General features: G+C 38.6%; 8 protein-coding genes and 1 pseudogene across 13 annotated transcripts in view; 2 read left to right on the forward strand and 7 right to left on the reverse strand.

The window, feature by feature from the left end:
• Positions 1-2094: 2094 nt before the first annotated feature.
• Positions 2095-10543, reverse strand: LOC115811821 (sodium- and chloride-dependent betaine transporter-like). Its single transcript, XM_030774235.1, has 15 exons — positions 10348-10543; positions 8970-9104; positions 8738-8878; positions 8255-8441; positions 7913-7969; positions 6779-6905; positions 6319-6453; positions 4881-4984; positions 4650-4774; positions 4201-4313; positions 3819-3956; positions 3554-3656; positions 3024-3124; positions 2741-2881; positions 2095-2274 (listed from the first exon to the last, which is right to left on the reverse strand). The coding sequence occupies exons 1-15, from the start codon at positions 10541-10543 to the stop codon at positions 2095-2097; spliced, it is 1983 nt and encodes a 660-aa protein (XP_030630095.1).
• Positions 10544-13042: 2499 nt separating this feature from the next.
• On the forward strand, positions 13043-17060 carry LOC115820260 (protein mono-ADP-ribosyltransferase PARP11-like). Its single transcript, XM_030783767.1, has 8 exons — positions 13043-13116; positions 13344-13465; positions 13626-13746; positions 13854-13929; positions 15408-15480; positions 15663-15790; positions 16025-16176; positions 16706-17060. Exons 2-8 carry the CDS (start codon positions 13352-13354, stop codon positions 17020-17022), a joined length of 981 nt encoding a protein of 326 aa, XP_030639627.1. The 5' UTR covers positions 13043-13116; positions 13344-13351; the 3' UTR covers positions 17023-17060.
• A 1055-nt stretch (positions 17061-18115) lies between these two features.
• Positions 18116-20330, forward strand: LOC115811907 (protein mono-ADP-ribosyltransferase PARP11-like; annotated as a pseudogene).
• Positions 20331-22493: 2163 nt separating this feature from the next.
• On the reverse strand, positions 22494-27691 carry pyroxd1 (pyridine nucleotide-disulphide oxidoreductase domain 1). Of its 4 annotated transcripts, none has more exons than XM_030786559.1 (12): positions 27497-27691; positions 27284-27364; positions 26985-27104; positions 26639-26767; positions 26260-26333; positions 24725-24912; positions 24253-24335; positions 23934-24001; positions 23509-23710; positions 23296-23418; positions 22901-23038; positions 22494-22801 (listed from the first exon to the last, which is right to left on the reverse strand). In XM_030786559.1, exons 1-12 carry the CDS (start codon positions 27578-27580, stop codon positions 22553-22555), a joined length of 1539 nt encoding a protein of 512 aa, XP_030642419.1. In that variant the 5' UTR covers positions 27581-27691; the 3' UTR covers positions 22494-22552. The 4 variants fall into 4 exon arrangements, with proteins under 4 accessions (XP_030642419.1, XP_030642433.1, XP_030642441.1 ...); XM_030786573.1 differs by having other exon boundaries at positions 23509-23621; positions 23899-24001; XM_030786581.1 differs by having other exon boundaries at positions 23509-23621; positions 23899-24001; positions 24253-24328; positions 24715-24912.
• Positions 27692-32556: 4865 nt separating this feature from the next.
• On the reverse strand, positions 32557-33822 carry iapp (islet amyloid polypeptide). Its single transcript, XM_030774485.1, has 3 exons — positions 33743-33822; positions 33241-33375; positions 32557-32728 (listed from the first exon to the last, which is right to left on the reverse strand). The coding sequence occupies exons 1-3, from the start codon at positions 33820-33822 to the stop codon at positions 32557-32559; spliced, it is 387 nt and encodes a 128-aa protein (XP_030630345.1).
• Positions 33823-35528: 1706 nt separating this feature from the next.
• Positions 35529-42586, reverse strand: LOC115822072 (solute carrier organic anion transporter family member 1C1). Of its 2 annotated transcripts, none has more exons than XM_030785727.1 (15): positions 42490-42586; positions 42089-42254; positions 41040-41181; positions 40497-40629; positions 40262-40368; positions 39982-40134; positions 39734-39832; positions 39235-39447; positions 38771-38935; positions 38283-38478; positions 37885-38044; positions 37441-37625; positions 37194-37258; positions 36914-37031; positions 35529-36696 (listed from the first exon to the last, which is right to left on the reverse strand). In XM_030785727.1, the coding sequence occupies exons 1-15, from the start codon at positions 42522-42524 to the stop codon at positions 36399-36401; spliced, it is 2235 nt and encodes a 744-aa protein (XP_030641587.1). In that variant the 5' UTR covers positions 42525-42586; the 3' UTR covers positions 35529-36398. The 2 variants fall into 2 exon arrangements, with proteins under 2 accessions (XP_030641587.1, XP_030641595.1); XM_030785735.1 differs by lacking the exon at positions 42490-42586 and adding an exon at positions 42400-42418.
• A 1136-nt stretch (positions 42587-43722) lies between these two features.
• On the reverse strand, positions 43723-49793 carry slco1e1 (solute carrier organic anion transporter family, member 1E1). Its single transcript, XM_030774599.1, has 14 exons — positions 49689-49793; positions 49450-49591; positions 47581-47713; positions 47270-47388; positions 46834-46983; positions 46626-46724; positions 46288-46518; positions 45776-45940; positions 45304-45499; positions 45045-45210; positions 44751-44935; positions 44486-44550; positions 44268-44385; positions 43723-44191 (listed from the first exon to the last, which is right to left on the reverse strand). Exons 1-14 carry the CDS (start codon positions 49791-49793, stop codon positions 43723-43725), a joined length of 2343 nt encoding a protein of 780 aa, XP_030630459.1.
• Positions 49794-51342: 1549 nt separating this feature from the next.
• On the reverse strand, positions 51343-60267 carry slco1d1 (solute carrier organic anion transporter family, member 1D1). 2 transcript variants are annotated; one of them, XM_030780188.1, is made up of 15 exons: positions 60185-60267; positions 59784-59840; positions 58858-58999; positions 58627-58759; positions 58344-58468; positions 57560-57706; positions 56896-56994; positions 55813-56067; positions 55144-55308; positions 54849-55044; positions 54557-54722; positions 54130-54314; positions 53883-53947; positions 53667-53784; positions 51343-53354 (listed from the first exon to the last, which is right to left on the reverse strand). In XM_030780188.1, the coding sequence occupies exons 2-15, from the start codon at positions 59832-59834 to the stop codon at positions 53141-53143; spliced, it is 2061 nt and encodes a 686-aa protein (XP_030636048.1). In that variant the 5' UTR covers positions 59835-59840; positions 60185-60267; the 3' UTR covers positions 51343-53140. The 2 variants fall into 2 exon arrangements, with proteins under 2 accessions (XP_030636048.1, XP_030636058.1); XM_030780198.1 differs by lacking the exon at positions 51343-53354 and having other exon boundaries at positions 53722-53784; positions 53883-53946.
• Positions 60268-61733: 1466 nt separating this feature from the next.
• LOC115812183 (mucin-19) overlaps positions 61734-68438 on the reverse strand; it is a 17853-nt gene continuing 11148 nt past the window's right edge. Inside the window, exons 29-43 of the mRNA XM_030774704.1 lie at positions 67461-67648; positions 66921-67115; positions 66090-66318; positions 65735-65943; positions 65578-65650; positions 64917-65095; positions 64474-64543; positions 64253-64362; positions 64118-64149; positions 63844-63994; positions 63089-63126; positions 62872-62979; positions 62672-62711; positions 62366-62446; positions 61734-61822 (exon numbers count right to left, since the gene is read on the reverse strand). Of these exons, the coding sequence (XP_030630564.1) occupies positions 61734-61822; positions 62366-62446; positions 62672-62711; positions 62872-62979; positions 63089-63126; positions 63844-63994; positions 64118-64149; positions 64253-64362; positions 64474-64543; positions 64917-65095; positions 65578-65650; positions 65735-65943; positions 66090-66318; positions 66921-67115; positions 67461-67648 (1792 nt within the window). The remainder of the gene's footprint in view (positions 61823-62365; positions 62447-62671; positions 62712-62871; positions 62980-63088; positions 63127-63843; positions 63995-64117; positions 64150-64252; positions 64363-64473; positions 64544-64916; positions 65096-65577; positions 65651-65734; positions 65944-66089; positions 66319-66920; positions 67116-67460; positions 67649-68438) is intronic.

The raw sequence follows: 68438 nt of genomic DNA on the forward strand, positions 1-68438 counted from the left end.
TGGTGATAATAAACCAATAATTTTAAATGACTTATTAATAAAATATGTTTCCAGTCTTATTTGACAATATTTTGAGTCTGATATGAGTGGAGAAAACGTATTTGAGATTCTAAAAGGCTACAGGGAAAAATATGTCCAAAATGGTAGACATAAATATGGAAAACATGGATCATGTCAGAGCTTGCTTGTGGCAAACTACCAATGAGGCTTATTTTGACATGTCCTAAGCACACACTTACAGTACCATGATGCTATTTTAAAATGTACACTGCCTTAATCTGCATTTTGCTTATTTATAGGCTGTTGGTCTTATACCAAAAGCAAATGAATGTCAACAGTTGTCAGAGCAATAGAGAATTATGGCTACGTGTCGTACAGGGGTGAGATGTGATGTCAGAATAAATTGTATCAGGGTAATTAATTTAGATGAGATCAATCTATTTGTTGAATGCCAAGCTACTGTGCTATTCAAGCAGCCTACATTGATCTAAGTGGAAGACTTTCCACGTGGTGAGGCTTTCCCCCTCTCTTTAAAGTCAATGCAGTCTCTTTTTATTGCTATTAACTTTCACTGCAGTGATGTTAACATTAATTGTTGACGATATGTACAGCCTCAAAATTTGTATGATGTAATTAGCCCTAAAAGTTTATTTATGTGCAGCATCTAAAACAGAGCATGTACCTGAGAGAAATGTAGTGTTTGAAGCTAAACTGACCAGCAAGACTCTATACGTCAGCTGTCAACCTCCCATCTTCATCTTCCCAAACCTCCCCATGTGAAATGCTCCTCCTCCCTAAATGGCTTGTGGGGGGGGGGGGGGGGGGGGGGGGGGGGGCGTTTTTAAGCTTCCTCTGTTTTGACAGGAAGTGAGGAATCCCTGAGGCACCAAATGAAATTGCCTGTTAATTGGATGTCTCTCCACATCACATGCATGACAGCCGCAAATATGCAAGACCTGATAATGGTGTAAGAAAAACTAAGAGAGCAAAGGGTCAAAATAGGCTGATGGGTTGAAGGGTCAGTTTGACTGAGGTGCCTAGTTGCCTCATCATAAATGTTCACTTCACACAGACCAGGGGGTCTGAATGGCCTCTCTAGGTTTATAAGGAGGATGTGGTCAGACAGGTTGTGTCTGTTGTTATGAATTATTTCATGTTACTACAGTACAGCAATTACTCACTGCCACATGGCACTGATTCCTCTTCATGTTGCAACCACAGTGGATGTCTCTTCTCTGACAAGATAATATGAGATAGAAACTATAATACTACACCAAGTAAAATCTAATCAAAATATGGTGAGTATATACCCAAATGAGACAAATACACAGACACACACACAAACAAACAAAAACTCAGGAAAACTGCTTTTGTATTTGCATTGTTTAAAGATATGTTGAGAATACATAAAAGATAATGAGGTATTATTTCAAGATATGGTGAGAATACATCAAAAAATAAGGAGACATACCACTCATGAGATAGGTCTTACATTTAAATTTCTCCATTCTTCATTTAGTGTCCAAATTATTTCTCCACAAAAAGCAATGTTTGCACAAATTATACATTTGTAATGATTGTTAGGGAGCTTTTACATAGATTACTTTTTGATATCCTTCATGAAAGGACACAATTAAATGTCTTATAAATGTTAGTGTTATCTAGATCTATACTAGACATGTAAACTGAGTAAAACACATACACTACTTTAAAAGCCAGGAAAACAACATTACCCAGTGAGGACATCTTTACTATATATAACATAAAAACTGTTAATGATGATATTCTGTCAACCAGAAATACAGTCAACAGAATTTCTATTACTTGGCAGTTTAGCTAAAAAGGAATACAATTCTTGTTGAATTTTTAAAAAATAGACATAAAATTCCTCCTCTATATTAACAAAACAACAAGGATATTTAAAAAAAAAAAAAATTGTTACACAAACAATTCTATCAAATTTGGTTGAATATCTGGTTTGGGCTTCCATGACAGGTTCAAGTCAGTGAATTGCACTAGAATACAAGCACCAAAGGATCTTCAAATTTTTCCCTCAAAAGATGACTGAGGCTTCCTGATCATCAGTAGGCACCTTCATGCTAAATTGAAGTTTTGTTCAGTGGTATTTCCTGAGCTGGGTTTGTCCTCTCCATCTCCACCTCTGTGGCTGGACCCCTGAGGACTGATGATGACCTGCTCACAGATTGTTAAAGGAGGCAGGTGTGGCCGAATCTGTCTCAGCTCCCTGGACGGGATGGTCATCCCATCAGAATTCTGCAGAACAAGATTTATTAACATTTTAATTGTCTTTCCAATTCTTATCATTCCTATACATTTACAGAAGAATATTAACTAACAAGTGTCTCACTTGCACTTCAAGTGACAGGGCCATTAACATGACTCAGTGTATCTCATGAGGTGTTTATTGTGGTACATGCAGTTTTGCATGTCATGTCTGTGGGCTGCTGAAAAGAGATGTAACTAAATTATGATTGAGTATGAGATGACTGGCCCTCTCTTAATGAAGGCAGCACTTAGTCAGCACTGATGGACCTACATAGATTATGTTTTTCTGTTATGTGAAAAGATGCTACTACAGTTCAATGATGAAAAGATAGAAGAACTAAGGAAAGGGTGACACTGTGGTAAAGGGACAGACAAGTTAACTCATTTGCAACTGGATGGATGGATGGATGTATTAGAGAGTAGACAGATGGATAGATGGTAGGAGCACACTCACCTTGAACAGAGTAACAAAAATGTAGATGGGAATGCAGAGCAAAGGGGTTAATCCAAGGAGAGAGGCCACTGCCTGTCTCAAACCAGAATTGAGGATTTGATGGTGCCATGAATTTGCCGTCAAATTATACATCATGGTGGCCTAAGGCAAAAAAAGCAAGAGAGGGCTTTTTGAGGATCTTGGAGAGAAAAATATGTAATATTATGAAATGCTTTGAAAATGATTAAAAACTACATTTATAGAGTGAAACAAAGGGGGTGTTACAAAGCAGCATTGAACTCACCCAACAGATAACTGGAGTGATAAACAGCCAGCAGAATTTCAGCACAGGGAATGGTCGGTAGCCTATCATGTCTTCAATGTTGTCATAGAAACGGTCAGCACCTGGAAAGCCATCAGCATTACTGCTGTTGCTTGTATTTCATAACTGCTAAATGTGAACGATCTCATTCCATCTGAAAAGACATGAAGCCTATGACCTGACTCTCTGTAATGGGATATTGCTACTGGTTATTATATAAGTCTTTGAGAAAGAAGCTCAGACATAGAACTATTTTTATACTGTAAAAAGCAACATGAAAAAAACGCACTCTCATATAACTGTTTCGCTTGTTACACATCCTTTAACATATCAGGAATATATCCATTCCTTTGTCACCTGTGCTCCTGTTACTGACACAAGTTGTCTTCCATGCTTTGTTTATACCTACTTCCAAGATCATGCTCCATGTTATTTAATACATTTAGTCTTTTGTCTACAAACAACCATGTTTGTCTTGACTGAGCTTAAATGTAAGGATTTGTCATGCTCACCATAGACCCAGCCAATGACAATACACTCAAAGCACGCAATGAATAGCAGATTGGTTCCACTGGGGCCATATGTGTCTACCAGTTGGAAAAGGTGGATCCCTCCCTGAAGGGTATACACAAAACCTGCTTTTTACTCTTGACAGACAGTATCAATGCTAAAATAAAGACAAAAGTGAAGCTCTCTTTTTCATGTTAAAATGCTTAAAACAGTTGTATTTGAATATGCATCATCTGTTAACCACCATATCTCTTTTTCTCTTCTGACCTCTGTAACGAGTGGAAGGCCAAGAAGGAAGCAGAACACTGCAATGATGAGTACCAGAATCTCACGCCGTCCGGGTTTCCTCAGAACACCGGGGAACAGGTCAGTCAGAGCTGTGGCAAAACTCTCCACACACACAAACTGATAGGAATACATGCACACGTGCACACATGCACACACACGCACACACATGCATACACACACACACACACTCACACACAAACACACACACACACACACACACACACGCACACACATTTATTTGATATGATAATTACAAAAAGACACATCATGTAATCACAAAGGCATCTGATCTGTTGGGCTTTATTAGACCCCTCACCACTGCCCCGAACCCCTTAGCATGTAGTATTCATCAGTGCAATACCTGGCTGTCAAGGCCCAAAAAAAGGATCATGAGGAAAAACAGCACAGCCCAGAACTGAGCCCCTGGTAACATAGCCAGTGCTTTTGGGTACACTATGAAAGCCAGACCAATACCTGAGAGAAAACCATGCAAAATGTGAGACATTTTCAACACTCTGTCTCATGTGAAATTCAATTACAATATTTTAAAGGTTATCGAGATAAAATCTCTCACAAGTGCGGCATATATGGACACAATGCAAATAATAGCAACATTAATTAATTCCAGATATAAAAAGTAATACCTAGAAATTTTAAATATGCATATGCACACTGAATACCTCTAACATTCAGTCCTATCAGGGATGGGAGGGATGCGCCCTCTTGTGGATACTGGAGACATCATAGGAACAAAAGCTTTGGCTACACAAGAAAGAGCACAGTGTGAGTTGTGCACAACATTGTACCTACCACTACTCGAAATTTCCTCCATGGATACACCGAGCTCATGGGACATAAAACCAAGCACTGAAAACACAGCAAAGCCAGCAAAGATACTGGTGCTACTGTTCAGGACACAGAGTCCTATGCAGTCCCTACCAGAAAGAAAAGGCAAACAAGGATTTGTAATTAGATATGGAAATGTCTCCTGTGTCTGTTAGTCTACGTTACCAAGATTATCTGGATGTGACAGTCACTGACTTGTAACAGTTGTTCTTGTATTCATTGTAGCTTCCCAGAGCAGTTAGGACTCCCTGACACACTGCATATGAGAAAAACACCTGTGTGCCTGCATCAACCCAAACCTACAGACAATCAGTGAAAAGAAGAGTGAGAAAACCAAAAGAAAGGTAGAGAGAGAAAAAAGTAAGATGCCAATATAATGAAAAAGAAAAGAAATAAAGAGAAACACACAATAAGAGGGATTACATTCCAACACATCTGTTACAATGTCACGGTTATTCAAAGTCAACATGTCTTACACAACATCAGTGATTTTTCACAGGGTTCTACATTGCTGTATGTCAGGAAAAGACCATTCCTATTGTAAGATATGTTAAGAGAACATCTGGTTAACATTAGTCAGAGCACTGGGGCTGGTCACATATCACAACTCATTACGTTCCTAACACAGCCTCTCTAGCTTCCTCCCATCTGTGTATACAAGGGGCCTACGCTCAAACGGGGGCCAAGATCCTGTGGGAACAGCAGGGAAAAGTTAACAGCTTTTACAATACTATTTCAGAGCTATGTGGAGCGTTGCGTAAGCATCCCTCCACCCCCAAAAGCCCACCCCACAATTCCATCAATTCCCATTACTCTAACTTCTACTGCTCAAATCTACTCTGCTCTCTTGTGCTAAAGATGCAGTATAAGACATTGTTCATTTTCAGTTGTTTATCCCACCCACACAGTTTCCGTCCTCTCATTTATTTTGATGTCAGTGTTGGTTTTGTTTTGCCGGTGCAGTTTCAGGCAAGCAAAGGAATATTAGGAGAAATTTTTGTTTCTCTGTTGAAAGCAAGGACTGGGTTTGGGCAGGTTTGCTGCCCTCCGCTGCAAAGCCATTTGGACACTACTGTGAAAATACACTCATGTGTATACATACATATGATTGTATTTGCCTAGAATGCTCCTCACTGATCACATCAAAAATTCCTGTGTAGATTTCAGGGACCAAGGACACTAGAGTTGTTCCACATGAAGAGGATGTAGAGATGGAAGACAAGAGCCAAGCACAGACACAAAGCTCATCTCTGTTAAACTTTTCACCCAGGCCGTCAAAGAAGGGTTTATAAAAACAGTGCGTATTGGCTAAGAGGTCAGAGTTCACCTCAAAGGAACATTCTTTGTCTGAGATGGGTTTTTTTGTTTAGCTCTATTGCCTGTCATTGTTTAGAAACTAGCTATGTGAAGTTTATGTGAAGTAACAGACCTTGATAATACAAGTGATGGTAAGTATTCAATTCGTTAAACTGTAATAAACTAAACTAGCTAACAGTTATCAGGGACTTAGAGCGCTAAAAGAACAGACAGAAGAAGTACAGACCGCAGTCCCACTTAGGGGTTGATTTGCAACTCAGATAATGAACATAGCCCTATACCCTGAAGCCTGTCTCATGCTTAGCTTAACGCTTACCCCTGGATTTCCCAGTTTAGATATATCTGGGTACAAGTAATAGAAAATCCCATCTGCAGCACCAGGCAGTGTCACCCCTCGGATAAAGAGGATGAAGAGCATCAGGTAAGGGAAGGTTGCTGTAAAGTAGACCACCTGTCACAAACACAACACACACACACAGTTTAACACCAGACTCTAGAAAGGCTCACCACGTTGTTCAATGACATTTTCAGTGGTGCCACGTCAGTTTCACTACATCTGTGGTATTCATGTGTGGATTTGGACAGTATGTTGTTTTATTCTTTCAAGTTGTTGTTTTTTATGTGGTGTGTTTATGCTGTAATGTTGATGGAATTTTTGATCTATTTTCTGCAGACTACAAAAGAGTAGTTTGTCTGCTTGTCTGTGTGTGTGTGTGTGTGTTTGTGAGTGTGTGCGCGTGCGTTTGTGTGTAATGCATGACTGAGTTACAGCACACCTTCCCCGTAGATCTGATACCCTTCCAGATGCAGAAGTAGCAGATTACCCAGGCCAGCAGAAGATAGAGGGCTAGGTCATAATGCACCTTGCCTAACGCATCATCACGTTCTCTGAGCACACGCTGCCTGAGGGGCAAGACACAAACATAGAAACCTTATGAATAGAGCATAAACATACGTAAAGTTCACATGTATCCACCAGCAAAAAAAAAAAAAACACAGAGAAGATTTAATTGTGAGTATAATAATATGTTGATCCATTTGACATAAGAAAGCATTTTGTTCATTTTAAATCCAATTTAAATGCACTATGTGTGACAGTGTATGAATTATCAACATGTCTGCTTGTGCTTTTTCTCCAGTTTATGACCTCCACATGTATGGATGGCGCAAAAACAGATCATAGAAATAAACCCCTTGCGTGATGCACACAGATGTTTCCTTTTCTTAGTGTACATTTGGAGAGTTTAACTTAGACCAGAAATGTGAAGAGACAACAAAATCACAAACATATTGTTCTCATTTACTTATCCATTACTGGGTTTCTCCCCTGATTTCCTAACTGTACACTACCAAGAATGTCATGAAAAGAACTGGGCAACTGAAACATTCTTGCACTTGAACTGAAACTTCTTTAACAGAACAATATAAAAACAAAAAAGAATACATTCACCCTTATACCTGAAAAACTGCATTAGAAAATGTCGCTTGCTATACTTTATTACTTTAAAATAGACAGTCAGCTGTCAACTGTCCATTCTGATAACTCTAGATAGAGTCATCACAATTCAACACATTTTCTTGTTATCTAATTTACAGTTCTTGCATAGAGAAGACATGAAAGCACTTCTCTGTTGCTCTTGGGTAACTGTGTGACTTCATGCTGACCTCAGCACTAAGACAAAGAGGAAATGGTGTGTTTCCTGATGGATTGTGTCAATGATGGAAATTTCTATAGCTTCTATATTTAGATTAACAGAAGCACTAGTAAATGTATAGAAATATTTCCATCCAGACTACATATTCTCGAAAGATAAATTCAGTTCACTGAGAGAAAAATATCTCTAAAATATCACTACTGGCATTCAAAGTCATTCATAAATTGAAAAACAGAAATAACAAAAAATACATACTTCCAGAACTCTTCCTCTGAAGATACAATGGAGCTATCCAGTGTGTAATTGGCACCACTGTGCAGAGAGAAGCACACCATCATGTCAAAGTTAATGAGTCTCTCTCTCTCTCCTGACACATCAAATCACATTCTCATCCACAAAGCTATGAACAAACAAATGCTTAATGAGAAAATATTAATATTTTCTGCAGGACAGCAGGTTAGCTCACAATTTATTGCTATTGTGCCCATGAGCAAGGCACTTGTTCCCAGTATCATCCCACAAACGTATGGTCTCTGCAAACAGTGCATTAACAAAATGTACATCAGGGCAACATTTCACGGTAAATCCTGTTGCTACAGTACTGTACTATTCACAGAACTTTTTTGCATAGTACAGATTAATGTAGCCCAACATTCAGCATTCTTCTCACTGGCTCCCAGGTACAGAACATACTGCAGGACGTAGTCATCATAGTCTGTGAAGTTGTGCAGGAAGGACCAATCAGAATCAGCTGAGTTCAGCCCACTGCTATTCTGACACTTTACTGTAAATGCACAGATAAAAAATACAGAGATTCAGTACAAAGTCTGAACTCCAGACAAAATTGGAATGAATGAACATTTAGACTGTATTACTACATTTAATCACTAGCAACAAACTGATCTATTGCTCCCCATGAAAAAAGCAAATAAATTCAGTTATTTTATCTGATGATATTGCAGTCACTTTTTTTTTGTGAATGTCATGTTCCTAAGCTTGAAGGTTGTTTTGTTATATTACCTTAAATTTTGTCATGGTGTCTTATGTAAGATATAGTTACATCTTATAAAGTTATCATACTTGTATTCCATGAGTTGTGACAGGTACTCCAGGGTAGAGGATTCTGGAAGGAGCTGAACAGGTAAAATAGAGCCCAGGCCAGAATCACAATGTAGTAGATGTTCAAGTAAATTACTATCACCTGGGATGCAATTCCCACTCCTACAAACAAACAGAAAACCCACCAAACTTTATATCTCAGATGTCTTTGCAGTAAATGAAAACTTTAGTCAGCAAATAGAAGTTTTGTCACCCTCAAACATTGGACATATCTTTCTCCAGGCTGTGACCCCTCCTTCACTGGTGTACTGGCCCAAAGCAGTCTCCAGGAAAAAGACAGGGATGCCACAGAAAAAGAGGAATACAAAGTATGGCACGAAGAAAACTCCTGGGTAGAAACAAAACCAGACGAATGATATGAATGTGTCATTCATACTTTGCAGAGTGCATCAGAACATGAAATCACAATCTGTGCCATCAGAAACAACTACAGGTTGTTTCACACCCCAGAATCCTAATACAAATATTTTTATATAGCCAAATAAGTGAAGTAGTAGGACAGAACAGGACAGTTAACAGAAAAGCTGTGTTATTGCTTTTAAACTGTATCTGCTAATGAAACCCAGTAAAGTATTCTGAGGTGTCATTTTTAACATATATACAGGGTTCGGTCAGATTACTTTGAAATGTAGACAGTTACCGAATACAAATTACATGGCAATTTTGTAATTACTAATGTAATCCATTGGATTACAAAAAAAACGTAATCTAATCTGAACACTTTTGGATTACTTCAAAATCAAACATTGAAAATATAGCACTACTAAAAAAATGGATGCAGTGCAAAACAGTACTGGCACAAACTACAGGTGTACTGTGTGTATTCTACAACATGATGCTGTTTCTTTTGTGTAAGTTTTTGTTGCTGCTGTTTTTTTAATCAAAAGCCACAGGGAGGAGTTTGCTATTGTAATGTAAGAGGAGCACTTGTTCATAATTTTAAAATTGCCATATTTTAAAAACATAATCAAAAATGCAATCAAGCAATCCTTGACAATGTAACTATAATCTAATTGCACATTTTTTCAAATGGAATCTACACTAATTCTGGTTACTCACTTTTTGAAATCTGATTATGTAACCCTAATCCTGATTACATGTAATTCATTACTACCCAACCCTGTATATATAGCACACTTTTCTGTGAACTGATGACTGCGGCATGCAAGAATATCTAAGCCAAATGCCCTGAAAGAGTTCTAGTACTTGTAGAGATTTCGTGTACATTTGTTTTCACATTCTTTTAGTGCTGGACTTTTTGTGAGCATGAAATAAACTATACTGTATTTGAACATTTCTTCTAGCTTTGAGGGTAGGCGACTTTTACTGTAAAGCACAATCATGAAAAGCCCTGACGTCTTGAACAGGAAGTCCGAATTAAGATTTCAGCAGAACAGAGAGAGCCTTTGAGCTGGCCTGGTTCCAGTCTCTGGTTTGGTTCAATAGATGTGTGCTTCATTTATTGTACACTGACATGAGACTCCACCCCCAGTTCTAGCAGACAAAGTGCAAAACCCTTAGGCTATCCCTCTCATACAAAGATATTTTTCCTTATTCTTCTCTTCCCTCACCTCCTCCATTTTTGTAGCACAGGTACGGGAAACGCCACACGTTACCCAGACCTATGATCTCTCCAGCCATGGAGAGCAGGAACTCGGTTTTGTTTGCCCACTTGCCCCTCCGCAATGGCCTTCCACTTGGGGTCCCTTTCAGGGTGGCTGACTCTGCAGCCTCATCAGGAGAACCTCCGGCTGCTGGCTGATTCATGTTCCCTCAGTGCTGCTCTCTCAGTCTCTCTCCGATGCACCCTGTAATTGCATGTCCAGACCTGTAACTTTAAGACAATTATACTAGTCCTGCAAGTTTTTATTCTATCTAATAAAGAGATAGACAGAGAGAGAGAGGGAGAGGGAGAGAGAGTACGAATTTTGTTTGTAAAAGAGTAATAATAATTTCTTCAAGGATTCTTGTAAAATACACATGGGCTAATTCTTGGTACCAAAGAACACCGTCAAACCAGTTTATCTACACATTCAGGGCATACAGAAAAGAAATTCTAAACGTAAAGTGTAAAATTCGTTCAAAATGTTGAAAAAAGACAGAGCATGGGACAAAAAGAGATCATGATGAGCAATGTGCAACTTAGGTAAAACTGACATATAACCAATTTGAGTGCAATAAAATGTGTTTGTTTGTTTTTTGTTCTCTTTACTCTTTCAAGAGTCTCTCAAAAAGGTTTGCATGATTTGCACGTGTCTAACATCCCAGTTGTTGAGCTAAGTGTTGTGCCTGTTTAATAAAGTAAATAACAACAACTAAAAAGTCATAGAGGATTGACATAGTTTACAAGTGAAGACGTTGCTTTTAACTTACCCAAAATTTTGATCTGCGACGTACTTGCTGGGTGTTCGAAGCAGTTAACGGTTATCGACGCTTACTGCTTTCGACTCGCACTCACTCTTGAAGAAACGTAGACTGCTGAAGTATGTTCCTAGGAGCGAAGGTCCTAAACTATGGAGAGCAGTTTGGCCCATTACAAAATTTGGCAGCACTTAAGGAAATTCCACAATCGTACTGGCATGTGTATCATTGGCTTTTCGTCAATAAACATGAAACAAAATTCCGTAGTAGTTTCATATGTTAAACTAAACAAAAGTTTTGAAATGCCCTACAGATGGGGACCAGATTAATGACAATAATATCTACGATCTGTGTTGGAATCTAGTGTAGACGAGAGAGGAGCAAAGAGCTTTTCTTTAATTATGAAAAGAAAATGTGAGTTTGCAGGACACCGGCGACTCAGTGAGCGTATGCTCTGATTACTTTGCATTTGCATTTCTTATTTTGGAAATTGCAATACAGTAAATGCTCTCTCTCTCTCTCTCTCTCTCTCTCTCTCTCTCTCTTTCGAAACTTGTAACTTGTCACACACAGTGCTACCACAGAGACATTACTTCAGTTATGCCTAAACAAATCCACAGTAAGCAATCCCTGTAAAAATTACAAGGGATGACCAACCTGGTTTTATCTACAAGGTGTAGGTTATTTTTAGGTTTCAATGACAATCCTATGCTACCTGTAGTTAGCAATACACAAGAAAATTGTTTTTTACTTTTTACATTATACTTTTTTTTTTTTTTTTACATTAACGCTTGCTCTGTAAGAAGTATATCATGGGTCAAATGATCTCATCCTATTATGACGAAAATTTGAATTAAACTCCAGACTGCCCCCCATAAGGAAAAGGACGTTTTCAATTACTTCGGCAAATGATGACTACAGTAATACATTGAACCACACCATTTCTTGTACTCGACGTGAAGCATCAAAATTCACAAAATTTCGCTGGACAGTCATCATTGGAGTTAAACGAATACACAATTAACCGTTATTTCAACAGTGACTTAAAATCATCTTCCTCTAAAAATGATGCATTAATTATAGCGAATGTTTAGCAGTCGCTGCTGGTAGACTTGCGCAATAGCCTAATATTAAAAACAATCGCAGCGTCGCCCTTTAAAGTTGAAAACAGAGTTAAAATTGTATAGCGTGTTGGTTTTACAGTTATTGTACTACGTACTCCACCTGTTCAGTGGAGATCTAACGTTAGTGTGACTGTCTTAAATGCATTGTTTAAAATCCATTATTACAAAACATTTCTACATGATTGAATAGCTGGTTTTGGTCGTTGTTGTTCCGTCATCTATGATGTGTCAGGTTTTAAGAAACTCGCTCTATCTTCGCTTGGACATTGAGTGATGGGGCAGGTCTAACACACTCAGTGGTAGCCTACTAATGAAGCAGATATTATCACGATGTGTAGGGTATCGCACCACTACAAATTTGGCCATACTAATACATTTAACGTACAACTAGGTGAAAATGTATCTTTCCCCCACATAGGCTGCGCTAAGCAAATATGAATTGCGTATGGTAATATTTAAAAACATCAATTGTGCAGTAGGCCTGGATGAACACTTTTATGAATGAATGATGAAAACCTTACTGGTCTTACAAACAAATAGTATTATTTGAATATTTAATAAAGTTAATTTATTACTTTCGTTTCCGATTAAATATTATCATTTTCGAGTTTCAGACAACGCACTGCTACAAAAAAATAGTAGCCAATCCTGCATCAGACCAAACGCAACATCTGACTCTGACGTCGTTAGTGACGTTTCCAAACGGAAACGGAACAATAACAATGCTCATGATTACAGTAAATAGAAACTACTTACATGAAATAACTGAAATGGCGTATCAGTTATAGAATGAAAATGAATTAGTATTCCTTGCTACAATATTTTGTCTAATCAAGTGGCAAAGGCTAAAAACACGTAAGTAAACTAGCAGCACAAACGTTTCATTTAGTCTCAGTTGTCAACTCGGATTTAAGGCTGCACCAGTGAACCAGCGCCGGGCTGATGTGTAGGCTACACTGGACTGAAACAGTGCTAATATGTATCGTCTGTCTGTTGCCATAGCAGGAACATGTCTTATACCGTGACATTTTGCGTTCCATTGTTGTGAAAAGCTGTTATGTCTCCTCGTGAAATGTTTTCAGGAGGCGCTATGTTTGCAACAAGGACACCCGAGGAAGAATCATGCGAGGAAGAAATGGACACATCAGAGACCAACTGGTGCTGGTTTTATCTAGCTGAGTGTGGAGTATGGCATATGTTTGAGGTCGGTCAAATGTATCTACTCATCTTCCATCTATGGTTGTGTGAAATGAACACAGTCACCTCAGTAATATTCACAAGAACATTCTGTATAATCCTTTTAATGTTCATCCCCCCCCCCCCCCCCCCCCATTATATCTGATATTTTTCTTTGATGACTGCAGGTTGATCCAAGCGCAGGATGCTCAGTTACTAGTGAACAAATTGAACAGCACTATAGCAGGAACCAGCACGGCACCATGGACTTTTATACACCCAAATACACTTATAGATTAGATTTCTCAGGTATTCAGAAAAATAAACAAAGTCTGCACTGTGAATATGTATGCTTTTCTGTATAATGTGATATGAAAGGAATACCTTATGTGTTCTTGCTTCTCTTGTAATTTCAGTAATGAAACAAATCAACATGATAACAGGAAAACAGAGACCAATCAAAAGAGCTCTGCATTCTGCAACTAGTTTTAGGTAAGCCTTGATTTTATGTTTATTCATAAACGTTGTCCAAAGCGTTCTCAATTTAAACTGAGTGGTCAGAAAATGAAAAGTTGATCCACTTTCATTTATTGATTTTATCTACAGACCCTGTAAGATTAGTATGTTTTGTTGCTTTGTTTCTCAATTTGAATTTCTTCACAAAACATCACAGCACAGGAACCAGTGTGCACAGTGTTTCAGGTAGCTTGCTTTTCTGTTGCCTCCTTACTAGCGGAGAGCAAGCACTGGGTGATTGTATTCATCTTTACTTGGACAGAGCACAGACCCCTTGCTGTTTTTGCAGTTGCTGGTTTGTTTATAACCTGTGTGGCTAGATCACAGTACCTTTTCAGGAGCTGCGTGGCCATGAAGAGTTTTTGTCGCACCTTGATTACAATCTGTCTGTTAATGGTCATGCAGATATGCTACTTGGACAATTTTGCAATAGACACAATGCAGCTGTCACAAGATACAAAGTGAATTTCACACATGATTGCAGATTTGAGCTGTGAGGTGTGTGAGTGGAATATGAACATCCATTTGAACTGTGAGCCCCACGAGTCAGTAACCACGTGCCAGTTTGTTGTCAGCTTATCTTGTCAGCATTCACATATATATACAGCAGAAACCTGTCAAAATCGTTTTAGAGGGGAAGGGTTTAGTCTAAGATTAGTTTAATATTCATATTTTTAAAAATCCTTTTACAATTTGACATTAGATGCTTGAGAAATATGATCTGGTTAATGTAGGAGAGAGTAAGATCATGCTCTATGTTTTCATGCTACAGTATGGCTAGTCAGTCAACCCTCTGTGTGAAGCGTTCTTTAGCTGGTTTGTCTGAACTTGCGGGGAAAAAACTTCACACAGGGTATGAAGTGAATTTCAACTGATTAAAGCACATTACAAGAATGCCAGGCAAACAAATAAACAACAAACTTTGGGATATTATGAGATATTAAAAAGGAATATTATACAATCTACCTCTATTCAAATGCCCTAGAGTTGCAGGTGAATGGTTCTGGTTAACCAGCAAAATGAAGTATGCTAGCAGTTATTTTATTTTCGTTAAAGGCATGAGGCATGGTCGAACATTATGTTTATTTAACTGAAGGCACTGGCACAGCAGTGTCCATTACAACTAAGTGCAAACAGGCTCAATGTCATAATCATAACTGAATGTTTCTTAATGTCTATTATTTTTCAACTGAATATCAAACTATCATTGATTTTTTTTCCATGTCAGTATTAAACCTTTTTAAAAGTGAAAACAAATTTCCAGTTACTTATTATAGAACAATAAAAAAAAGAGTTCATTTTATGACATCTGAATCCAAATTGAAAGTGTTTTAGACAGAATGCCTGAACAGTCCATGCCTATTGGAGTTTGCTTTAAAAAAAGGAGCTATATATATGAGGGGAAAACAGCCCACAGTCCAAGGTAATCATCCGCTGTGTATGTTTACACTCAGGTTCATCTGTGACAACCTGGCTCTCCCTGTTCCCTGTCACTGGGAAAGGATCAATACAGATGAGCCCTATCAGGTATCATTATATGTGAGAGCATGCGCCTTCAGCTGTGGTGATGTGAGACTGGGTGGCTCCCTACTCTCACTATTTGTCATGTTCAGTGTATTATAGCAAAACAAGAGTCAAAAGTGAATTTAGCTGTATATTGCAGCAATACAGACAGGTTTTTCTCAATGCATAAATGTGTACTCTTTCAGCTCATCACTCTTAGCAGAGATACCTTTGAATTCAAAGAGGTGGCCAGACTGTTTGAGAGAACAATGGGACAACCCATCAAATCTGTCCAGAGAATACAGAACCTGGATCTCTGGGAGTTTTTTTGCAGGTTGATTCCACTGTTGCTTATATCATAAATAATATCATGATTGTGTTGATCACATGGCCATTGTTAAGGATGTTAGGTGCAGTTGCTGGTGAGTTGTATGATTTCTGTTGTTTTAGTTGTAATAAAACGTGGTTTGAGTTTTCATGAATCTGAAGTAGAAGTAGGACAAATTAATATTTGCAATGTTCAGGCAAGAAATCTTTGGGCTTGTTCAACTTTGTGTTTTCTCCACAGAAAAAAAGCCCAGTTGAAGAAGATCAAGCGTGTTATGGACCTTGATGAGAGGATGTTGTTTCACGGTACAGCCCATAGTAATGTGCAGGCCATATGCACTTATAACTTCGACTGGAGACTCACTGGGAGTCATGGTGATGTCTATGGAAAAGGTAAAGTTAATCTTTTCCCTTTCAGTCTACCTAAAGCCTAGTCCTCTCCCTTGAAGACAATCGTAAAAACTATTTGTAACCAAATAGTTTTAACCATGAACCATCCTATTTAGGTTTTAATTCATCTACAAGGTAGATTCTGGTAGAAGTTTCTGGTGACTGGTTACAGGCTGCAGAGATAGGAAGGGAATCTTGTATTTACAGTAGGGAGTGACACAGTTTAACACTGTAAATGAAAATTTACCATAAATGTTCTCAGATTCGGTCCTCATAAAATAGAATGCGTTCATGGGCGTATTTACAGTGAATGACACCTGTACGTATTGTGTAAATAATTAGGTGTGTGATAGAGTCAGGGGTTATGCGTTCCATTTATAACCAAATATAAATAATGTTTCACAAGAAACTGTCCTCGTTTGATTTCACTTGTCATTTTTGGACGACTGACACATGACTGATACACCATGTGATAGATCTTACATGATGTTTAATACAGGCTCTTAAAGAATATTTTGTGTCTTTCTCATAGGGAGCTATTTTGCAAGAGATGCCAAGTATTCCAGCAAGTTCTGCCTGTCGACAAGCAAACATAATTTCACCCTGCAGAAACATGGCCTGGCTCCTCCAATATTTCAGAGTGATCCACCGTACAAGTGCATGTTTCTGGCGCGGGTCCTGGTAGGGGAGTACACCTTGGGTCAGCCACACTTATGCAGACCCCCATCCAAAGATACCAGCATCTCCAACTTCTTTGATAGCTGTGTGGATGACATTGCCAATCCAAAGATCTTTGTCGTATTTGATTGCAACCAGATATACCCAGAGTATCTAATAGAGTTTTACTAATTCCAAGTCTGGTGTGTGTCTCTGATAAAAGAAAAAAAAAGCCCTTTTCAGCTTCAGTTTTTAAACTATGAAGTGGTGAAATGGGATTCCTTTTTACCTGAAATTTAGGTAAAATTAGTTATAGTGGATATATGAAACAACAGAAAAATAACATGAAATAACAGAGAAATGTTCAGAGGGGGGTAAAAAAAACCCTTGACATTCTGTCCAGCAGTGTTATAGTCAGAGACTGCTGTGCATCTCTCCTGTGGTCTATTGTACACATATTTTACAGCTGTTGTTCTTTTCCCCACCACATGGATCTACCTCACTTTAACCCTACCTCACATTACGTAATCCATAGCTTAGTAGTTCAGTTTTGACTACAATATACAAATCCTTTACACTGCTTTGCAGTTCCACTTCCTCTCCATGAGAGGGCAATGAAAGGTTACAAAACCATAACATTTTTTGTGTTTTTGTCATATTTCTCATCATCATAGTCTTATATTGATCATGAAGTGAGGAATATAAACACATAATTATAATTATTTTGAATTATGAAATCAAATTATTCTTCACTTGTATAGAACTATGCACACTGTCTTGTGTTCACTTGTATATATGTAAATACATGTATATAGAGTTCAGAAATAAAGACTACAGATGTTTAAGTATTTCGGTTATTTTGATTTTTTGGTGATATAATTTTTGCTATAAAACTCCACACCACGGTTAAGTACTCAGTACTTTGAACTAAAAAATTTGACATTTAATACAAAAGCAGACAGAGGAATGCTTTTTATTTACTCCTGCTAGGTTACAAAGAAAAAAATAATTGTATTAGAAAACAAAACTTCAGTAGTACCAAAATAAAAAACAAAGGGGATATCTGGTCACTACAGGTATGATGTAGTCCTTGGGTTGGGCCAGTTAGTAAATGGGAGGGGCCCCATGACAGTTGAACACATCTGTGATGTGGAAACTGTGACAGGTTTCAGTGGGTGGGGTGCCTGTTGATGTTTTATCAGACTTATATTTGCCATCTGGAAGAGACAGGGAATTGACTTAACTCCAGTGACAGAGTCAGTGCTGTCTGTGGTATTCCACAACAATGTTGACCACTAAGTTTGCCAATTTTTCAATAGAAGATGATGACATAGAGGAAATGGACACAGCAGACACACCATGGTACTGGTTCTACTTTGGAGAGGATGAAATGTGGCACAGAATTGAGGTATTAAACACATTTCTGTATGTGGATGGTTTGTAAATGTTTGTGTTTGTACCCTCATTTGTGGCTATATATTTGTATGTCGAATACATTGCAGGATGACCCAGCGAGTTCCCTTACCAGTGAGGACTTCGAGAAATGGTACTTAAGGGATCCAAAGGGTTATACTGAGATCACTACTGCTGAAAGCAAAATCAGGGTGGATTTTTCTGGTAAAATGAACTTCATTTGTGTATTTATTCAGTGAACCTTATTAATGGGCATGCTTTTCAGCCAATTTGAAGTAAATTATTCATATTATTACTTAGATACAATATTTATCTGCAGTCTTACACATTATCATGAGGGTCCAGGATGCATGCAACTGAAAATAATTTGATGTATTGTTTGTGTGCTCTTTTTCATTTGTTTTTACTGTTACATTCAGGTTGCGTACTCATCAACTTGAAAACGGGACAGAGAAAGTGTATAAAGCGTTCTGGTAAGAAAGAGCCCAGTTTCAGGTGAGAGTTACGCTCTGTGTTTAATTAGTTTGTTGCTACAACTGGTTGAATGCCATGGTTTCTCATTCCATTTGTTTGACCTCGGGCATTGAAACTATATGATTCAGAAGAGTTGCGATGTCTAGTGAAATGAAACTGAAACTGGATTATTATGTAACAGATGCGATTCTGAAGTTTGGCCCCTATCACTACCTGTAGACTGGGAAAGTATGGATCCGAAACAGCCTTTTCAGGTGAGGAGAAAACATCAAGTATGAAATTACCTCCTTTACTTCTATAAAATAAAAATATCAATTTTTTTTTAATATACAGTCAACCCTCCGTATCCGCGGGGGACTGGTTCCAGGACTTCCCGTGGATACAAAAATAGCGTAGTATTTGCATACACAACCATTGTAGGCATGACAACATAGTACATGCACGGCAGAAACAACGCAACATTTTCTTTCTTTCAGCACTAACAGATTGCTTTCATTTAATGACCTGAAAGAGAAATACGTAGAACAAAACAAGGAATATTTATAATACAAGTACATGTAGAAAATATAAATAGATAGAAATAGAAATAGAAATGTTTTAAAACACAAACCAACGAGACGCGAGGCAAACAATGCGAACAATACCCGTGAATAAGGAGGGCCGAATGTGTATATATATATGTGTGTGTGTGTGTGTGTGTGTGTGTGTGTATATATATATATATATATATACACACACACACATAAATGTACATATCTGTCACATGATATCAGAGACTAATCAAACTTCTCCATTAGGCCTTTCCACTGGAGAAATGGTCCGAAAAATATAAAGAAGTGGAACGTTTTGTCAAAAATGAAGGATTATTGTGCTTCCCAATTAAGTCAATTTACAGGATACAGAATGTGGATCTCTGGGAATTGTATAATAGGTAAGAAGTGTCCTGTGTATTGATTTGTCACATTTGTTGTTCTTTAGTAATATGTTAAGGCCAATCGTTATGTCTGTCACGAAATTGCAAGTATACCTCAGTCAGTACTCTTTAAAACCATTCCTACTGATACAGTATCAAAACAGCTGGTTATTTATTTTGATTGTGTATTTCCCAGGAAGAAAATACAGCTGCAGAGGCTAAAAGGAGTGTCAGACATTGAGGAGCGTATGTTGTTTCACGGCACAAGCAAAGCTAATGTGCCCACAATTTGCAAGTACAATTTTGACTGCAGAGTATCAGGACGTAGTAGTGGGTATCACGCTTTCGGCAAAGGTGAGTTTTAATTAAAGAATTTAGCCACTCTTCTGTCAAAATACTCTTTATATCATCTAACAGCTTTGCTGTTTTTCTAGGGACATACTTTGCAAAACATGCTTCACTTGCAGATGTATACAGTAGGTCACAGACTGGCCTGAACTCCACCAAAATTATGTTCCTCGCCCGTGTGATTGTTGGGAAATATAGGCATGGAAGACCACATTACTGCAAACCAGATGATGGCAGCAATGAGAATCTCTATGACAGTTGTGTTGACGATGAATTGTCCCCAAGGATTTTTGTCATCTTTGATTGTAACCAGATTTATCCAGAGTATTTAATAGAGTACGGAGAATGTTAAGGTAACTGAGTTTTGACAGTCGTAATAATTATCGGGTTGTGCACATCTAAGAGACATTATGTAATATCTGGGTGACAGTTGTAAGCAACCATATGGACACTGTTATCCTTTTGTGTTGTTACACCTTTTCTATATTTCTGTAAGTAGAAGGTTCAGTAAGATGGTTCAGTAAGCTGGTTTGTGTCCTCCCACACACAGTATTGAATAAGGGTGACTTGAAAAACAACTGCTGTTTGCTAATCTACTCTGCTTTACCCCTAACTCACTCATTACTTCACAAGGGGAGGTCTGCAGCAATAAACATTAAAGCCCTGCCCACAGGCTTAAAGAAGCAGCACTGCTTTAACTGCCACTGAATGAAATTCAATACATTGGAGCCCTAGAGCACTTCTGCATACTTATATAAAACCAGCATATTACAAATAAAGTTCAGAGGAGCCAACTTTTATACAGCATTTCAGCATTAAGGTACTGTATGAAGCTGGGTTCTAAACATTTGTTCTGTGACTACTGTGTCTACTGCAAAATGCAAATAAATTAATTTGTACTGAGCCCAGCCACAAGTAATGCTAATTTACTACCTCATTTTCTAGGTAACCAACCTAACTAAGGTACATATGCTTTCAACAGAACTCAGTGGTATACTCCCTGCTTCAGCCGCTTCATAATACTGGCAACTGTAACACCACAGCAACTTCATCATGCCAGTCACTCGCTTAATCCACTACACCACTACTCCGTTGTGCTCATCTCAGCACATATTTGTTATGTGACATGGATTTGAGTAATAAATTTTGAATCTTTCTCATTCCTTTTTTTTTGTGTGTTTTTTGATAGCATTACAGAATGGCTCTTGACATGGATTGTGTAGTGACATTAAAACTGTGGTCAAAGTACTTAAGTAACATGTGCAATTTGTACCCTAAAACACACACTATCATTACAAATTACCACACAGATTAATTTCAGTCATCATAATGTTCTTCAAGGAAGAAAGGTCAGATGTGAACCCTCAAATATTTAACTTTATAAATGCATGAACTCCAACAATAGTAATATATTACTTTCAAACATGTAACCATGTTCATAAAGTTAAACAAAGATAACCTTCAAATAGGAAATATTTAGGGTTGTCTTTGCTTTTACATTTTTAAACTCTTTAGTATTTCAAAACTCTTTACAAATTCAAATCATGTACGTTTTGGTTCTTCTTTTGACAATTTTTATACATATTTATGGCTATAATATTGAACATAAATGTCATACAAATTCATTAAATGTACTTTGTTAAGCTGTTCAGTTCTACTGAATTTTTGAGAAAACATGAGATGGTTTCTACAGTTCTGGTTAGTCAGGAGTTGGAGATAATGATGATTGGAGGAGTTATGTCAAACTCACTCCACAACAGCTTTTGTTTTTTTTGTCTTTTTTTGTCAATTATGTGTCACACATGCTCGTGTCCATTTGTTGAGAACATGGATGTTTAGCCTTATACTGACTCTGCTCGTCACACTGCCATACTCTGAAGCATGCATCGCAAGACATGGACACAGGACTTCAGAGTGCTGAGTCAATGGGGACTCCCCTTTTAAGAGTGTGATTAATACAATGTGTTTGATAGTGTTGGGAAGTTTGCCTTTTAATGTTGTAAATGTAATTTTGTGATTGGCTCAAGCATTGTTTTCTGTATATGTGAATGTGGGGCAGAAAATCTATGAGGATGCATCCACCTGTTGACGCAGCGACTGAGTGCATGATTAACAGGCCTTAGTTCTTTTAATAACCACATCAGCCAAAGAAATTTGAATGGAACATATCATGTGAGAACAAAGTCAACTTGGAGCAAGCCAAACAGTAAATTACTGGGAGTGTTTTCCTTGAGCTGGGCATAAGCCCTAGTATGTAAAAAGTGAAGCAATAAGGTCAAATGAATGAAACTCTGTAAAACCTCTGTTGCTTATTTCTCAAACTGCTTTTCCAACAATTTAAAGTCTCTCACTAAGAGTGGCATACTCAAACCTTAACCTAATCAGAAACCCAAAACCTGATATGTTTCCACTTGTTTTTTTAAACTTGCCTAATCCAAGCCACACAAAGCATATCTTGTGCTGGTACCTGTATATTATTTTTAAAGCATTTCTCTCAGATCTGACAAACCTGGATCTGATCATAGCTTATTATGAACACAGCAAATCCTTTTACTGTGACAAACCACAAACGTTTCAGTCGAAGTAGTCCTCAATATCAATACTGGGGTTCAGAAGATCCTCTCCAAATGAGGATAAGTCCATCTGGTTGAGGATCAAATTCTCAAAGGTCTCCTCCAGGTCAGTTTCTCCAATGAGTACAGCCCCCATCATACGTCCTCCACTCATGACCACCTTCACATACTCCTGTCCCTTAGTGCAACGCACCAACAGTTCATGGTCCTGACCCAAGCCTTGTGCATTGAACTTTCCCAGGAGCACCACCTAAGCCAAACATACAACAATAAGCCATTTTCACATACAAGTGAACACACGCGAATATGACAGAGAGAGAAAGAACACAACAGAGGAAGAACATATTACCTTGTAGTTAAAGAACTTAGTGATGTGTGAGAAGAGCTCAAAACAGAAGTCCAGTTCTATGGGTTCCTCCAAGATGTCTCCTGCCATACAGCGAGCTGCATACCATCCCATCTGACGCGCCTGAGTCCACAAGCGCATCTAACACAGCAAAACATCTCAAAATCATCACAAAGGCAATCGTTTTTTTACTGAGTTAAGAAAAATGATTCATTTGTAATTTTCTATGGTGCTTCAACAACAGCTGTCACTGCCTCCACATGCCATGCAGATTTTTTAAAATCATAGTTTCAAATCTATACGGGCCATTTTTGTATTTGCTTTCAAAACAAAAATGAGACTAAAATTTGAGGCCCTTACTCTGCTCTCTTAAGGTTAATTCCTGTTTTCAATAATACCTGTTGCCACAGGGGGCTGGGCTCCCAGCACGCAGTGCAGATGTCTCCAGCTGCGTACACATCTGGCTCTGATGTGCGCATGTGCTCGTCAACTCTGAGACCCAGATCACTGGCCAACTCAAACTAAAGGACATTAATGCAACAGCTCATACACCTCTGTTCACATGGAAAAATGTCACATAAAACCATATGTGAGATAATAGTGCTTCTTACATTGTTTCCATCGAGAAAGACATCAGTATTTGGCACTACACCTGTGGCACTCACAACGAAGTCACAGCCATAAATCTTGCCGTTGGTTAGCTGGATATATACCGGCCAGTTTCCTTTATTGGAGCAGGAAATGATAAGAGGGTTCCGAGTGACTGACTGTCCAACTGACTTCTTTGTAAATGTGTCATACTTGCAGAACAAACTTACACTAGTGTTTAACAGCCAAACCATCCAACTACTTAACTGTTCACTCAGACATCACATATCTGACTGTTTATCATGGACTCAAGTCCTGGTCATGTCTATTGCTTGGCAATAGACATGTCTCAGCCAAAGCACATACAGATGTGATAGCAACTACCCTACTAATCAACACTCCAGAGTTTTCACCTGCATTAGGTTTCTGTGATCTGAGTGGAGAGAGCAGGAACTCTTCTTGAGAGTATATGTGCTGAATCTCACATTGATACTCTACATGAACTCTATGGGAGACCTGCAGAAAACAAGAGTACACTACAGTACATAAGAAATCTTAGAAAAACATGTAGTGTGTAATGAGAAACTAATCCATCTCAAGGTTTGATCTGAATGCAAAGAGTATGTAATGTATGTATTTATAAAAATGATGTGACATTGATAAAGTTACATGAATCTCTAAAACTGACTGGCCACAAGTAGTCAATGTGCAAACAATGTAGCTCCATCAAAATCAGTGAATCAAATAATTGTGAAACTGACACAGACCTTGTCTGCACCTCTTAAGTTGATACCTTCATGCCAATCTGGGCCCAAAGCACTGCCAGGCTCCCCAGAGTCCAAACTCTTACCTGGAATAAATGTCATACACAACCTCAAACACTATAAAAATGTCAATGCGGCATATTCACACGGGTGTTCAATTACAGTGCATAACTTCATTAAGAACACACATACATGGCTAAATAAGATAAATACTTAAAAAAAATCAATGATAAACTTAATTCCTGTGGCACAATTAGATTTACAAATGATGAATTACATTTAAATAGTGGGTACTCTGGAAAGCTAGGGCGGTTCTGTATGCGAGTTAACACAAAGACAGTAAAGTGGTACATTCACTGTTACTGACAGCAGTTACATTCCCATGACTTCCCTCATTCACAAAGGCCTAACACTTGAAGCAGGCCTTGATTGACACCTATAATATGTGTGTATGAATGTGTGGACATGGAGCTACCTTTAGGTGAGTGAGAGCTGCTGTCTGTCTCTGTGGTATACCGGGCCCTCTTGCAAGGCAATGATTTCTTAGGTTTTTCTTTTTCTAGTGAGGGGATGAGAAACTGTGCAGCCCCTGCGTCAAAGAATGTATTCCCAATGGCCTTGTCCTTTACTGCCCAGATGACCTCACAGCCTTCAACCTCGTACCTGGAGAGAATGTGAAGGAGCACAGGGATAAATGCAAGAGTTCTAGTGAGTGTCAAGCCGCAACAGAGCAGCATCGCAATGTGAAAAAAATCTTAACATATTACTATAGTCTTATGAAATGTTTCAAAATGCTTTACAGTAGATAAGTAAGATGAGATTTTTCTAATACACAGGAATGTGTTCAAAATTTACAGCACTTTGATACGTGAGTGAGCAGTTTCTCATACTTTGAAGCACCGATGTATCAAATTATTAGCAATAAACTCCAGGTAACCCTGTGTGTGGCCATGTCATGCTCCTCAACAGAGAGCCACACATCTGGTCAGGAGAGTAGCTGTGTGGAAGGCACATTGATGAGAGCTACACTCATGTAATGTCAATGCTGCCATCCTGTGGTAAACACTGAACTTTTCTTCAACTTATTTCTTTTTTAAAGGGCACTACAATTCTGTGCAGATTATAGGACACAGATTATAGGACTACAGTTCTGTGCATTAGATGGAAGTTACAGAACTGTGAGTGACCAATAAGTCTCTAAATTGTTCCAAACTATATAGTACATCTATGTTCAAAACAGTGAAGAGTAACACAGTTCATCCACTAGATGGAAGCAATGTCATGTGTTTGCATAAAGACAGACAATAAAATGTCTGTTTTGTTTTGCTGACCTTAAAAATACTTATCAATGTTTTAAGTTTAAAACAACATGTTAACATGTCACCTTAACCGCATATTATATATGATCTGCATTCTAGGTTTTAGTTAAAAACTTCAGAAGGGTAAATGTGCGTATCTAGATGCTCCATTCTCTATTATCTTTAATTTCAATGTAGGCTCCCATCCTAATTATCTCCCATAAGGAAGCATTCATGTAGGAGTAAGCGCAATGGTGACATAGAGCTTAACTGATTGGGGTTCTGTGATCTCTGTCTCCATTATCTTTGAACAAAATTACAATACAATAGGCAATTGTTCAAAATAATTGTAAAAATACTTATGGGTGCACAGATCCATAATGAGGCTACTACTTAAAAGTTATCTCCATGAACTATACAGCACATTCATGTGTCTCTCATCAGTAATCAGTATTAATATGATGGTGCAGAATCTGACTGTTTAATATGCTTAAATTCAATTCACTATTTTAGCTTAAGGAGATAAAACGGTGTGTGTGTGTGTGTGGGGGGGGGGGTTGATGTTGCAGCAAAACAATTACTGTATGTATATGGACAGTATCTACGTAAACCATTCATTACATTATGGGAAATCATTTTAAATCATATTTGTTCCCTGGATTGTAACCGTTTTACCTATTTATATTTCCAAAAACATTATACAGATACTCACACAAGTTCCAAAGCTATTCCACCATTCCCAACAACTGCAATCCGCTTGGCTTTACACAGGCGCCTCTGAAACTCCTGTCAGTGTAGGTCCAGGAAAAAGGAACGAGAGAGCAGTCTGGTTTTTTTTTGGGAGTCTGTTTTTTTTTTTTTGCTTGTTGAATTTAGCTAATTTATATACTGTATTAGTACAATATTTTGAATTATTTTCATTCATTCATTTTCATTATTTCCGTTTCAATGCAAAATGTAAAAATGAGGGTCAACTGACTGCAGGTTTCCATGTCTAGCTAGAGGGCATGTTAAATTAGACAACATGTCTACATTACTTTATGAAGTTACTGTTTAAAGTGTGAGTACGTGATCTGTGGCCGTGTTTGTACCTGGGCACTGTCAGTGTCTCGTATTCCCAGCACATGGGGATTGTCCCGGGTCAGGAGCTTGGGCCTGGCCCCACTGCAGAGACACAGCTTTTCGTACTGCACTGTCTGTCCACCTTCTGTCTGCAGTGACTGTATGTGACATAATTAAACAAACACCACTTTTTCATATTTCTAAACCAATCTAAGGAGTGAATTATTTTTTTTTTACAGATATAGTGAAATTACTGTGGGCACTGTGATTAAAAGAAAACAATGGCCTTAAATGCATGGCAAGTTTCACTAGCTACGGAGCAACTAGTGGGTCTTGATATAGTAATCTCGTTCACAAGGCAGTGCTATCACTCACATGTTCTTTTGTTTGTAGGGATTTTACTGCTGACAGGAGGACTCGCAGGTTTGGATATTTGTCTTCTAAGACGCTAGATGGCTGCTCTTCCACATCAAAGTCCTCCAACGTCTTGGACACCTTCATCAAAGGGTAAAAACTGGATGGGAAACTTTGTTTTGAAGTTTACTAGAGCAACAAACAATATAAAATTGTATATAGTAAAATAATATGTCATACTTTAAATGAGAGATAATATTTTTGTGGTATGGTATATTTTGACACCAAAAGCTACTGTTTTCGGTACTGGGATTTACTACCTGTTTGAAATTCGTCACAGTCTTTATCAGTGGAGCAGCTGTAATAAGCAGAATCTCTTCAGAGGGAAACTGGCATGCGAGCTAGAAAACGAAATTAAGCAAGTACATTACAGTAGTGCCCTGTCTCCGGTATACGAGATGCATAAACAAACTCAACTGCTCAATGTGTGTGGAAAAAATGAGAGCACGCCTGAAATGGCAGGATATCGATACCTGTTCGGCACATGTCACTCCTGCAATTCCTCCACCCACGACCACAAATTTTGTGGGCTTCTCTAAATTAGGTGGGCTCGCCATTGCTCTCTACTTCCAGTCAACATACACAGCGGGTACTTAACCGATGATAAAGAACACTAAATAAATCGAACACTTTTGTTTGTTGTTCTGTGTCTCTTGTCTATTAGTAAATGTGTATTGCATTGCTTTATGAATTAGATCTGAATAGGACACGCATCAACGGTACGACGCGTAACTTGTATGGATTTCAGTACACTTCCGTGTTTATTTTCGATAGCAAACTACGGCAACCGTTGTGCATCAAACTTTCTTTTCTAGCACCTTCAACCCCCACACACCACAATCTGTCTGCAGAGCCACAGAGCCGCAGTTTTACGCAGATCATAGGGTGACCATTAAAAAACAAAAACAAAAACAAAAAAAACAAAAAAAAAACAAAAAAAAAAAAGGGGGGGGGGAGGGGGGTTAATTTACAGGGAAATTTAAGCGTATGTCGCTTTAGTTCCAGTCGTTGCACATGTACGGCTGATAACTGCATCTGTACTTCACAATACAGCCAGCTAGTCTTTAATGAGACAAATAACTGCTGGCATAATTACGGAGCACCTAAATTCCCAAAATGTAATATTTTTTATCTTGTGCTAACAAGTTATTATCTTTATAATTTACTATAAATTCAAATGCGTCTCTAAACGACTTCAGATGCGCACAGCAACCAACAGGTTCTGTTTAGGCGGACATGAACAGTTCGGTAAAACTAACGAGTAGCACAAAGCTACCTTCCACCAGCTCACCCACCAAAAACATAGCAAATTGACTGTTCAAATAAAGCAATGAACGCCACCATGTTTCAAACATACTTGAGAAATCAACAAACTCTTAAAAGATATAAACGCAATTTACCGCTGTGGTCTTCAAAGCATGCCTATCATGCCTTACTACGCAGATATTAATTTTCTTGTGCGCACAAAAAAAAGAACTTGTTCGCGTTTCGGGAATTTAAGGGCTCCGTACTTTTCAAGTTCAAGTTCTAAGTTTCAAGTTTAGTTTATTTGTCATATGTAGGTTAAGACAGGGTCAACGGTACAATGAAATGCATGAGACGAGATAAACAGGTCATCTCAGCAATAAGAGAACTAGTCGTAAGAACAAGAGTAAAATAAAGGATTTAAATAAAATAAACAGTAAGAGAATAATGAGTTAACTGAGAAAAATAATTCAGGTTTTCGTGGCGTTAAGATCTTAGCTGTTGCTGCGGTGTTAACGGTAATGAATGAAATGCAGTTTAATCGATGTTTACGCCATGAGCGTGTATACGGCCGTCCATTCGTGGCATGCGAGAGGGCGGAACGTAAAGAAAAGGGTCAAGGCAATGCACACACAACGAACGGCGTCTGTGGCCGAATCCCGGACAATTTTGGCGATTTAGAAATCCTGGCCGGACGCATTTTTAAGTCCGAATAAGAGGACATATCTGGGAAAAAAGAGGAGGTATGGTCACCCTACCTAACAACAGTTTCACATCAGCAGTTTCAGGCCAGTTTCAGTAACATTTCATGGTTATGGTTATGGTTATCCCTGCAGGGATAGGTTATGGTTAGGGTTAGACGATCGGCCATTGGCCCGAATCTGATGGTGTGAAACTCCTGGCGTGAAACTGGCTCTGCAGCCAGACCCTTCTCAAAATCACTGAGTCAGAGAGCTCACTCAGGAAAATGGGTTGGCAAAGTGAGGAGCAGTCTTAAAATATCACTAGAGCTTTTTAACAGAAAGTAGAATGATAACAAGAGTGCACTATACACAGAGTACCATTCAACATGATGTCCCATGGTCACCAGCACGATCCTTTATTTCTCTAAATGGACAAAACTGTGGCTGACACACAACTTATTCAAACAGAGAAACCAGTATGCGTCACTAGCTAAAAATAACCCTCAAAACAGAAAAAGAAAAAAAAAATGAAAATAGGGAAGAGATACAAAGAATATTGTGCAATTGGAAAAAGTTTGCTAAAGAAATTCTTCTCTCTGGAGTGGTTCACAATCAATCAAGCATACAGAGCAACATCATCACAAACCTGACACTTCCAGTGTCTGCTTCTTTGATGGAATGCATATATCAGCAGATACCATTTGTCCCTCAGAAGAGGTAGTTTATCATATTGAAGGAATGGCACACAGAATGGCTTTAGAAGAAGACATACAAGAGGTGTGTAGACATACAGGGTGTGTGTGTGTAGTCCCTGTTGCAGCACAAGTATCTAGATTCACCACTATGCATAACATTGGATTAGATAAAGGAAATGACACAATATTCAATTATCTATCATCACACTAATGATAGAGTTCAAATTAACCAATGACATTAAATGGAAGGGTGCAAGTTGACACAAAATGACTTCTTTTTTGCATTCAGTCGCAGCAGAGATGAATCAAGGGGCATTGCATGCCAGGCATGATAATTTCCCCAGACAGCCACTGTAACCCTCGACCTTTCAATACTGAGCAAGCCGCTCTCACGTCAAAGTGGTTGACATCGCAGCCATTAGAATATCCTTGACTACAGCAGATTCCATTAAGCACCAGTATATTAACCAGGGACTCTAATGTGGTCTGATACGCATAGAGTAAATGAGAAATGATGCAGCATTCAGAAAGAAAACGACAAAAAACATGTTTCTGCTGTCACGTTAATTACACTGTGTATTATATCACAGGTAAAGTGGTCCAGTGACTCACACTGTTTAACTCTTCTCAGCCATTTTTATAAATTCCAATTTTGGACACATGCAGGATGGATTGTCAACAATCGAAAAATCCTGATTATATTTCAACATATAAAAAGTAATTTGAAATTATGACAGATGAAAAATATGCAGCACCAAAAAAAATTTCATCTTAAATATGTTAAATGGACAATGGTAGCGCAGATGTGTTCAGTTGAAACGTATCTTGTTTTTCCTGAGTGGTTCACCAACTGTTTGGTGTTCAAAACACAGAATATTTATGGGAGGAAGTTTCATTATGCTTCTCCATCCTGTATTTGCTTACACTGAGGTATCAGTGGCCCAGCTCTTTCTTGGTCTAGATTGATTCAATTGTGTCTGGGCTGCCATCAGACATTTATGTATTTTGATCTATTTCTGGCTCTGATATCCATTCATTACACTTTTATGATTTGTGGCAGAGGGGTATGAGTTGTCCTCAGGGTTGAATGTCCATAGAGAGTGTGTGGGCAGTGCTCTCTAAATGGACTCAATATGGTGATGTGGAGGGAGAAGATGTCTGCCAGAAGCCATCAGCTTGGAGATAAAATGAGAAGCACAGGCTAGGAACTGATGGTCAAAGAAGAAGGAAGGCATATAGCTGTTAAACATAACTTTTAAATGGTTTTGGAAATGAATGAGTGAGTGAATGAATGAATGCTTTAATGAATATTTGAATGTCTCAAATGTTACTATGAACACAGTTTCTCATCCTTTAGTGCATCAGTTTTTAGTTCCTTTGGTTTATTCTTTTGGAATTGAAGACAATTATTCTTATATTTACTTTACATTTCAGTCATGAATCCATACTTTAATTCAGCATTGATTTAAAATGGGCAGATGAAGCTGTCAGTTTTGGGTATAATACATTCCTCTCATTATATATTTAGGTTTGTTTTTTTTGTAAAGACCCTATTGAGCGGTGACATTTGCTGATAAACAGGGTCATGTTTACCATGGAAAATGATTCTCATATGCGACTAATGTTGGCGTGTGTCACCAACATCATATAATACTAGATGCAAGCACTCCTGTTATCCATTAACTTTGGTATGTGTTCATCAAATCAGAGCAACCATGCTCCTCTGCACTCAATCATGTCACATGAGATGTATTTGGAAGCAAATGGGTATTTCACATAATCAGCCATGTAAAGGCACTTGTGCCATTTTAAAATCCTCTTATGTTCATGTTGGCCAACACATTTGATTCAAAATGTCATTTATGTAAATAAAAAAAAAGGAAAATTTTAAAAAGAGAAATAAGACAAAAGAAAGAGGACAGCTTCTCTTAATAAGAGAAATACATTTTTTAAAAAAAGGGAAAAAAGGAAAATAAAACATATGTGCCATGTAGAAACACTAAGCTTTCTATACTGTTTCAGCAAATTGCTTGATGATGTTTCTCTGTGTTTTGAATTTTTAGACATTATTTATATTACTTATGATTTTGATTCATTTATAAATATGGATGTTACATATTTAACATTAGAAATTGCATATTTAATGTTCCAATACAAATTTAGTCAAGCGTTTCAATTCTCATTTCTCAAGGTTAGAGTTTAATAGTATCCTGTGTATCACTCAGTTCCAGAGCTGGTGTCATTTTCCCAGCTGAACATATTCTGAGAGAATGCTTTATGATAAGAGTGAAAAATGTCCATCCACTACTGATTCAGTGCTGAACATTACTGAGTTGGATGAGCTGTATTTGGTTGTACTGTTGTATTTAACACAAATTGAAAAAAATATATACTGCAACAATTCATTTATTTCAGTTGATGGAATGAGCCTAATGATGGATCGTGTGAGGAGCAAAGCCATTACAAACATGAGTGGATCATTGTGTTCAGGCCACCAAAACACAGAAGTGTGTCTTAATGACTTTCAGAACAAATCTAGACTTTTCCAATGACTTTACATTTTATTACAAATACAAACAAAACAAAATGCTTATGTTCCTTTCAGTTCATTTACTGTTTTTTATAATACATTTATTCACATGCCATTTCAGGATTTTGTTTAACAGAGTCTAACTATACTTTGAATAATCTACACAGCATGGCAAAACTTCACCCAGGAGGAAGAGATCCTCCAAGGCTGAAAATGCTGTGTTACCAAGTTTGATACCAAAAGGCACTGGTTCGTAAAATTTGAAGAAAAAAAAGTGTAAAGTAAATACACAGAAGTGCACATGCTTATCGCTAACAGGTATATTACATTTGTTCAATAACTTCCTGATGGCTCAGAGTGAGAGAGCTCATAGGCCAAGACTAAAGAGGGAGGTAGTCAGGAGACTGAAGGTCTCTCTTTCCATAAGCGCTGGATCCAACATTAGTCGGAGCGTATACAGTGCCAATGGTGTTGCTGGAGCGAATTAGAAAGTCTGCCAGTCTCTGGGTGACACAGGTAGCCGTGTTACATTTCCTCTTCTCTACTTGGTGACTGGAGGAAAAGAAGAGTCATGACATTGAAAAACAGAAAATTGATTATGTTAATTTTTCATTGAACAAATAAAGATTTATACTCATTTCCCTCAATGAAATAAATTCCAGTATCTTTGTCAAAACTGTAATGATTTCAAATATATTAAATACACACACACACACACACACACACATATACATATATAATTTAATAATAATAATAATGATAATAATAATAATATATATATATATACACACACACATACATACATATTTACATACATATCGGTAAAAATGCCTAATCTCCCTTTTAAAAATGTGAGCCATTTTATTTAAAGCAGTTATGATTAGTTTTTAATAAAATCTGTTCAAATTAAATTGTTTCAATTATGAAAATAACAACAGAAACTTTATTATTTATTTCCAAAGATAGTTACTGAAGAAATGTAATTTTCTGAACATTCTAGAGGATGTTCCTTAGCAACGGCTATTTCAAAATATTTTTGCACTTTGAGCCTTTGGCATAAGTACCTGTTCTCTGCACTGAGTCCTCTTTGAAGCCGTGGCCCTGCCAGGCTTAGAAAAGAGTTTGTGGCTGAGTCTGGGACCAGCCACCCCTCCCTGTCCGGAAACTTGTGCACCTGATCTCTGAAGTGAACTGAGAACCTGGTGCAAGACATGATAAGATCCAATTTACTTCTCTCTTTTAAATTCTCTGACTGTAAGACTTGTCCATGCAGTCATTCAGTCATTCTCTCTCACAAAGACATATCTTTATCTGTCAGTGGTACATGGATCTAGAATGTCTATTTCAAGTACTAGACAATTGTCACACACAACTATTAACAGAAGCAGATAATCGCTTCAGAAAGGAGAGATAATCTCTAAAATTGAGCCCACTTCCTCCACACTTATCCTGATGGGAATGAAATATTAATCCTGGAGCATAATATCCACCACTCAACATAATCGTAGCACTCAGAAATGGCACTTCCTTACAAGAGATGAGAAGAGCACTGTGGCAGTCACTCACCTGTTGTTGGGAGCGGTGGCGACACAACGCAGCAACACCAACAGCAGAAAGAGAAAAGCAGGCAGTTTCAGATGATACATTGTACACACTGCTGATCTGCAGGGCTCTGAACACAAACATTTAGGGAAAATTATTCTTTCACACGTCATTAGACATGTCACATGCAAGAAAATAAAAACATTTAGCCATACACGCACAAATGATTACATTTGAAAATGCATAAATCTGTTCAATTTAATGACATTTAGTCTTTAAAAGCTTACTGATGATACTGAAGTCTCATAAGAGCAAGAATTATGCATACAGGATTTTCAAGAATTAAAAATATAATCTGTTTGTAGACGACAAATTACAATTTAAATAGTATCATTTCCGTATGTCATATCTCATGAAAGTAAGTCTGGATTTGGACATTATCTATGAAAAGCTGTGGAGGTCAAACTCACCGTCTTTGATTAGATCCAGTGGACGATGGTTCCTGGAGACACTGGTATTTGTGACTGGTTTCTGACACTCACACACTGCCCGAGCTGTTATAGGCTTGCGCCTCAACCACTTGTGACATCATATCCTATCCAAATATAGCTTTCAATTTTCATTAGGAGAGATGGGGGGGGGGGGGGTAGGGATGGGGGCGTGGGAGAGGGGTTGTTTGAAGAATCCAAACCTGAAGCAGGGGGTCAAATGCGCCACAAACACACTCGTCACTATCTCCGTCATCATCATCATCGTCGTCGTCATCATCATCAACATCACGCTCAGCAGCATTGCAGCCCTTTATGGGACAAACTCATGTACAAACAACATAAAGTCCAACATCTTATAATACCACCACCTCTTATTTAGGGTGTGCTGCTTGGCATGTCCCATCTTGCAATATTTGTGTTGTGGCTGGTTTATGACCTTTAATAGCCTGAGCAACCAGCACTATCAGTCAGTGGTTTAAAAGAGCAGAGTACTGACACCCAGACACCCAACTTCATATTTCTGGCAGTATTCATTGTTTCATCCTTTGTCCCATGCATTTATTGATTTGACTATCCACACACACACACACAAATAATAAATGTATTAGTTAGGAAATATAAGATACACTGCACAGATTATGAGGGGAAAAGACAACTTAGAATTCAGTGAAATCCAGATGGAGATATAGGGACTTCTGGACTAATCTGAAGTCCTGAGCTGAGAGCTTAACACTGAAGAGGCTCCACAGGGACAAAGAACTTCCACACCACTGCAGACTGGGAGAAGACAGGATGCACTAAAGTTCCCTGTGCTGCTTTTTGTGCTGGAAGTAGATAGTTTTCAGCCACACTAGAGACCTGAGGGAGAACTTATGGGCCATCTAATGGAGCCTCGACAACCACTCCAGAGTTACTTGGGATAGGATGTACTGGTGAACTTGCAGCATCTCATCCACACAGTATCTTAGTCAACTGCAAAATGCCCACTATAATCTAAATAAAGAACCTAAACTCTGCTCTGTGGAGCATTTCAAGTGACATCAGACAACATTGCTGCTCTGTGAATCAGGACATGGGTAGATACTGAGGTTTATGTCAGGTAAACCATAAAGAAAGAGACAGGGAGGGAGAGAGAGAGAGAGAGAGATAGAGACAGAGACAGAGAAAGAGAAAGAGAGAGAAAGAGCGAATGAGAGAGAGAGGGAGAGAGAGAGAGAGAAACTCTATGCTGCTGCCATCAAGTGGTGCTATTTCGTCTCACTGGACCTCTAATAGTTTAATAATCCAAACTGTTGAACACATGGTAACACTGAACACTGTTAAGTTAGAATAATGGCTGTCTTTGGACAGTTTTAATAGGCAATTCATTGAACAGAAAGAACTAAGAACAAAATCTTCAAACCAATTTGCAATTACATTCACAATTTTTCACTCACAACTACACAAAAGCTTTTATTTTTGAGACAAATGTCATGCTGCTATGTTACAATGTAAACCTTAAGTCTGTTTTCTTCTCCAGATTCTGACTTCATAAATGTTCATTTCTGAACAGGATTTCCAGATTAGAGCAGAGGTCATATGGCAGGATTAATAAGTGAGACATATTTTTATAGGAATCAAAATGTAATACAGCAGCATTAATAAATGAGACATATTTTTATAGGAGGTATATGTAATATGACAGGATTAATAAGTCAGACATAATTTTATAGGAGGTAATATGTAATATGACAGAAGTAATAAGTGAGACTTATTAAAAATGTTCTCACACTGTTGTGCTTTACAAAAAACAGGCAAGTGCGCTGGTACCTCAAACAACACACAAACATTCTTAATACAAAATATAAACCCAAAGGAAGAGAGAAACAAAGCTCTACAGTTTTGGGGTTTTTTTGCCTTTTAGATGGCTTGACGTGAAATAGTCTCTATCACCATGGTTACATTTGGGATATTATAACATTGTACTGTTTGAAAGATCATGATATGCAAAATATCATCGACTTCTCGTGAAAACACATTTTTCATTCACAAGATTTTCTTTTTCATTACAAAGCTCTCAATGAAACCAGGAACGAGACTGATTAACACATGTATTCACATCCATATGCAGGTGTAATCATTGTGTGTCTTAGTTTTGCTCAACGGTCACTTTTAACCATGGCAGATGAGACTTAGGGATTCACTCAGTCTTATTTTTCACTGTTGGAACTCTCCTGAAGGTTGCATTTATCATCATTAGAACACTCTTTTACTTGATCGCATTTCTCACCACTATAACACTCTTCCTTTGAGTGGTGTTTCTCATTATTAACATACTCTAGCAGTTTCTCATTCGTCTCAGTGGGACACACTGCTGGCTTCTGCAGCTCCACATTCTCAGTGACTGCCTGAGCACGAAGTAATTTCCGCTTTATGAAAACAATGACAACCCAGAAGAGCATGTACCCACATATCCGCAATGAGCTGATCATTCCCAGGAAAAGGAACCTGCGGAGATGGACAGCAGAGTTTTCCAGTAGTTACTGATGGTCACATTTATCAGTTATGTGTATTCATAGCTACAATTTTAGGCAGACTTGACTTTTTTAAAATGGAAAGTACAGGTGTTACATGAATAAAAATGTAAGTAATATGTTACCTGTAAGCATTTACTGTATGTTGAAGCATACATTGTAATGGACGCGTGACCTGGAAGGATGCTCACCTGAGAGTCTGAATGTCATACATCCTGCAGGCCCCCCTCCCACCACATTTCCTGCTCCCCCACTTCAGACAGGTAGAGTCAATCAAAGCGCCGAAGTAAATGGGTGCAGGGATCCCTCCTTTCATTTAGACAGAGTGACAGAGATATGAGAACAGACCAGTCTGTCCCAGACAATGTGATAATGCATTGTTGTAATGCAGGTCTGTTTGGGAAAAGGGACGCCCGGGTGTAGAGTCAGGGAAGGGAGTGGATGTAAGGTGGTTGGAGATGTTATACTCACCCAGCACTCTCAGCATTAGCATGAGCATGCCCACTGACAGAGATTTCAATTCAGGCTCCACGCTCCTGTAGGGAGAGAGAGGGGGATTTGTGCAGAAGCCTTTAAAGCAAGCCTAAAAGTCTCATTTTATATTCAATCTGAAATGAAACTCACGAACATTCATAGTCAAAGACTACTGTTGCTGTGTTTAAATGATAATTGTATCTCTGTCTGTGGTCCTTATGGTCGTACGAGGAGAGACACACACCTCAGCGTTATGATAAACAGGGGTGTGCTGCCGAGGCAGTACACAAAGAAGCTCAAAGACTGTAGCGCCAGATGGATGTAGAACATTCTAGAACAGCTATTTTTCCGGGGACACTGACCAAGGACAGCAGAGGCATTCTGATGACCAGTGTCCCAGCTCTGGATACATCTGCAGCCATGAAATGTCTAAAAAAAAGAAGCACATATCACTCACTGCTGGATGGGTACGAGTCTTTCAGATTCTAAACATTTTTTTTTTTTTTTTACAAATTTCGAATGTTTTTATTTCTGTTATACTCCATAATGACTTTATGTTTCAAAGCGTTTGATGTAATCTATGCAGCTATTTATGATCATTCCATTATTTTCTGTCTTTCAGCAACAGTCTGTCAGCCACTTAAGGAAAATATAGTGCAATGAAGCACCAATGGAAGTGCACACTCACCATGTTCCTCCCAGAGCCCCTAGTGAAGTTGCAGCCAGCAAAGCATGGGGAGACATATGTGACTCCATTATGTCCACACACAGGATCCCACTGGTTAACAGGACATCCACAGTCAGAGTTACAAGATGACAACACCTCCACCTCTCCCAGCCGCTCTGACCTGAAATTCACACAACATTAATTCCCTCAACTCTATGCTTACAATATTCAAATTTAAAATCTTTCCGTTTTGTTGTTGGAGCTGTTTATGAAGAGCTCATATTAGAGGGAAAACTGACATAGAATATAGAATAGAACAAACATGTTACATGGCTTTGAGTACCCTCGTCCGTCATGCATTGTAATTGAATTAACTGTATTTCTGTTGCTTTCATCTGGATTGTTTACGTCAAGAACACCTTTGGTAAGGAACTGTGACTCCAGCCACCTCCAAGTTCTCACAGCTCAGGGCAAAGAACGGGACAAAGCACAGGAAGCCCAAGATGGAGGTCAGGAAAGCCACTCGAGCAGCTCCAAGCAGGCCCAATTTAAACCGCTTCATTATGACTCCACTCAGGAAAATACCAAAGGACACAGCTGGCATAGATGTCACCCCTGCTCACCAAGAGGCAGAAATGTGTCCATGCACACACACACACATACATACATACAGGGAGAGAGAGAGAGAAAGAGAGAGAGAAACAATGAACAAATCTTTCAAGCTTCCCAGCAAACTTGCACAAATTTATACATGTGTGTTCCTCTAGGTGAAATAAAATTAGCTTCAAACTTAAGTCTACTATATGCAAAGCTGTCTCTGTTTGATGTCAAACTAGAAGTTGTGTTATACATATCTCATGATGAGTTCCTCATCACAAAGTCCTATAATCCTCTCAGTTAAAATTACCTATGAGGAAGTTAGTTTTGGAGGCACTCTGTCCAAACTGCTGTTCCAAATACTTGGGTGTGTAAGTTATGAGAATCACAAAGGCATTGAACATGATAATGTTGCTGGCCAGATACAGCACATAGATCTTGTTGGTAAACAAGCGCTTCAGTGACGGTCCAAAACCTGCAAAATACATAACACAAGCCTTGTAGCAGACACCCATGTGTTTTAAAGGGTAAAGTGACAATGCCCTAGAAAAGACAATTACACAGTACAACTTAAAAATGTCAGAGGAATCATTGTTATCCATACCACTAGTTCTAATACTGGTAACAGTCATTGTTAACTTTAATGTTGCACAGAGGATTTTAAAGTCTTAAAAAGTTGATGGAGAGGTCTAACCAACCAAGCCTAACCAAAAAACTAACCATCCTTAAGTTTTCCTCCCTGCCCCACCATTTGCACTTCAAATACTGTCCTACCTTTGGCTATTTCAGCAATGCTGGGTGTGTGGTGTTCTGTGTGTTGCTGAAAGGGCTCAGATGACGGATCCTGTGTCTGTGGGTCTTCTGGGAGAGCACGTGGCAGGAACCAGAGTGGCAGAGCAGTAAGCAAGGTAAGACAGCCAGCAATCACAAAACCCAACCACCACGCTCCCACCCAGCGGGAGTCCTGCATAGTAATGGTTACACTTTCTGGATGCACACACACACACACACACACACACACACACACACATCACAACATGTAAAACATGAAAGACAGTACTTTCATACCCACAAATCTATTCATCTACAGACCATCCTTAAAAGACAGGTGCCAGGTCATCGGACACAAATTAACACTGATGGTGAAGAATGTGAACATCTTATTGTAATATTTTACAACAGGGTCATAAATATTCTGTTAATCTTCTTCCTTAAATTTGGAACCTCTGTTTTCTGTTTGTGTATTATCTTAGAAACACTGATCAAAACTCACCCAGGTTCACAAAACCAATATCCACATAGAGACTTGCACACAGAGAACCCAACGTGTAACCAAAGAGTGGGCCAATCACACCTATTGTATGAAGACACCCTGTTGACAATATAAGAGACAAAAATAATGACTCAGTTATGAAGACTTTTGTTATCTTCTACACCACAACAGTCTGTCTGCTATTTGCCCTGTTTTATGATCTTGCTGAAAAAAAAAGAATATTGTCAACAAGATTTCACATTTCTCACCAATATAGAAGGCTGAGTTTTCAGGTCTAGCATAGTCATCGATAAATGATATCCCAAGAGGACCAATGGTTGCTTCTCCCATACCCCGGATCATGTTCCCTATCATCAAAATAATCCACATGGGGGAGCCCTCCTCCTCTCCTTTGTGGCATCCTGAATAGTACACAAAGTAATAAGAGACACCATCAACGCACTGTGTCATATGCATGCTAGCATACATGCACTCACATACTGATCCAGACACTCATTTGTGCAGACACATCCATGAAATCATGCTTACCAGGAATAGGTTGTGTAAGTGTGTCCTGATTGGCAGGTGAGCATGGGGATGTCATTGTGAGATTGTCTGAATCAGGCATGTGGGAGGCAACAGTGTCATATTTGTATCTGTAGGAGAAACACACACATCATCAGTCATTTTGGATGATTTGTATTCCTACTTTAAGAAGCTTGTGTTAAGGTCATGTGGCATAAATCCCCAAACGTAACAGAGAGTCTGTATCGCGCCCACTCACCGATCCATGAGGAAATGGGGCAGAGACATTAGGAGGGTTCCCAGTCCCATTAGCAGACCTCCTGCTGCAATGATTTTTGGCCGGTGGAACTTTGCCCCAAAGTAGCTCACCACACTAATAATCATCAAGTTACCTGTGGCACAGACTGCACTTTAAACATTCACACTCATTCAAATGTTTATTTTCTCAGTAACAGACAGTAAGGAATAATTTGATTAAGCATGGGTCAACCATGCTTAAAATACTCAAGCACTTATAATGAGCCCTAAGCAGTGAAATAAACTGCTGCCTACTAATGTACAGTATTCTGTCATCATGTAGCAATTTGAAGTGGAACATTAAAAGAAATACTTTTGACCAAATCTTATCTTTCAGGTAATAGTTAAGTGTGGCATTTCTCCACTGGGGCTAAACAAACAATATTCAGCAGTGTTTCTGCAGTTGCTGTTCATCAGTAACATACTGGGCATTTTCCCTCGTGGAGGATCATCCCACTTCCAAAGCTGAGCAATCATTGGTCCTCTTGGGACCTTACTCACTCACCCATCTCAAAGCTGCCGTCTATAGTACCAGCAGTGGAGCTGGGAATCTCAAATCTCCTCTCAATCTGAGTGATGGTGCTTTTAGTGTAGCTCCCACTCAAGGATTTAGAAAAATAACAGAGCGCAAGGACCCCAATAAACATCTGAGAAAATGGAGACAAAATTGTTTGAAAGGACAATTGACGGTTGATTTTTGTTGCCCTGTGCCTTCCTTATTTGCATGTGAGTTGCATGATACGATAAGCCACCGAGATTCTTGTTCTTGTTAACATTAAATTTCAACTGTTCTACCTGAAATAGTATAATAATCATGATGATGTAATAAGTGAATGAAGCAGAAGGACAAATTTTAAGTTCTTGCATTTGTTTCACCCAAGAAATAAGTTCAACAAGTTCAAATTTAATACTGCAATCACAAGAGGCAGCTGAAGTTCAGTGTTCTTGGGAGTCCAGTGTGTGCTATAAACAACCCTAGAATCAGCCAATAGCATGCTGACAGTCTAAACATGTGAGATATGTTTGCCGTTGGTCTCCAGTGAATTGCCATGTGTGTTTGCAGAAGAACCGGACAAATGATTGGTCTATATATTATATGACTCATAGGCCTATATGGTGAGGATCAGAAAAAGTCAACCAATTACACTGGTAAGCTGACTGTTTAAATGAAAATTAGACACATAACTATTGAAATAATTCAGCAGTCTCACTGTTTATGCACTTTCCTATTTTGTATGCAACTGTTCAGCAATGGTCCTACAAATAATTGTCAAAGACTTATCCAAAAAACATTGACTAGACTAGATTATGTTCTATGCCGGCAGTATAGGAAAAGCAAGGTATTGTTTTGAAAAGATGCACTTTTATACTACGTAACTGAATCCCTTGATATTTTGCCAAAAGCATCTTCACCTGAGTTTTTTGGTAATCTAAAAAAATGCCATGACCATTTAAATGAAAACAACATGCAACATTTCAGTTGTTCTGGAAAGATCATGAGAGAATGCTTTGTATGGTTTTGTTTCTTATGTAGGGAAATGTTCAGTTTCATACTTTCAAACTCGGGGAGCAGCATTTCGCTCGTCTGGCCTTCTGAGAAGTGTCAGTGTAATCCGGCAGAGCTGGATCACTGAAGCCCTCAGGTCTGCCCTCCGCCGTCATACTGGATGAGCCAGTGGATGGGTCAAGATTTACAAGAAGGCTTCTAGCTGAAGGCAGACTTGAAGATCATGTAAAGATAAAGAAAAATGAGCAAACATACATACAAGAGTTAAATAATTTTCACTCAGTGACATACTAAAAATCTAAATCATATGATAAGAAATACTCTATTTAAATTTTAAAGCACACATCGCTGTTTTAACCTCAGAGAGTCTGCTAGCGTGAATGTAGGTAGTATACTATAGGCTTTTTATTCAGCAGCAAGAATCAGTTATATGGAAAAAAGTACTCACAACTTGGACCCTTTAGAGGAGAGCAAGATAATCATTCACATGTCCTGTAGTTGAGCTGCAAGTAGACTGGTCATCTTCAAAGCCCAAGTAAATATCATGTTTACTTTGCAGCTATCAAGCAAATCGCCTTTCGACCAATCATTAACCATCATTGATCACTTTTTTCTCCTAATTCAGCCAAAAGTCACAGCACACTGCATTTATGCTCTCTGTAGTCCACTAAGATTATGCTGATTCATCTAGGAGTAACACAACTGAAATTTCTGGTAATATGTTTATCTTTTCTCTCTCAGGAAAGATTTTTTTTACTTTGAGTAATACACTTCTGGGTGGACTTTGCAAAGGTTTTGCAAGCACTAATGCTGTGGTTTTTGAAGAAAAGTTTTATTTTTTGAGCAAGTTCATGACATTATTGCAGGGTAATTCTCATGTCAGTGAGTTTCTATGACGATTAGGGGGTGATAAATTACTCATCCTCTCGTATAAACATCAACCCAGCAGATGTGGATAAGGACAAACTGCCTTATTTGTGTCCTTGAACAGTTGGAGCTTTGTGAAATGCCATTTATTAGCTGGAGAGGTAGTTGAGGTTGATGAGTATAAGGCTTGTGTGATAATGAGATGGGTGCTTGTGTTCACAATGTATCCTCTCCACTCTTCAATCAGCCAGTGTCAGTGATTACTGTCCACAGTCAGGGTCATCTCTCTCAGTTCTCAATGACATGCAAGCACACAGAAAGGGAATTAACACAGTTTGCCAATGCCCACCAACTGCAACGCTCTGTCTGTGTGTGTGTGTGTGTGTGTGTGTGTGTGTGTGTGCGCGCGCGCGCGTGTGTGTGTGTGTTTGTGTGTGTGTTTGTGTGTATGCCATCGATAACAAATGCTTATGTTCAAATAGGGTTCAAATAAAGTAAGCTGCTTGCAAAATGAAATTATGATAAAAAAGCATAAATAGGCCTTTGACAAAGTGTGTTTCACTGCTGTGTTTCAAATTAGCTGGTTATAAAAAAAAGAAAGAAAAGAAAAGAAGGAAACTGAACAAAATTGACTAGTCTACCCTTGAGTGACTGGATGTGATAAATGTAAAGACACAGCCATGAGGCCAAATGAGTTGATAGCTATTCAATGGCTCTTTATGAAAGAATACAAACAGTAGATAAAGTACAGTATTATGAAGGGTTAACCAACAGTGGAGTAGTCCACTGTGCTCTATCAAAGGTAGCCTGTCTGCTACCCCTGAGTCTCATCTGTAGTCGTGTTCATGATCTCCTGATCTGATGGGCGGTTCTCTTGGTGGATATCCTCCTTGTGTGGATGACTTTCTGTCTGACCATTTGCCTGCTCAGCAACACCAACTCCTTCCTTTCTCAGAGGAGTGACAGGAGTCAGTCTCTCACCATCTTGTTGTGTGTGCTGACGTTCATTTTCTTCCTCTTTCTGAGAGTCAGCTGTCTCAGATGCTTTCTGCCTCTGAGCATCTGGCAATACTCCAGCTGTGAGTCTCAGATCAGAGATGTTTTTCTTCATGCTGTGAGCTGGTTTTGAGGGGTCTTCAAGCTCAATCTCTCCCAGCATTCTGGCTTGCTGTGCCGCTTTGATCTCTTCCTTCCCAAACTGCCTCCTCAACAGCACAATAACGGCCACGATGAAGAAGTAAGAGGATCCACTCAGACATGTGATCAGGCCCAGGAATATTACCCTGAATCAGTGAGCAGTCAGTCAGACCTTAGTTCCAATGAAAGCAAGAAGCAACAAACATATGGATAGTCACATACCTGTACATGTCAGCATCGTACATTCGACAGGCACCTTGACCACCGCACTTCTTAATTCCCCATTTCAGACAGGTTGAATCTATCAGAGCTCCAAAATACACAGGAGCTGGAATGCCACCTGAATAAGAATCACAGAGTATGGATTATAGGATTTTGAAATTATTATAATAATAATAATTATTATTATTGGTCATACTGGTCATTTTGTTGACATTTACCCAATGTTCTCATCACAAGGGTCTGAATTCCCAGTGCCAGGGACTTCAGTTCAGGCTTAATACACCTACAAGCACATCCATTGTATTAGATACTATACATATAAAAGCACATCCCATGTATTAGATAGACAGAGGATACCTTTTAGTCCTCTAGACACTAAAAAGGCTTATTTAGAGAGAAAAGTAGACATCTATCACTTTTTTCTCCACACGTTTTATTGGGAAATATACAATAATTAATGTTCTTTAACATGTTGAAACTGACCGTATTATGACCATGTACCCAGGGGTAGTACCAAGAGAATTGATGAAAGAACTGAGAACAGACACAGCCATGTAGAAAGTGAAACTGCGACTGCACTCTCTCCCACGAGGGCACTGTCCAAGGGACACAGACATACTGCCCCCTGCTGGAGAGGGTGTCAACACACAACTGCAGTTATGGAAGACCTACAAGCACATTCAAATACAGAAACAACAGTGAAGACTATAATGCAGGATATTTGGCAAGAAAGTAATGTGTCATCTATCATCTTTCCTCCAGGTAGAGTGAAGGTACCGTGTTTTTGCCCTGTCCAGTAGAGCTGGTGCAGCCAGCAAAGCATGGAGACATGTAAGTGATCCCATTAGCAGAGCACACTGGGTCCCACTCATTTACAGAGCAAGAACAGTCCTGGTTACATTCTGAAAACAGCGTGTGTTCTTCATGGGACACAGCAGGAGTCCTGAGGGGAAAGGGAAAAGATTGCAAACTGCTGTGCAACAGAGGGACAAGAAAAGATCCATCTAATACCAACGACTAAAGGAATCCTCCATACCCATTGTATGTAACAGTGAGTCCTGCCACTTTGACGTTATCACACTTGGTTCCAAACTGCAGGAGGAGTAAAAGGTAGGCCATGATGGAGGTGACTAAGGAGAGCTGTGCTCCTGACACCACACCAAGTTTGTACCGTTTCATCAGCAATCCACCCAGAAATATTCCCACAGCAACTACTGGCAAATTCAGCACTCCTGCAGTGTATAGGGAAATGAAGTGTGTCTTTATCTTCAGTTACCATCAGGCTTGACACATCTCAATGTAAGGAGGCTGATGAGTTTCAATTAGAGAGTAGTGAGATGAGTTATGGCTGGACTGTTAAGGTAATGACATATCAGGATTTAAATTATTCTTAACATAAACTGGATTGTGAATGAAAAAAACATTTTTCATAGGTATGTGACCAGATAATGAGGCCCTTTGTGTCCTGTGCAAAAATAGCAATGGCCTGTTAAGAGAAACACACACACCGATGAGGAAATTGGCCCTAGAAGCAGACTGGCCAAACTGCTGCTCCATATACTTTGCTTTGAATGTGAGTAGACCAATAAAAGAGTTGAACTTTAGTACACTTCCACAAAGCAGTAGGAAGTAGGCTGGGGTCCTCAGAAGCCTTTTCAAAGAGGGCAAGAATCCTGCAGGCCAGAGAGGTAAGAGAGTGTCAGCAAATGTGCAGCATCACTGGACTTGATTACTTAAGTCCTAATTAAGTAAAGAATGAATTACTGTGGGATTTTCTCATGCATAATAAAAGCATGTGTAAAATATAAACTGAAGAATTTGATATCAGTACACACTAAACCATGATTCTTTTAGTTGAAACTTAACAAACATAATGTGAATTCTAAGCACTCTGCCACCCTTTTGTGGATGACTGGTGTACAACATATTTGGACACACTGAGATTCATCCAGGGGAGGAGATCTATCAGTGGTCACCTTTAAACACTATTGCTTTTGTTTGGACGGGGAGTGGAAGTTGCCTTTTGCAATGTCAGCCAGTTTCATGGAGTTTGTGGTGGATTGTCCAGGCTCCTCTTGGGAACTATGAGAAGAACTAGGCAGACTTTCGAGCTCTTCTCCTTGTTTGGGTAATGACCTGGGCAGGAACCAAAAAGGAATGCCTGCCAGGAGCATGATGGCCGAGGACACGAAAAAGCCAAGCCACCAGGCACCCACCCAGCGAGCATCCTGAGAAGTGATAGTCACGCTCTCTGAAAGACAAACATCTCTGACCATGACACTGCACTAACATGCCATACACTAACAAAAACACACAGACAGTCAAAGGCACAAAAGATGCATAGAAAAGCTTATTTACCAAGATTAACAAATCCTATATCCACATACAGTTTGGCACACATTGACCCCAACAAGAATCCAAACATAGGGCCCAGTAGTGTAATCGTCTGTAGACATGCTGTTAAATCAAATTGCAAGTATGTTATTATTTTGATATGGTCAGTATCAATAAAATAATTCTGTGATACCAAAGTACTTAAAAAAATAGTAAGATTTTTGCAGCTTGCCTATGTAAAAAGCTGAATTTTCTGCCTTTGCAAAATCATCAATATATGAGATTCCAAGAGGTGTGACTGGAGTTTCTCCAATTCCCCTCAAGGCATTTCCAAGAAATACATAGATCCACATCTTTGATCCGACATCTTTGACACAGTCTGTGGAGATAGAACATTTAGTTAGATGTAGAGACATTCACAAGACCTAGAGAATCTCTTAAAGATAAGAGCAACATTTAAAATGTGGGATCACCAAATCCTGAAGGAAATCAAGTGCCCTTAAAATTCAGTCAAGACTGAGCTAAGTGTATTTCAAGCATTTGTTCCACTGATGATTTTATTAATATCATACATTTGTACTCAGGAAGAATTATCTATGCTGTTTGTGGCAGCTCATTATTTGCAAAAATGTGTCCCTTTTATATTAAGTTTTTCAGCATGAGAGAAGAACCTGTGTTGATGTCCTGGGACAGCAGAGGGTCATCACGGTGTATCATGGAATCCTGGCATGGATTTAAACTGTGACTTTGATTTAGTGAGCTTTGTATCACTGTATCAATCTTGTAACTAAAGGTAAAAAAAAAAATACAAAAACTTTACAGTTTGCTAATGTTTAATAAACACCATCATCATTTATAAGTTACCAACAGGGAGTGATGAAATTATATCTATGGCATAGAAGTGTAATATTACAATTCAGGAATAATCTCTATATAGCAGCTGACTCTAAGGAGATGTCTAACTTGCTGATGGTTTTACCGTCCCATGAAGAAGTGCGGCAGTCCAGTGAGTGCTGAGCCAATGGACATCAGAAAGCAGCCCATCCCTATTAGCCTGGGCCTATGCAGCTTTGCTCCAAAGTGACTTACAAGAGCCAGAAAGAGCAGATTACCTGCAGGAGGAGAGCAATCTGTAGATATAATGCCAGATGTGCAACAATGCACTGTATGGAAACTACATTATTATGGCAAAGTATATTGAATAGAGTTACATACATTTTTTTTAAGTAAGACCAAGATGATATTTAATTTAGTAGCAGTATAAGATGGTATGTGTGTGTGTGTGTGCGTTAGGGCTATCACAATATCAGATTTTTACTACACAATTATCGTGGCCAAAGAAATTCACAATAACAATATTATCGTGATGTCTATAGAAAATTTGAACCAAGTAATAGTAAAATAATGCTATGGGTCAAATTCATCTTTAAATTTGTTTATTGTGTGCTGTCTCTTTTTTAAATGAGACAGCACAGTGAGCAGTCAGTCAGACCTTTTTTAAATGAATTACACGCAAAATAGGAGTGTAGTGAGGTGGAGAGTCTGTAACTATAATTGTACGGAAGCGTACAGAAAGAACAATTACATTATTAATGGATAGTGAAAAGGCAACCAGATGAACCGATAAACAAAATGAACAAAAGATCCCTAAGGCCTTACATTTGCCATCAATACAATGTCAACTGAAGCAAAATCACTTGCAGGGAGCTTGCGCTTCGACTCCCGTAGTTTTCATGACACCAATCCTATTCCAGCGGTAACAGCGGTCCGTCCCAATGCCTAGTAGTGTGCTTGTATTCAGCTAACTGATCGGTCCACTCGTTCTTTTTTAATTGCTTAATTTCCCATTGAGAATGTAACCGGGGGGTCACATTGACCCAGCGGAAAAACAAGACGCAACACATCGTTTAGCTCCTGTTGCAATGATAGGTCAGTTGACATGCACGTTTGGCGAAGAATGCTGTAGCATCGGGGGCTTTTCCAGAAAGCGGGTTTAGTAAAAGTCTGAGTCAGTTAACTGTAGTCAGTAAGTAGTAAACCTCCTAATACAAGAGCCCTATGGCTTTATTCTCCTTGCAGAATAAAGGCTCTTCTGTTGTGAGGTGTACTACTTGTTCTGTGTTAACTAACACCTTGTTTTCACTAAACCCCCTTTCTCGAATAACCGTGATGTAATATACTATTAAACCGATGTCATGGAACTCTCTTAATGTGTTTGGGTTTTAACAACACTATTTGTTATTTAGTTATTAATATGCTTGCTGAATGAACATAGCCAGACGATTGTCACATCTCGTGATCTAAGGTAAACAACCTCATCTAGCAAGCGCGTGGCTGTCTGTGGCTGAGAATCACTAGTTCTTTGCAGAGCTTTTCATAGGAATATTTGCTCTCGTTTTTATGTATTATGACTGTTGACTGCTGTTTGTTTGATCGGTCCACTCGTTTTATTATTTTAATTGCCGTTTTATGATTATTTTCCCAATGAAAATTAATGGGGAAAGTTTTAGGTCTCTAGTGCTACGACGACGGATTGCACACAGTGGCAGTGGATTGTTGGATCCTTTTGCTCCGTGACCTTAGCTGTAGACAGACCGTGTATTTTTACAGTTAAGATTCGATGATGCTGCTGCGCAATCCCAATCGCATTTTCTCTCGGAAATGCATCTCAGTATTGTACTATGTGTGTTATTAACACAATATCAGTATTTCATTTTCAATGAATTCAATTTTTTCACGGTTGTCGTCACGGATTAATAAATTCATTTTTTTTTCACGGTTATCGTCAATACCGTATATCGTGTCACCCCTAGTGCGTGCGTGCGTGCGTGTGTGTGTGTGTGTATACCCATCTCAAAACTTCCATCAATTAGTCCAATGAGGGAGCTGGACAGATCAAACCTTCTTTCAATCTGTGTGATGGCACTCTTCATATAGGTGCCGGACAAAGCTTTAGAGAAGTAGGCAAAGGACAATGCCACAATGAACATCTGTCAGAAGAGGAGGACCATCAGAACATGCAACATCAACACTTTACAGTTTACTCCCTGTAGTAGATGTACTGGGTTACATATGTCATTTTTCTACCTTTAGAGTAGAGCAGCAGGGCTCTTTGGTGGTGTCTTTTTCTGAGATACAGAGAGCTTGTTGACTGGTGAGCTTCCCATCACCCTCTCCTGCTGGGTCAGCCATTTTCCTGCATGAAGCACAGTCCCACTGTTTCCCAGTCCAGCTTTCAGGGAAGTCCTACAGCACATCTGAATAAACTAATCCAGTTTTCAAAGAAACCTGCAGCACACCTCCATCAACTCATGTTGTTGACTTGTTGAACGAGGGGGGTATTGCAGAAAGCGGGTTTAGTCAAAATTCAGAGTTAGTTAACTCAGAGTAAGTAAACCTCCTAGTAGAAGAGCCCTGTGGCTTCATTCTCCTAGCAAAACAAAGCCATAAAGCTCCTCTGTTAGGAGGTTTACTACTTGCTCTGAGTTAACTAATTCAGAGTTTTCACTAAACCCGCTTTCTGGAATACCCCCCAGGTGAGCTGCTTTTGAGTATAAACAACACGTAACATGTAACCTCTTCTAAATGGTGCAAATACAGATGGCAATGAAACTATCCAAGAGAATTAATCTAGTGCAACAGAAGTTCATTGCAATTCACGTGTTCACATTAAGAAGATTTGAGGATCTTAGCAAACAGTGTTTTTTTTTTTTCATAGAGACCAGATTCCTCAAAATATTTGAGGTTTTAAATATGTAATTAAGTGTATCACATGGACAGCAAATCAGTTTAGGTATAAACGCTCAGAAATCAAGACTTACCTTTTGATACAAGAGAAATTCCTCACACAACGTTATAATTTTAGGTGTCCAACAAGCCTTGTACCAAGGCAAGCATCAGGTTCTGATTGTTTCCATTCTTAGTACTGAGGACTGAAATGATTAAGAATATTCTTATTAACAAAAAGGGTTTGCAGTGCTACAGTGGAATTCTGAGGGAAAAAAGAATAAGATGTTTTCAGAGCTAGATGGCTTGAGAAATCCAACGTAACAAAGAGGCAAAGCACTTTTTGAGTTTTTAGTACTTACTTGGATAATCCCCTCTGATTTAGTCCTGGTAAATCTCCCCTCCCTATAAGTCCTTCAGTCCTCCACTCATTTGGGAAAAGGAGACTTAAATATTTTGCAGGTACACAAGTTTTTTAGCGTTTTTCCCTGAAGAATCAACAGTCACGTCAACAGAAAAGTCAAAGAGTAAGAATAAGGCAGAAAGATGAGGGTGAGAAAGAAGGAGAGATAGAAGGGAGAGGATGAAAAAAGGAGCAGTGACATATTCAGGAACAGATGTCAGTGGATACCTTGTGAGAGCAGGATGCTTCCTCATTCTCCACGGACACCATCACTGATGAAACATTCTCATCCAATCATTCTATTCACAAACTGCCTGTTTGTGAGTGGAGTTACAGGGAGCTGACACACACAAAAGGCTCAACGCATTTCTATTCTACCCACATGCGGGCTCAGGGGGGACTTCAGCAAGAAAACAAACTACTCTCATCTATTTCCCCATAGAAACTTTTTCAGCAGCTTCTTTACATGTTTGATTTTACGCTTTTTCCACTAAGAAACTTTAGAGAAGATTACCTTGATCCCATTTGTATAAAGTTTTATCTCCCCAAAACCATTGAAACAATAATCAATTTGAGAATTGGAGAAAAGTTATCAAAAACAGGAATATTTTATTTTTTGATAACATTTGCTATTTATGAGCAATTCTTGAGACATGAACTGAAGGCAGAAAAAAAAGCACTTTGTTTTACAAACTTTCAGTCTGTTACATGATGTACCTCGCTTGTTATAAAACTGAATTAGACATTGATGGGGGCAAAATTAGTCAGAGTGCCCCACTGGGTTCCAGCTGCTAGGAGAGGGTCTGAAGCAGGGGAATGTGTTATTAGCACAGTTAGCAGCATGTGGTTAAGGCAGTTGAGTTACCCAAGCAGCTTTTTCCCCCAGGGGGAGAGAGAGGGATTAAGATTTAAGAACCCCTAAGAAGCACAACATTCCTGCTCTGAACTAAGGGTGAAAACACTCTGTTCTGATTTTTTTTTTCATCATAGTTAATTATTGTATTCATCATAAATGAATACCTTTTAACTTGCTAGATGTAATTAGCTTAGAGGGTGTAAAAGGAGTAGATCAATTCTTTTGTTTTTCATTCTTAAAATCCATGGAGAAATATAAAGTCAGTGCTAGGAGACGTGTGTTAAATGTTTGTTTTGTTTCCTTGCGTGTCTGTTTGGTTTGCCATTGTATTGCTTTCCATCTCTGCATGACTTGGTTTCAGATATTCACAATCAGAGAGAAGAAAAGTGAAAAAAGAAAACATTGCGGATGTCAGTTACTCTTTCAGTTCCTGGAGGAATATTGCTACGTCATATGACATGCACTTGTTTTTTTGGATGGTTTAATAGGAACTGCTGAGTGCTGTAGGAATCCATGAAAATGTAGGAAATGTCAGAAAAAACAAAGGTTTAAAATGCCACAAGCTTGGTAGCTAACAACAATATCACAAATATACATTATAATCAATCAGAATCAAAAGAATCAGTACATACAAAACTCAGATTCACAATGATCTAGCAGTTCATGGTTGTTCTACAAAACACTTTTGCAGAATGTAAAACATCCCAGAGAAACATTATAACACATCTTGACCTGATCTAAACAGTCAGCATAAACAATTAGAAATGACCTTGAATAAAGGAAGATGTAACAAGAAAAACATGTAGAATCCTCTGGTGGTTGACCAGATCATCCTTAGCGACAATGGTTTCAACCAAATCATTAGACAAATATTTTATCAGTAAAGCAAAATGTTGGACACAGTACTAGGTGCAAAAGAAACACTGTGATGAGATATATTTCTTACAGGCAAATTCTGTACATTAATAATGCAGAGGTGTGACTGGGTATAAACAGAGCAATGATATCAACAAAAGATTTTTCATTTTTTTTTCATTCTTGGTAACCAGCCAAGAGAGACTGAATGTACTGTATGTATACTTGTATTTAAAAAAAAAATCACAGTTTTCTAAAAGCATTTCACCTGACAACAGTCAAGTATACAGAGCATTGTTTATGCTTTAGACATTTCAAACCTGCAGCCATGGACCATGAGCCCAAACAGCATTAAATGCAACAATTGTGTGCCACCACTGTAACCATTACTGGATGTAATTAGGTTTATTTATCATTATTTATCATCTGTTGACTACCATTTTATTTTATTTTATTTTATTTTATTACCAAGGTATTTTATTGCCTTAATCAAGTAGTATAATGAGTGATCCTTTAAAGCTTTGTATGTTTACTGGGCCCAGTATAAAACTGATAATTCTGTCAGTTGTTAACTATGGAAAATAATGAAATCTACTTGATCAACTAACAGCATTACTCATTATACTCACTATGCATATAATTGGAATGAGTGACAGCCACATTGCATGACTCTCTCAGATGAGTTGTCAACACAGAACCTTAGATGGTGGTCTCCTTATCTTGTTCGTTCTTATGGTTTGCTACATCTGTGTGGCCATTCCCATTGGTGACAGCATTTCTGTCTTGCTCTGCAGCTTTGGCCTGTTCTTTTAGGGCAAGTTTCTTCTGACGATGGGCAAGTCTATTGTACAGTACTCCCCACAGTAGATAGGAGAGGGAGTAGAGGCCATAGATCAACCCCAGAAAAGTGACTCTGCAACACCACAGATAGTAATGTCAGTCCACAGTCAATTCATGTCTAAATCCATGGTCAATTTATTACTTTCTAAATTATACGAAACTATGAATTCTTTGTTTGAAAATGTGTTTCATAGTCTGTCACAGTATAATAAATATGTTGTACTTTTTTAGCACAAATTTTTATTCTTTCTTGAATACAATGCATTACAGGATCAGTGCGTGTAGCAAATTGTAACTGAAGGTAATAATCTTGCTGATATACAGACGGTCCAGGTGTCATAAGACTCCTGTGCGATCTGTTGTGTAAATGATAACAATGTCTTACCTGAATGCATCAGAGTCATAGAGTCGACATGCCCCTTGACCACCACATCTTTTTGTGCCCCATTTCAGACAGGTCCTGTCAATCAGGGCACCAAAATATATTGGGGGAGGAATTCCACCTGGACAGATGCCAAATCAGTTTTCAGTTCCATTTATAGTCATACATATCACACTATAGTGACAATTCATCATAAATGAATAGAATGAGCCTTCTTACCAAGGGTCCTGACTATCAAAGTCTGCATACCAAGAGCAAGTGATTTCAAGTCAGGCTGTATTGACCTGACAAAAATGAAAGAAACCATATAATAGACAAATTTCATATCAGTCATGTAATATGTATGAGAATTAAATTCAACAAAAACATACAAACTTTCATGCAGTGGTTTACTCTGCATGTAATTATATAAAAATTCATACAAAATCAATATAACTGTAGTAATATTGCATAACCTGGGTTTTACCTGAGTAGGACAATATATGAAGGTGTAGCTCCACAGGCTGACACAAAAGCCCCCACTACTGATACGCCCATGTAAAACTTAAACATCCTGTCACAGTCATCTTTCCGTGGACACTGACCAAGAATGGCTGACATATTCATGGCAGATATTGGTGCATCTCTTACACACGTGCAGTTATGGAATACCTAAAGCAGAGGCAGAAATTAAGACATTTTTTAATCGCATAAATAAGGCAAAATGCTCTCAACATGTGACATATGTTTTACAAAAAGTACTTAGAAAAACATGGGAGATGCAGACAGTGGTCAAATACCATTACTATAGATACAGAAAGACAAATGTGTGAAAGAGAAATGCAGGGTACATTAATTAAGAAGGATTACAGAGATTGGTTGTTGCAGCTGTTGGTTGTTCAGGAATAATTTACCATCTCTTTGCCGACACCAGTGGAGGTCTGGCATCCAGCCAGACAGGGAGAGGCATAAGTAATGCCATTATAGGCACACACAGGGTCCCAGTGCTTAATAGAGCATGAACAGTCCGTATTGCACGGGGACAGAAGAGTATGTGGGTTATATGAAATCTCTGCTTCACTGGTAAAGAGATACATATAAGTGTGAGTGGGATTCTCCAAATACATTTATTTTTGCAATTAATGCATGGAGTTTAATGGTCAAAATTGATTTAATCTTAGGAAATTTAGAGTTCAGACTTTTTACCCCTGGTAAGAGACAGTCAGTCCAGCGACTTGTCCATTTTCACATTGAAGGAAATATTGCGAAAGCAGAAGACAGAAGGAGAAGAAAGAGGCACAGATTGAAACTTTGGCCGCCCCAAGAACATTCAGCTTAAATCTCTTCATCACAAATCCTCCTGTGATGATTCCCAAGGCCACAGCAGGGAGATTCATAATGCCTGTAAGAACACACATGTGGAATGGACAGATGGATGAACAAATGACAGAGCAGTTAATCTAAAAATAATAAACAATTTGGATGCAAAGAAAACACCTACCTATCAAAAATATAGCCTTTGAGGGGGACTGGCCATAGGTTTGCTCCATAAACTTGGGTTTAAAAGTGATCATTCCAATAAAGCCATTGACTTGCACAAGTGCAGTGCAGATAATCAGCAGGAACACAGTATTACTGAACAGTCTTTTCAAAGATGGCAGGAAATCTAAAAAAGAAAAAAGTCCTTAAGACCACAGCTTTAGGCAGTGATTATGTTTTTACCACATAACATACTGACTGATATCAAGAGCAATATATGTTGAGTAAGGTAAGTGGTACATAGCTTATTCTTTCTTACATAACATTGTGACCTAACGTGATCTATTTTATTTGAACATTGATAAAGGGCACTACAATGTTAATACCATTTAATGAAATTCATTTCCTGCATGAGCAGTATGTACACTTTCTTTATTATAACCTTTTAGAACTTAAAGCCAATAAATACCAAAAATAGCTGATTAAATATCAAAGGAAATGAGGACCAGTATAGATACAGAAGAATGAAACAACCGAGTTGCATAGCGCAGACTTAGAGCGCTGCTCAGTTCTGAGATCCTCAGGACTCAAGTTCAAGAGGCATAGTTCAGTTTATAATCCCATAAATCCAATTTAATCATAGGCAGGTATGTTGAGTATGTGCAACATAAAAAAAAAATGAGGGCACCACCTTTGGCCAGGGCAGCCATCGTCACTTGTGTTGGTTTTTCTGTTCCTGGGCTGTTTTCTGTTGGTATGAAATTGTCCTGCTCACTCTCCTGTGTATCTGGATTTGTCTTAGCCTGATTCTCTCCTTGCTTTGGCAGAGACTTGGGAAGAAACCAGAATGGAATCCCAGCCAACAACATTACAGCCCCCGTTATCAGGAAGCCGAGCCACCACGCCCCTACCCATCGTGAGTCTTTGTGGTTGATAGTTATGGTGGCTGTAAAAACAACAAAGAACCAGCAAATATCCTTCACATTCTGACACTACATAGATCACTCAGTCAGTTATTATCTCAAACACAAGTTGATGTTTACCCAGCAATAGGACACTAAATTATAACTGAGATACGCTCTGCCATTTTTAGGTGTATTTGGCCTAAATCTTTGTAGCTCAGCAACAATGGTCATGGCACAGTTCTGCAACTTAGTCTTACTAATGGTACTAATTTTCTCAAATTCTTTGTATTCCTGGGATTGCAAAAAAAAAAATGTGTGTGTGTGTGTGTGTGTATGTTTATTACATAATTTCAGGAATTACAGTGGTACAATGCAAAATAATTAGAAGTTTTTATCTATAAGGAAAAGGTCTTGGCAGCTGGCCAGTGACCTTCAAAATTGATTTCAGGGGAACGACACAGCAAAATGATGCCACAGACAGGCAAACATTTACCCTCTCAAACACTTAACATTAAGCAATAATAAACATGTGAAAGGGGGATCATACTAGGCATACAGAGAGAACTACAGCCAACTTGTATTAAAGTGCAATCTGATTTCTTGTTCTATAATCACAGATAGGTGATTTCCTTTCTTTTAATAAGTGACCTGACTTTTTTTTTTTTGTTTGTTTGTTTTGTTTTGTTTTTATTTGCGACTAATATGAAAGTGTTTAATCTGAAAGGTAATCACTTCTCTAAAAATGATTACAAAGATGACCTGGTACTAATTTCAAATATTAAAACTGACAAGAAAGACAAACATGCTGTATAATATATGACTGTTCAGCCAAAAATTGATTTGCTCCTCTCTGCAGTGGAGTGACTTACCTAAGTCCACAGAACCGATATCCACGTAGAGCTTGGCACAGTAAGAGCCCAGCATGTATCCAAACATAGGGCCCAAGATTCCAATTGTCTGTATACATGCTGTATTGATAAAGTGTTCAAAGGTTCATGTCACCAATTACATATTACATGCAATTACTGACATCTCATAACAGACATGACAGTATAGTAGTTTGATTACTGTTTCCATTTCAGTCCCAAAGACAACAAGCAATCTGTGCGCTCTAAAAGTTACAGAGAATAGATCAGTTAAAAGCCTTGGTACAGAAAAACCCTGAGTTGCTCCTCGTTTGTAAGATTCTTTGTAAGAGGTAACAGTCCCAAAATTACTGCAGAATTTCAATCATCACAGCAATTTTCTACCAGGGCTGTTGTGAGTGAACCTAGGACTGTTGTGAGTGAAGTCTTTTTTTATTACTGGAGAAGTGAGGGAAGAACAGTACTGAGGGAATGACAACATTAAAGGTCCAGAGGTCTTTTATTGACCATGTTTCTTCATGAGGTTATTACAATTAGTTTGCAGATAAAGTTGATCAAGCACAGATTCCAGTTTATAGGCCAAAGCGGCTGTCAGTCTGTGGGTGTTACTGACTGAACAAAAAGCCTATGATTATTGTCAGGACAGGTGTGTTTTGTCTTTTCTTACCCAGGTAAAAAGCTGTGTTCTCCTCTCGAGCAAAATCATCCAAGTAAGATACTCCCAGGGGCATTACTGGGGTTTCTCCAATTCCACGCAACATATTCCCCAGAAATACATAGATCCACATGGATGACCCCGCTGTTTTCTCACACTCTGCAAGCATAAAGTCTGCTTCAGGCAATTCCAGGCTTGCCTCAGATATTAACACTTTCAGTTAGCGACGTATCTGTAGATCTGTTCTCAAAGTAACCGAGCTCAGTTTGGCCTTTGATTACCAGCAAAAGCCATTTGTCATGAACTGTACTCCATAAGGAAAGAAACAACTAGATGTATCTGAGATGTAATTTCACCCACTTGATTTCAAATGCTCAAGAGCACAAACTTCACTTCTTCCTAAATTTCTATATTTGCATATTGACTTCAAAACCTATGATAATCGATGTCTACATTAAAATACAAAATATGTAAGGCAGAATTCAGAATTCATCTTGTAATGCCAATGTAATGGGAATTAAACAATCACTCTGGATCATTAATCTCTAAACAGATATTTATATTTTAATCTGCACATTTGTAGCAGCCTTGTGGTGTTATTCAGTTTACTCCTAAATTCATGCAAATAACATCTGTTGCACAAATATGCTCTGATTCCTAGGAAATACATAATAACATGTTTTCATGTTGCAATTTAAAAGAACTGAAACTGCATTCATTGTTTTTACTCTATAGAAAATTGTATGAGAACATGCAAACAAGCCCTGTGCTGAAGGACCAACTGCTTCTCACACACCTGCTTGACTTTCTGCAGAGGGTGGCTCATCCTCCAAAGGATTAGTTCCATTGGCTAAACAAGGTAGAACAGGTTTTGTCACATTGGTCTCAGGGTAATGTGTAATTGTTGTTTCATATTTGTACCTGTGTGACAAGCACATCCAAACACAATTGCTGATTAAAAGATTGTTATAACCAACAGTGCATATTGTCTTTATATATGAACACCTGCTTTAATTATATGGACTTATATATGTCAGTGGATGTGTTTCAAGTATTGTGCTGTGTACTGTGAAACTCACGGGCCCTGCAGGAAATGGGGAAGAAGAGTTATTAGGGATCCTGTTGTCATGAACAGACACCCAGCTGCGATCAACTTGGGCCGATGGAGCTTAGCACCAAAGTAACTAACAAATGCTATCACCAGCAGGTTACCTGAATGGGACATCAACAAACTGCTAGTTAATATCACATCACCAAAACTGAGCCCTAAGAGAGCAATACCATTATGAAGAACTCATAATAATGCTTACCAACTTCAAAACTGCCATCAATGACTCCTATTAGTGAGCTAGGAATGTCAAAACGTCTCTCAATTTGAGTTATGGAACTCTTCATGTAACTGCCTTGAAATGCTTTGGCAAAGTAGACAAAGGACAGGGAGGCCAGAAACATCTACAAGAGAGATACACATAGGTGAACTTTTGGCCATCGTTGGTAAAACAACTGAACCTTGCTGCCAGCAATGAAACGAATTCTGTATAACCAACTTCTAAATAATAATGTCAGAATATAGGGCATAGCTGATATCTATGATCACTAAGCACCAAAACAAAGATAAGTAACATGACACTAACCCAATCTGAAAACTCAATGAAATGATCCTAAAATAATACAATGCAAAGTCATCCCTGACTTTTCACCTTTTCTCTAATAGCCAATCGAGACAAAACAAGGAGTGATCACTTTTTGATAGGTCATTCCTTGCTATTACACTCAAACACAACTCAGGCATGTTTGAGTTTAAAAGTGCTTGGGTTAAACATTAAAAAGGTTGCGGTCACGGACCAGAGGCTATCCTTCAATTTTGTTTACCAAACCATAAATACACACTTAACAGCTATGAAAAGAACCTGTTCCTCAAGTTAGATTACTTAATTTTACTGTCTTAATTCATCTCCTCTTCTCTTTGTTGTCCCTGTGGCTACTGCAGTTATAAACTAGCCCAGATGTTCTATGAGTTGAATATTTATCAGTGATTCTCAGCATTGCCCAAAATAATTATTCAGAATTTTGCACATTTCATAGTACAGACAACAGACTATAGACCAAGTTATAGTTGCAAAACTATATAATGGCTAAAATAAGGAACTGAGTGTAGACAGTAAACTTTTAGAGGCAGAGAGGGACAGAGAGAGAGAGAAAAAAAAGAAAAGACAGAACTCATACTCATAGTGACCTTTAATTTAGAGCAGCATGGCTCTTGCGGCTCCTTTTCCTTCACGCTCATGATGCTCTGTAATATATATAAGAGTAAAATGACTGAGCTGTGCTCCAACTAAACACAAAGAAAAAATATGTGACACCCAAAAACATCATTCTTCACCAAATAAAACAGGGTTTGCCAGCTAAAATAAAGCAGTTTGAGAGGTTTGTTTTTCTGAACTATCAAAATAAAATAGAAAAAATTCCATCACATGGCAATATTAATGATGATCAGCATGACATTATCTTTTTGCATGATTTCTACAATGCTTAGAGTAGAGAATTCTGTAGAATGATCAAGATTGATGTAATAACTCCACAAATTTAGTAATGTGTTAGAATGGTACAATTATCTGAAACGTAACAGTAACTTACTGAAAAAGATGTGCTGTTTCACCCCGACAGAAGCTACAGTCCTTTTGAGTTGCTGAAGATGGAGGTTTGGTCTTATGTGGAACTTTGCTCAAAGGTAAACCCTTATCTTTCAGATGTTATAACATCACTCCTAATCAGTAACCCAGGAGTCATGTGCACTTGTTCATCTTATCAACAGGTCACGTTCCTGAAATGCATCGGTCCACTAGAGGGACAATCAGCCAAAAGGGACTTATTCTGAACATTTGGAATGTCCAACTTCATGCAAGAAGGAAAAAAAATAAAAGAAAAAAAAGAAAACATGTGGAACACTCTGTCCCAAAAGTACTCTGGTAAAATCACTCCATCTAGAGGCTCTTATAAACAATGCATTCTTCATTTATAATCTCACTCCCTTTTTTTTATGATATTATATCGGAATGATTGATGAAAACCATACAAGCTAGACTTCACAGCACTAGATAACTAGAGTGGAGTTTCAACCACATCTCTCTTCCCACCTGAGCTCGGTTTGGAAAAATTCAGTTCAAAGTCTTCTCACTTCTTATATTGCTCCCTCTGTTTGTTGACTTGGAATCTTCAACATAGAAAGTTTTCCCATTTTATGCATGATTTGTGTTTATAGACAACAGGGCTACATCAGGTGGAACTGCATGGTATTAAGTGCTTAAAACAGAGTCTAAACCCAAAGACTGGGGGAAAAAAGATTTGGAAATGTCTCAACAAATGTCATCAAAGGAGCTTGCCCTCACACATTCAAGACATGACTTGTTTATATATATATATATATATATATATGGTTATGTATTATTTTGTTTGAAAATAATTGCAAAATATATGCACTGGAAACCTTGAGCTCATGCAGATTTGCAAACATTTGCAGTCACAGCTGCAAATGAGAATAATTATTTTTTATAAAATGCAACAAGAGTGATGTGATTCAACTGAAATAGTGTTGCCATAGTATGCCAGATACTAATGAAAATCATTTTGACACAGTCTCTTATCATACATGTACATCTGTAACGTTATATAGAACATATTGAGAATGTGTACGCATATTTTGCATCATCCTCAATAACAAAAAAAGTCTGATTTGCTCACTGCCTCAAAATCTTGATGATGAAGTTCATTACAAAGAAGCTGAGCTCACAGAAATAACACATGAGATTTGTCAGATGTCACTGATAAGACTTTTATTCAATTGCATAGTAGCATTAGACCATATTTTAGGTACAATCACAACTGAAGTGATCCAAAAAAAAGAGACCAGGTAAGAATAATTATACCATACAATAACAATCATTTAACAGCAGAAAGAAGACAATTCGAACCATTGTTGTCAAAAACAAGGTAGGTGCACTACCACACACACTCTCACAAACAGAATTTAATTTTTGGGTTCTGACTAAGCTTTTCCTAAATTATCAGTCTGGCATGATATAATTACACATCCAGACGGCTTAACAGTCTCTGCACTCACAGCCTGTGACATGTCTGTAAGAATAGGGTTTAGGGACATCTCCAGGGCACGTCAGGTTAAGCATTCTCATCTCATAGCTCTTCTCTTGACAACACTGACAACCAGGCTCAAACTGAAGTATCCACCCTGTGTGGCCTCCTCCAGACCGGGCCCACCTGACACAAAGAGCATTTAACATTGAAAAACCAGGAAATGCATTTTTAACTCTGAGACAGGCCTTACTACTGGACAAAGTTCGCAGTGATTACGATTCATGGACGAAATTATTAATGCATGTCACCTGATTAATCTAGCTTTATAAAAGCATTCAATGATGTGTCGACACTGCCCCCTAGAGGCCTAAATACTAAATCCACTTTATGTTTCTCATGAATGTGTGCAATATATGTCCATTCATGGTTTAATTATGAATGTATGATTCATGTAACTTGCTGCATAAACATTAACTAGGCATATTTACTTTTTCTGTTATCTCACTAGTTCATATGTAAATATGTGCATGTGTAAACAGAAATAACAGAAATAATATAGCTCCTACAGAAAGGCATGCATTATAGCATGCACAAACTACAATATCTGGATGCTTCTGTAGGTCTAAAAGAAGTCATCATAAATTGTGGCTTTATTCACTTGTCTTTAGTTTGTTAAATACCTGGATTACAAGTATTACCTGGATTTTGCATTGCATTGACCCTCACAACTTGGTAGTTCCACTTCTCCTGAACAGTTCTCCAGTGTAATGTTAACCCATAACACTCTAGCTGCACAAGTTAGGTTACCTGTAAGAATACATTTAAAAAAAGGTGCACTGACTCTATGTGGCAGTTGTTTAAGACTGACCATTGGATGGCAGTATCTCCTCAAAAAAAAGAAAAATCTACAATTACACAAATTACACTGAAATTCAAATAAACTCAGTGCTCCATTAGATTCAAAACACCCTGCAAATACATGCTTAGACTTAAGCTGTCCTCTGTGCTCTTCATTTCTGAAAATCCACTCACATGTATAGCAGCAGTGGTGTTCATCCCAAACTCGAAATTCCTAAACAACAACACGAAAGCAGAAACAAGCAGCGAATAAAAGTACTGTCAACAACTTTCTATTCCTTACTTAAAATGTTAATGTTTATAATGTGTTTAAATCCTCAGATCATAATCATATCTCTGATTTAGTGTGCCTTTAAACATAAGTGTGATCATACCTCAGCACAGCTCTGCTGAGGACAGACCCTTCTCTCCACCTCTAGGCCTGTCCTCAGGCAGCTAAGAGACAGACAGGGCTCCGAAGGGTCTCTCCATGTATCTCCAACCTGAGCACAAATCAAAATAAATAACAATTTCAGATATCACAAGAGGATCATTTTACACTTAGCTGTGCAGAAACATAAAGAGTTTTCAGTAAAGGCATATTTTTTTTACCTTATATGTTACACCTTTGTACTTGCATGTCTTCTCAACTGCAGCAGAATATAAAAAGTCATTTCTGATGAGCTGTTAGTACACTGAGATATTCTGAAAATTTTAATACTAAAAATATACATGTAGCTGTTAAATTAAGTAGACTGAGTAAATGAGTTATTCAAAAGAAATAATGTGTGTCCACACATTTGTTTTGCCTGAGTTAATTAAACAACTGACATTCCATCATTCTTCACATAAACATGGTGGGCAGGCAGATTGACCAAATTTTCAAGCAGGAGGTTTCATCATGAAAGTTCATATTGAACTTCAGAGAGAAGGACTATTATCAGCGAATAAAATAAGACTTCAAAAATATGCAGAGGTCTACTGAACAGTGTAAAATAGTCATATAACTGGATGAGTTATCCTTCACCCTGTTCCTAAAAAGCAGACAAGTGAAAGTATAATAGAGAAAGAAACCTAATAGCCCAGATGCTTGGCTTAAAGTCAATGCAACACTTATAGTTGAATCCCTCAATTAGAATTCCAGACACTGACAGAATTTATATAAAGATGCATTGTAAAAGTTTTGTTTTCTCACTGTGGCCCAACACCCTGTTTAGACCTCTTAGTCGGTGTTTCATTTATTTTAGCATGTACCTGTACCTTAAATGTTATCATGAGGATCATTAGTGAAGTATTTCTTAAAAGACTTCATCCATTATACAATACATATATAATAAAGGGCAGTATATGATAAATAGTTATGGTACCACAAGATAGTTCATTGCAGCAGCCTGGCACCAGTTCAGAATCCTGCCTGCACAAAGGAGATGGTCCTTGGGATTCTGGTCGACATTCTGTAGTCCTGGTCATGTTATTACAAGTGCATATGTGGCATTCTGACATCCAAGTCTCTCCCAGCTGAGTAACATGAGAGTAGAAGAAAGAGTGAGACAGGAAGAAAGACCATAAACCATAAACGCAATCACTGCTGTAATCTGTTTACATTTGCACCGTATTAACCTCTTGATAATGCGACCTCACCTGTTTAGGCTCTCCCAATGGGCCTTTACAACCTGAAGTTGAAGAAAAAATATGGTACATCTCATTTCATATGAGCAACTCATAGTCCTGTAAATCTAGATTTCAAGAGTTCTAAGGAAGTAGTGAGTCACGTACCAGTGCATTCAGAAACACAAATCTCACTGTTTCCCTCTGCACGGTATTGATTCTCAGGACAGAAGCAGCCTGCCCTTGGTTCATCCAGCACTCTTCCATTCACAGGTTGTCTGAAGGAAGCGCAGGAACAATACCATCAGTTACAATATTTGAAGACATTTCTTTTTGTGAAAATACTTTCTTTTGTAAAAATATTTTATAATAGTGCTGATCACTCTCACCTTCCATTACAGTAGTTATCTAACTTGTGATGACACTCTTGGAACACCATTCCTTTTGGGCAGGGGACACCTGAAACAGACAGCAGTTTCTGTCAAACTAGAGAAGGAGGTAACCAAGTATAATAACATTTTAATAATAATATAAAATTTTGCACATGCTAGAAAACAGAGAGGGCATAAAAGGTCAGCTGAAGGGCTGACTAGATGATACTTTAATGTGACAGGATTAAGAACCTTACAGAATGGGATAGGTCTGGAGACATTCTAAATGACAAAAAATGTCCAAAAGACAGTGTCCATTCTGGTTTTACAAAAGAGCAGAATTTGTTGACCCAATCATGAGACATACTCTCTCTGATACTCTGATGGGAGATGCGTGGGAGCACATTTTCTAACCTGACAGTTTTCTAACCTGTCTATAACTATGAGACTAGTTAGATTACCACAAGTGCCATTAGTCAGGTGTCTCCAGTCCACACATATATCCAAGGTCTTGCACTCTTCTGCTGCCTGTGAAAGTGCTGAACAGGCCATTTTCGGTTTCCCAGATAGACAAACATCAAACTCGCAGTTCCTCCTCAGACTAACGAGATCCATTCTTGTGCTGCACTCCTGAAACACCCTATGATAAATAAATAGGTGTAAATATGAAAAACTATAAGAGGAAACAATACAGATCCACACACACACACACACACACACACACACACTGTATTACCTAGTGAGTGAAGACTCTACACAGCATATTATTGTCTCTCTATCAAAATAGTTTTTGTGATGAATCAGAAATATGCCACTTTATTGTGACATAAATACAAATTACAGAATGGGGATGATTTGGAATATCCCTGTACTAAAACACTTCCAGAACATCCTCCAAGAATAGCCACAACACTTGAGAGCAAATCAAATTCCACAAGTATAGGACATGCTTACGAGGATTCAAGGAGATCACAGAGTAGTGAATGGCATGGCGGCCTTGTTGTAGGTTTGCTATATGGTGTTGTTGGAGGTGTGCCTGTTGTGTTATTTTCTGTGCACTCAAAAGAACGGAAAGCATTTTTACAGTAAGGCTTCTGAGGATCATCATAGGTCCATTCATACGCAGTCCTATCACAGCAGGTTTCATCCTCGATCCGACCACTCCTACGCACACAAGATCCTCCACCACACACTCCTATGCAGTGAACAAAATAAGAGTGACTGCAAAGAACATTTAAGTACATTAACACACTCGATCTGTTTTTATCATGATACCTACCACACTGCCCTTGGGTGTTGTTGTAAAAATATTCCATTGCTAGGGTGATGATGAGCGTATTTGATGATGTGAGAGACACATATGAACGGATCTCATCCATATAAACTGAGGCCAAATACCCAGTTGACTCAAATCTGATCCCTTTCTCCTCATGAGGGGGTTGAATAGTAACTTGATTTAGAGTGGGCTGTAAGATGGGAGCAGACAAACTTTAAATGGAAGTCACATACATTAGAAATTCACACCATACATAATACTATATTGCTGTGTGTAATTATTCATCAGATATAACACATTTAATATTCACTGCCTTTCAATAGTATGTACTTCCAAAAGACCTACCAGCACTCTGTACTCTGAGTCGATTATTGTAAGGGTGATTGTGTTGTTGTGGTACTTAAGAACGATCCCCTTGGCACATGAGCCAGGCAACCCTGGTATGCAGAAATAGTTGTCCACAACCACACTGAGATTGTAACGAGGTACCCTCTCCTCCACCAGAATATAAGTGCAGTTATCCAGGAAGTCAAATGTTGTACCCTGGAAGGAGATATAGTGAGGGTCCCCATAAACATCACACTGACCTATAACAGAAGAAGCAAATGAGAATGCCTATTAAGTATAATTGCCTTCAATATAATGATATTCTCAAGAGCAATCAATACCAAACCCAAAGACATGAGTTTAAACAAAGAAAGATGTAGGACTTTAAGTTACAGGGGAGATGCATGGAGGGAGGACCTATAACAAAGAAAAGAGAATTACGCCTCCTCTGTCCCACAGCAGAGGGGTTGAATTCCACGGCAGGATACTCCTCTCTCCATTTACGCGCCCTTTTGTTTCAGGTTAGAGACTTCAAAAACTTCCTTGTAAAGTGGACTCAGATAAAGTCATACATGGTTTAAAAAAGTGCTACTCAGTACATCTCTTACCCTAAGCTGATAAGTTGTTTCTAGTAATTGTTTCACATAAGACAAACACTCTGTCATAATACTAAGTGGTTTAGGGAAAATTTACTGAAGCTGACATTATGGACTTCCCACTGAGTCAATATTTCACATATTTCAATGACATGCAATACTTTTCAGGTGTGCCCTCAACACTCTCAATAGAAATGACTATGTGCAGATATTACATATCATACAGACATACACCGACATGAAAAAAAGACAGAATAGGGACATACAGTCACATTTCCAGGTCTTACAGCACCCATCAGACACCTCTCTCATCTTGCCTCTCGGGCATTGTGGCATGACTGTATCAGGGCATCTAACAGTGGTCATATCAATTGATCCATTACTGCACTTCTTATGGAAGCAATCCTCTGTCCAATTGTACCCATCTTTCCAAGTTTGGTTCCTCTTCAGATCCTTGCAGTCTGTTTGAAGAGAAACATACAGAAACAGTCTGATCTACCGAACCATTTAACTGTGATTTAATAGTTTCGTTGGTCCAAAGGCTGCAACACAAACTCTGACTGTTCAAGGTATGTATTACAAGTCACACCTCAGCACTCAACTGCAGATGTGCCACACAAACGCTACGGCAGAAACAATAATATAGCCCAAAATGAATACCAGAAGGAGTATAAGGAGTATAAGGAGTATGTACCTTTAGAAGTCCCTGTGGTACTTGGGAGTTCTGGGGTTGTTGATACAGTTGCAGCTGTGGTAGGCTCAGAAATTGTTGACCAAGTTGTGTTAGTCACGTGTTCTGTGGTTACAAATACAGTTGTTGGTTCTGGAGTAGTTTGTGGCATAGTTGTGTGCCTCCAAGTAACTGATACAGTTGCAGCTGTTGTAGGCTCTGAAGTTGTTGCCAAGGTTGTGGTAGGCAAGTATTCTGGGGTTGTAGATGCATTTGTTGGTTCTGGAGGAGTTTGTGCCATAGTTGTTGTGTGCCTCAGGGTAGCTGACACAGTTGTAGATGTTGTGGGTTCTGAAGTTGTTAATTCAGTAGTAGTTCTAGATTCTGGTGTTGTTGATGTAATTGCCGTATTTGTTGTTGATAGAGCTTCTGCTGTTGTGGATTCTGGAGTTGCTGATATACTTGTAGGTGTTGTGAATTCTGTGGTTGCTGATTCTGTTGCACTTGTGGGTTCTGGGGGTGTTGATTGAATGATGGTAGTTGTTGGCTCTGGTGTTGTGGATATAGTTACAGCTGTTGTTGGCTCTGAAGATGAAGCTGACTGCGATATAATTGTTGTGGGCTCCCAAGATGTCAGTGTTATAGTTGTTGATTTAGAGTTAGCTGTTGGTTCTTGAGATGTTATTGTAATTGCACTTGATGTGAGTTCTGGAGTTGAGGATTGAGTGGTGGTAGTTTTTGGTTCTTGTGATGTGGATATAGTTGCAACTGTTGTTGATACAGTTGTTGCTTCCAGAGTTGTTGATGTAGTTGATAATAGCTGATGTGCAGTATTAGTGTGCCCTGCTGTTGACAGAGTTGTTGACCGAGTGGTGGTAGCTGTGAATAATGAGATTGTTGGCACATTAGGAGTTGTGTGTTTTGTAGTAGCTGATTCAGTTGTGCTTGAGAGTTCTGAACTAGGTGATTGAGCAATAGTAGTTGTGGGCTCTGAGGTTGTAAATAGAGTGGTAGTTGTTATTCCTGCAGTAGTTACTGTAGTGGTAGTTTGTTCTGGAGTTGTCAATACACTGGTAGTTGTTGTGGGTTCTCGGGTTGTTGGTTGAGTGGTGGT

The sequence above is a fragment of the Chanos chanos genome, chromosome 1 (assembly GCF_902362185.1).
Source record: "Chanos chanos chromosome 1, fChaCha1.1, whole genome shotgun sequence".
Lineage (NCBI taxonomy): Eukaryota > Metazoa > Chordata > Actinopteri > Gonorynchiformes > Chanidae > Chanos > Chanos chanos.

What these genes read in the sequence shown, in the direction of transcription:
- LOC115811821 (XM_030774235.1), bottom strand. Translation starts at nt 10,543, where the DNA reads ATGAATCAGCCAGCAGCCGGAGGTTCTCCTGATGAGGCTGCAGAGTCA. An exon ending in TCACAACTCATGGAATACAA is followed by an intron (nt 8,442 to 8,737) that starts GTATGATAACTT and finishes GTGCATTTACAG; the next exon opens with TAAAGTGTCAGAATAGCAGT. An exon ending in TGTCATTGGCTGGGTCTATG is followed by an intron (nt 3,125 to 3,553) that starts GTGAGCATGACA and finishes ATGGCTTTCCAG; the next exon opens with GTGCTGACCGTTTCTATGAC.
- LOC115820260 (XM_030783767.1), top strand. Translation starts at nt 13,352, where the DNA reads ATGTTTGCAACAAGGACACCCGAGGAAGAATCATGCGAGGAAGAAATG. An exon ending in CTCTGGGAGTTTTTTTGCAG is followed by an intron (nt 15,791 to 16,024) that starts GTTGATTCCACT and finishes TTTTCTCCACAG; the next exon opens with AAAAAAAGCCCAGTTGAAGA. An exon ending in TGGTGATGTCTATGGAAAAG is followed by an intron (nt 16,177 to 16,705) that starts GTAAAGTTAATC and finishes TCTTTCTCATAG; the next exon opens with GGAGCTATTTTGCAAGAGAT.
- pyroxd1 (XM_030786559.1), bottom strand. Translation starts at nt 27,580, where the DNA reads ATGGCGAGCCCACCTAATTTAGAGAAGCCCACAAAATTTGTGGTCGTG. An exon ending in CAGCTCTCACTCACCTAAAG is followed by an intron (nt 24,336 to 24,724) that starts GTAGCTCCATGT and finishes CATTTATTCCAG; the next exon opens with GTAAGAGTTTGGACTCTGGG. An exon ending in TCTTTCTCGATGGAAACAAT is followed by an intron (nt 23,419 to 23,508) that starts GTAAGAAGCACT and finishes AATGTCCTTTAG; the next exon opens with TTTGAGTTGGCCAGTGATCT.
- iapp (XM_030774485.1), bottom strand. Translation starts at nt 33,822, where the DNA reads ATGTATCATCTGAAACTGCCTGCTTTTCTCTTTCTGCTGTTGGTGTTG. An exon ending in GCCACCGCTCCCAACAACAG is followed by an intron (nt 33,376 to 33,742) that starts GTGAGTGACTGC and finishes GTCTTGCACCAG; the next exon opens with GTTCTCAGTTCACTTCAGAG. An exon ending in GGACTCAGTGCAGAGAACAG is followed by an intron (nt 32,729 to 33,240) that starts GTACTTATGCCA and finishes CTTTTCCTCCAG; the next exon opens with TCACCAAGTAGAGAAGAGGA.
- LOC115822072 (XM_030785727.1), bottom strand. Translation starts at nt 42,524, where the DNA reads ATGATTATCTTGCTCTCCTCTAAAGGGTCCAAGTT. An exon ending in CTGTTTATCATAACGCTGAG is followed by an intron (nt 37,259 to 37,440) that starts GTGTGTGTCTCT and finishes CTCTCCCTACAG; the next exon opens with GAGCGTGGAGCCTGAATTGA. An exon ending in GCTAATGCTGAGAGTGCTGG is followed by an intron (nt 37,032 to 37,193) that starts GTGAGTATAACA and finishes TCTAAATGAAAG; the next exon opens with GAGGGATCCCTGCACCCATT.
- slco1e1 (XM_030774599.1), bottom strand. Translation starts at nt 49,793, where the DNA reads ATGGCTGACCCAGCAGGAGAGGGTGATGGGAAGCTCACCAGTCAACAA. An exon ending in CCTGCTGCTCTACTCTAAAG is followed by an intron (nt 49,592 to 49,688) that starts GTAGAAAAATGA and finishes CTCTTCTGACAG; the next exon opens with ATGTTCATTGTGGCATTGTC. An exon ending in CCGCACTTCTTCATGGGACG is followed by an intron (nt 47,389 to 47,580) that starts GTAAAACCATCA and finishes TTTTACCTTTAG; the next exon opens with TTACAAGATTGATACAGTGA.
- slco1d1 (XM_030780188.1), bottom strand. Translation starts at nt 59,834, where the DNA reads ATGAGCGTGAAGGAAAAGGAGCCGCAAGAGCCATGCTGCTCTAAATTA. An exon ending in TATCGGTTCTGTGGACTTAG is followed by an intron (nt 56,068 to 56,895) that starts GTAAGTCACTCC and finishes TTGTTTTTACAG; the next exon opens with CCACCATAACTATCAACCAC. An exon ending in TCATATATTGTCCTACTCAG is followed by an intron (nt 53,948 to 54,129) that starts GTAAAACCCAGG and finishes CATTTTTGTCAG; the next exon opens with GTCAATACAGCCTGACTTGA.